General features: G+C 37.5%; 1 long non-coding RNA gene across 1 annotated transcript; it reads left to right on the top strand.

Moving 5' to 3' along the window:
- The first annotated feature begins 17,024 nt into the window (after positions 1-17,024).
- On the top strand, positions 17,025-65,203 carry LOC116183495 (uncharacterized). Its single transcript, XR_004148130.2, has 3 exons — positions 17,025-17,083; positions 42,480-42,608; positions 65,020-65,203. It is a non-coding gene; the product is annotated as an uncharacterized LOC116183495 (long non-coding RNA).
- The last annotated feature ends 6,886 nt before the right edge of the window (positions 65,204-72,089 follow it).

The raw sequence follows: 72,089 nt of genomic DNA, 5'->3' as shown, positions 1-72,089 counted from the left end.
CTTTCTTCACTGAGACTGTCAGCACATTTGGGCAGAAAATATACTGATATTTGTAACTTTGGAGAGGTGGGCATGAAACTGATGTCCACCATCAAGAAAAAATAGTTTATATAACTTCTATGTAAAATTCTGGAAACTGGAGAGTTTCTGCTGCTTCTAGAATTGAATGGTAGCTGAAAATGATTTTGTGAATCTAAATTATGGATACAGGGGTATAAAATGACAGCTGAAAAATTCAAGGTAATATTGTGAATGTAGTTTCCCAAACACTAACTTGATGGAGAGCCCCAAATATTTGGAATTCCATTATTTTTGTAAAGTTCAAGATACCAAGAACAAATGAATGCAGTCTGGCCAGAAAACTTTCTATAATGTTTTGTTAGAAGAACTAACTACATTAAACTAAATTTAGACATTTCAATTTTTGAACTGAATTCTGCCAGTAAAGTCTGGCACTGAACATAAGTGTAAAGGCCAGTATTTTGCAGATGATATATTTTATTTTTAAGAAAAATGTTGCTATAACCCTTGGGGCTTTTTCCCCTTTTTCTCTGAAGACTGTAGTTATCCAATGGAAGCTAGAACAGATGTATCAGACAAAAATATTAAGCATGAAATTCAAAAGATACCTCTAAGAAAAGAAGAAAACCACATTTAAAATGCCTGTGTTCATGTCTGATATAAAAATAAAAAGGAATAGTGAATGAAGTGATGATTCAGCTAAATTTAGTTAATATTTTTTACACCAGCATAAATTCTAAAAAGCATTCATTGACCTAAATGCATGTGAGCATATCAGTTATTCACTAGGGATTGCACTGCAGTCTTTTTTTGTGTCTCTGAATCCTGAAGCACTGCGTAAATTTAAAAGGAGACTTGCTGAAGGATTTTTGAATTAAGACTGTTAAAAACAAGTTGATTGATTTGTCAGGCTTGCAAGATAAAATAAGACTGCCTTTCCATAGTAACCAAAGTTTGCTGTTATTGCATAATTAGTGTGCAAGGAAAAGAGAGCTTCAAGAGGATGTACAGCAGTCATGAGAAGACTGTTTTGATATATGGCAGTCAATTGTGCTGCTATCTTCTGCTTGACTGTCTAAATTCATACGTTATTCCACCCGTTCATGTTGAAATTATGCAGCCACAGTCTTGCATTTTTATTGTATTTCATCAGACTTATTAAAAATTTTAGAAGGGGCATGAACAATTTTATTGTTTTAACTTTTTGAAGCAATTAATTTTTATTCTATCATTCTATCTTCCTTGATACAAAGGAGATACAATATTTTACAACATAGATGCAATTAATGCTCATTTTAATTATAGAAGAAGTTATTAATATAGGAGATTGTGTTTATAAATAAAAGTAACATGAATTAAACTCAAAATTGAAAATGCATGAGCTTTACAATTTCTGAAGATTTTGAAGAGATCGCAAATTTTAAATTCCATTATTTTTATAAAGTTCAAGATACCAAGAACAAATGAATGCAGTCTGACCAGAAAACTGTGATTATCAGAACACCTTTCTACATTGACAAACACTTTCATATGGACAACATTTTCAAAATGTCTTCAACATTTTATGACATATAGTTCTTGGAAAATTGTGCATGAAAAGTGGTAAAAATAGTGTTCCTCAGGTGAATAACAGCTTGTTTTTGTTCCCTCTAATAAAACATATATATTTTATATTTAAATGTATTTTTGTGATGATAGATGAGACTACCTGCTCTTATTAGGTTATGTTTAAAAAGCTAAATACAGTGTAAACAAAGACTCAGCAAGCATCCAAGGAACAAAAGAAGGTCAAGGCACCCAGGGAGTAACCTGGTAAGTGAATATGGAAAACACTACATCAGATATCTTAAGATTGTCAAAGAAGAACAATTATATCATTATCCCTCATCCCACCAGCCAAGACAACTCAAAGAAAGATTCTCTTCCTGCAATACCATGAAAAATTAAGGGGGATGATTTTCCAAAGGAGTACAGTACTTTGAGATGCAATCAGAAGAGAATTTTGAGGGACAACGGAGAGAATCTGAAGATGGTGTAAAACTATAGGTTGTCTACAAGTGGACTATAAGAACATATGAAGCATTTAGAGGAAAGAACAAAAGTAGGGGAAGAGATGGATTAAGCTGGGTCAGCAAGAAAAATAAAAAGGAAAAGTAGGCATAAGCCTGGTAAATCAGATGATTGATTACCACAGCCTGTTGTAACTTTGTATTAAACACATTCTAATTATTTTCTGTTTGGGTAACTCCCTGAGCCTCTGGTGAAAATTACTCTTGAACTTCAGATTAGAGCAGTGTTAGACAGGAAGAGATCCATACAGGAAATTACCTAAGGCTGCAGTCCATGTGTGAGAATGGGCCAGGAATATTGGATGGATTCCAAATGTGTGTTAGGATTCAAGATGTGTGTTTGTAAATCCAGAGTGAGGGTGTGTAAATACCTTGACTCCAATCCCAGCTGTCCTGGAAGAATGAACAGGTAAGGCCATCTCTGATCTTCATGTCAGTGTGAACACTGTGGGTATTTTTGTGGCTGCTGAAATCTCTTCTCTGTGCTGCTCTGTGGGCTTGGCCATGCATTCACACGTGAGGGTGTGCAAATGCACCAGCACAGAATACGTGCTCAGCCCCACTGGGCAGAGAGAATATGGACCTACAGCAGCTTCCTTTCTCACTGGGATGAGAAGGACCCTGGAATAATTCAAATATAATTACAAAGTACAACTAAATATCATATATTGCTAGTCTGCTTCCACAAAGTGCTGTGCAGATGCAGCTCCAAAAGCTCATTCTTAAGTACAACATTTAAATCCTCCTAGTAAGGAAATGAAAGCATTAACTGAAAGCCAGTTTGCCTCAAACTGAAGATATATTCCTTTCCATTTCTAAGAGTGTGATAAGGAACTTGGTGAATGGGTACATTTCATTGTCAAGAGTGTTGGCAATGAATAGGCATTGAAGCAGTGAGAAGTCGGTCATGTGGATCTCGGAATCACCCAGGGTGCCATTGTGTGTTGGTTTCTCAGATGAGTAGCACAATCTGTGGCACAGCAAAGGACCTGAGAGGCAGCTTGTGTAAGAGAATGAGCTCCCCTGCAGATATTTCTTGTGATGGCTCTCCATTTTATTTTTTTAACTAATCCTCTTTCATTATGAGGTTGGGGATTAAAATTATGAGGGTGTTTCCATCATTGCATCACTGAAACAAGATTGCAGAGGGATATTTTGTGCACAGATTGACCAGACAGAAAGAAACCTGCTATTTCATTGCACATCTGCTGCCTCCTAAAAAAAGAATATCTAAGCAGCTCACACCACTGAGTTGAAGGCCCTAAATTCTTATAAAAAGTCTGTCATTAAAGCACTGTCTTATATCGTCCCTGGTTAACTCAGGGGACCAGATGGGGTGATATATGTTTCAGATCATAGAATCACAGAATCACAAGATTGGAAGAGACCTTTAAAATCATCAAGTCCAACCCATGCCCGAACACCTCAACTAAACCATGGCACAGAGTGCCACATCCAATCTTTTTTTAAACACATCCAGGGATGGTGACTCCACCTCCCCAGGCAGACAAGCAAGATATTCCCAGCAGGTGCAGAATTGCCAGAATTAACAAGTGTGTGTCATTCCTGCAGTTACACTGTTAAAAGAACACTGACACTCTTGCTAGTGACATAGCAGAAAGTGCTCTTGGAATTAACTTACTGACAGAAATCTATCAATTAAAAATAGCAACAGCAATATGTCATAAAATGATGTGGTGCTGACAGTCTACTCTTTGAGCTTTAATTGAGAGAAGAACTCCATAAAATCCTGTAGTGTAGATACTTAGCATGTTAGAAGGAGCCAAAGAAAGCAATCCTATTCCTTTGATCTATTTATCTACTCGTGTTTTCTGTTGTCTGGGAGGAGTTGCTGAGTTTAGTGTGAGTTTCTTCTACTTCATCCCTCAAAAGTAAAGGCCATGTTATTTATTTTCTGTCCTTAGAATTCATCTTCTCTACCTGGATTTTAATATAACTCCTGCAAACCTAGTAATAAATTTTTGGTCATTCTGAGTTAGTAGATTTTAGATGAGTTGTTAAATATCCGCCGGTTTGGGGATTTTTCCTCAGACTTCAACTCCATCAGATTCTTTCTCTATTTTCCACTTCATGAAATTATGTTTTTGAGACTTTTCAAAATTATGTTATCAGGCCTGTAATAACCCACCCTGATTAGTCCTTTTATCTGTTTTCTTTCCTAATTTTTTCCTGATTTGCAGGTTTCTTCTCTGGTTTCAATACTAGTGCAGGTATTGCTGTAGCAAAATTATGGAGAATAATTCTAAGGACACAGTTATATATTCTCTAGAATCATGTTAGCTGGGGAAACATAACAGTTCACATGGTCCTAAGGATAATTCTTTAGGACAAGACAGAGCAAGGTGAGAGGAACATCATATGTGTGTTATCTATAATCAGGCATTTTGTCCATGAGCAGGAAATACCAGCAGCAGGTTTGTTGTCTGAATACAGCCACAGAATAGGGAGGACATAAAATCTGAGGGAGCAAGTAGAGGCACAGTTCCTTCAGGATCCTAAACCCTGTTCATGGAGCACAAAACAGCTGCAAGGCTGTGCTGGAAGTATGAAGCAGGCTCATCACTACACTACAAATCAAGACAGGATGTATTTTCTTTCATTCCCATGCATCCTTTGGCTATTTGGGTTACCAAGACAAACATCTGTGAGCCCAGTTGCAGATACTCGTGAAGTCCTATGAAATGTAATTACTGAACAAAAGCTTCTGTAAGACAGAAGTCAGTACTGAGAATACAGCACAGCATCAGAACAGAAAAATGAGGAATAGAAAGGAAAAATACCAAAGAATGCTCACTTACATTCAAGACAATTTGAAATAAAAAAATAAGATTAAAAGCTGCACAGTAATTCACCAAACACAGAATGAAAGATTTACATTTAAAAATAAAGTTGGTAATGCTCTCTGCAATAACTCCATGCCTCAGTATTTAATCTTGTAAATATGCTCGTCCTCCCAGATAACAACAACATAAATAATATCCTACAGTTGGTAGCAGCAAGGTGACTTTTTATTCTCTCAGGTCAGTGGGAGTTTCAATACTTTCATATAAATCTAAATCAGAATCTTGAGTGTTCTAGGATAAATTTGGTGCATCATTGGGACCATTTATTAGTTTTTATAAAAAAAAATATTTGAAAAACTAGTTAAAAAAAAGAAATCATGCTAAAGTTAACCAAAAAGTACTCTTTATGTTACTAAAAATATGAATCCTGGTAGAATTTTGCATTATCATGAATTGCAACTTGCCAGGTTTAGGTGAAAAGCCCTATCCAAGACGAAAACTTCTCTTATGTTTTTTATACACATCCAGGGTGTGTGGTAGAATATAAAGTCGAATATTAGCTACATATTAGATAAATAAAAGGTAGAATATTAGACTTAATGTAATTGAACACATATGCTCTTAATTCTTTACTATTACAAAAACTTTTCAAGTGTCTGACTGAAGACAGACAGCAAATATCACTCCATCAAATATCCTTTACCTTCCTAATGCCTCCCACATGCAAATGAGTGATATCAGGGTAATATTTATTTGCCATGAATACACAAAAGAAGAAACTAAAATTCAGAATTTGAGATACACTGTGGATACACTGGATGTTGAAAAATTACATCTCATTCTGTAAAAATATTCTTTGTATTTCACTACCCAAGTTTTACTGACATGGCAGTGAGCTTGACAAACAGTAGAACAGACTGAGCTCATCAGGCTATTTAGGTGCATGCATGTACATCTCAAGTTAGTTTTTGATCAAAAAGGTGGAGTGGGGAACAATCAAGTATCAATACCTGATAAAAGACTCCACCCACTGAACAAGAAATCAAGGAGTTTGGTGAATCATTGTGTTGATATGCAAGAGTCTTGCTAACCAAATCATGACTCACACAGTCCTTCACTACCATAAGAGACAGTCAAAGAAAAAGTAAAAAAAAGTCAGAGAAAAGTCAGATCTCTCTAGAGGGAAGAAAACATTGAAACAGATCAAGAAAAATGCAACATTTTTCCCCCCAAGCTTACTCTGAGGATATGTAAGACAGCTAAAACCTTTATGAACTTGCATTTACATTGCCAACTCCACAGCAGGATTTATAGCAGGTAACAATTCTGAAAGCCACAATGTGCATCCAAATTAAGCACAGGGAAGAATGTCATCCTCCTCTGACAGAAAGTTCAATTTTCTGGAACAAAGCACACTTTCATCCATATTTCCTTGGTCTAGTGAGAGTAAGAGAGAAAAATAGATGGCAAACAGTAGTTAGGCTTCTTAAAGAACAGCTGGCAGGAACTTAGGTGCTGATAGTGAGAGCAGAACTAGAAGCAACACGGACATGGTAACAAAACTAATCCTCGTTACGTGGTCTAACCGTGACAGCAAAGGGGAAAAAGGGTACTGTGAAAATTAATTTCATGATTAATGGGATTCAGTATCCATTCTGCTTTTGTTTTATTTGCATTGATTAATGCTGTCAGATCTTTTCTTCAGACACTGTGGCTAGATTCTCCCTGTGCACAGTTAAATCAGAGAAGGGCTCATGCTCACTTTAGCCCTGTGTCTTGCAGTGTGGTACAAAAAATAATGAAAATGCTGCTATATGTTACTCCATTGGTATTTTAATTGCAGTAATATACTTCTGCTGTCATAAAATTTTAGATACAATTTAAACTTGGTGGAGCTGTGAGACATAAACTAGATAAAGGGGGAGATTTATAAGCAAATTCACCCTGAACTGGAGGATTAATGAAAAATGAAGCATTCTGGTTGCAACATTAGTCTCTGGAATGGCATTAATAATGTTATAAAGGAAAAAAAATATATTTTATATTATAATCAAAATTTAATTAGCATTTCAATAAACTGAAAGTCAGTGATTAGAACACCAGCAAAACTAATAATTTTTAAAGTCCACAGCAGGTCTGCAGGGGACTTAGTTCATTTATTCTAAATGTGCATTTTAATAGTCCATTTTGCCTTTGGAAAAACAAAAACTTTGACAATTTCAAGATTAATCTTTGCAATTGAGGGTGCTGTAAATATGGAAGAAAATGAAACAGCATAAAATGTCCATCTCCCTCTTCTCCTTCTCCCTCCCCAGTCCCTCTGCCAGGAACTACATATGAAAACAGAATTCCATTTTATTTCTAAAGTAAAGTGCCTGTACATATTTGAGATCAAAGAGTAAAGGAGAAAATCCTGATTGATGAATCACTCAAATAAGAGGTCCAGCATTACTGAGTTACTTTTTAGTGTGTGTTGGACTGACCCTGGTTGGAACCAAAGCTGCACTGACACTGCCTTCCTCACCTGGGCAGGGGAGAGAAAATAAAAGGCTCATGGATAGATATTACAACAGGGAGAGATCACTCAGCGTGGGCAAAACTGACTTGACGTTACAATATTTAAAAACTGATTGCCATTTTAATTCAGTTTTAGTTACACTTTTCATTCTTCAAATCACCAGCTAACTGATAAATCAATCAAGGTTTTATCAACAACAAAAAATAAATCTGCTATTGAATATTGAAGTTCAAACAGATTTACCTTTAAATTTAGTAGACAGAAACAGATATTTCTGTTGATGACTCATCTAGTCTAACAGATGTATCAAATGAGAAAAAAACACTCATTGAATAATTCAGACACCACGGTATTGATGAACACACAGAGAAAGTCCTCTTTAAAATGTGGTTTCTGATGCTGAGGTAATCATCTTTCCTCTCTCCTCTCTCACCTGCCTGGACATAGCCACAGTAGGAGCCTTCATTAGATATTTGCCCTCCTCTAGGCCTCCCTGGAAATCCTCTTGCATAAATGTCCCTGTGAGTTCCTCTGTGCTCCCCTTCCATCCCTTGTTAATGCACAGGGTCCTTAGGCAGACATGAGAATTTCCAACAGGTGAACACCCAAAGGATCATACTGATGGGGAAAAGGGGGGAAAATTGTGGGGGTGTGTGTGGAATGTGGGGAAAAAGCTGCATATGACTGCCATGGACACTTGATTGAGAAAGAAAAAGGCTCACAAGGACTCATTCAGGTGATATCCCCAATCAGGAAACTGTTGGAGGATGTGATTTGAGTCACAGGCCTGATTACATACTGAAATTCATCAAATTAAGACCAGCATGTTTCAGATTGATTTCTTTTCCTAGATTGAGGTTCTTTATAGAAAATATGAAAGTGGTATGGATCAGGAAATCTTTTGCAGAACAAAATGCATTTAGGATACCTGTGGTCTCCAGCATGATCATAGTGAGAGGATCATGCTGAAAGACCCCTCAATCAATCAGCTGTGTGATGAATCCTCCTCTCCCCATGCTTTCATCTATATTTTTCTTGTCACTCCTATATCTCATAAAACATATTACTAAATTAAAAATAAAATTAATAGCATTTATTCTATCTGTGTTTTTTTTAATGCTTTTCCCTTTGCCTACAGTATACTAATATTAATCTGATTTATGTTTCTCCTATTTTTCCTATGCTTTCACCAAGCCAGAGAAGTTACAAGGTGGTAGGGATTGAATCCTAGTTTATTTACATGGAAGAAATAAAAAATGCACTTCTATAACTGTAATTTTTCTCTTGAAGCTCTATGAACCCCTGAAGAGTCACATCATTCAAGTTACTAGTTTTCAGTAAACAAGCAGCTGGATTTTGTTGTATTTATTCCTTCCTGGTCATTCAGTCTCATCTACTATAATGATGTAGAAGAAAAATAAAATCTATGGTAGCATATTTTTATCAGAAAAACCCATATAAAAGACCTCTGAGACAATGTTTAGTGTCAACTTTATAGTATTTTCCAGGATTTTGTTATGGAAACATCCACATTATCTATAGAAAATGATCCTGATTTACAACAGCAGAGCTACTGAACGTTTAATGTTTTCATAGAACTAATTTGCAATGAACAAATTCTTGCTGAGACAAGAGACTTCAACCTTTGAGGAGTGAGCTGAAGAGACTGACTACTAGGGGTAGGGGAAGACCTCAATTAGTCCCAGCAGCTTGACAAGTTACTAGTTATTGCCTTGACCCAGACCCTGTGGAAATCACCTCCCTCTCCTATGAATGGTTCCTCCACTGCTGCAGTCAAAATAAGCTGAGCTAGCAAAGACCTGTTTCTCTTTCCAGCCTCTCCAAACGGCAGCACTTGCTCAGGTCAGCAGAGGTGGCAGCAGAAGGCACGAAGGGCACTGAGCAGAGGGAGAGGGAGCAGCAATTAGCAAGGGAAGGCTACAGGCTGCAGCCTCTGGTGGTGACATATTTGCAACCCAAGGAGTTTCCTCTTTAGAGGAGTAGCCACCTCTAAGCCCCTACTCCCTGTGTGATTACAGGAATAATCAGTAGTCTTGCACTATGCAGTTTCCTGCAGTTGACTAAAACTGTGCAAATTAATAAGTTTCCGTCTATTCTCTACTCAAGAGATGTGTAAAGCTAGTTTCTCTTCTCATTAAATTAAAGCCTAAAATTATGTTCTCTGCTGCTAGATGTATAAAACTACTTTCTTCCCTCCAAAATAAATGTGGCAACTAAAAATACCTTTAATTATTTCACCCACTGACCTCTAATTGTTATCTCCATGGATTTATGATCAAGCAAACATTTAATTTAATTTAATTTAATTTAATTTAATTTAATTTAATTTAATGAAGAGGTGCATGCTTACTTCAGAGATCTGAATACATTATAGGTTACCAGATGATAAATTTGATAACACAGCTGCTGTGTTCTGCTCAAATGAAAGAATAAAACTGCCATGAGGGTTTTCACTGACTGATTTTTCCTGATATCAGATGGCTCTGTGGAAACAATTTTGTTTTCCCTAAAAAACACAAGGAGTTTATTTGATCTGGCTTATTACAAAATTTGAAAATCTTGCTTATTATTTCTGTGTTTAGTCAGGCTTCATTTCACTCTATTGGCAGATTCAAAATTTCCCTAATCCTTGTTTTCTAATGTTCCTTGATATTCCTACTGTGCTTTTCAGATTTTCTGTTTTTCACTTAGAAAATACCTGAAGAGATCAATTTTATCTTAAAACTGGGTATAGGTTCATGAAGAAGCAACACAGCCTGCTGGATGACAACTCAAGGTTTTAAGAGATTTTTTTCTAAAACTGCATCTTATTTTTATAAGGGATTGGCTTTCAGCTACTTTGTCCACATTTTACACCAGCCCCTGACACTTGTAAACCCAGGCCTGTCCACAGCTCTCCACAGGAGCTCACCACTCCAGGTGACGAGATGGGCATTTCAGCATTTCTCACTCCTTGGAACAGGCTGCTCCGACTCCCACGTGCGGTCCTGCCTGGGATGGGGATGTGATGTGATCACACTTGGGAGCTCAGCTGCTGGTAACAAAGAGCAGCACGCCAGGAGCAGATGGAGCACATGCCAACAAGGCAGCCCCATGCCACGCGTGGCACAGCAACCCTTCGGAGGCTGACAGCAGAAACGGAGGGAGGGATATAAGGGTTTGTTGGCTACTGCAACACTTCAGCAAAGCCACCTCATCCCTGCAGCTGCACCGTGCATGCCAGGGGTCACACTGCAAGTCACAGCCAGCAGTGCAGCTTGGGAGCTGGGGCCCAGCTCGGCCCAGCCAAGCCCAGCCCAACCCAACTCAGCCCAACTCAGCCCAACTCAGCCCAGCCCAGCCCAACCCAACTCAACCCAATTCAGTCCAGGCCAACCCAACCCAACACAGCCCAACCCATCTCAGCCAAACCAAATCCAACCCAACCCAACTCAGCCCAGCCCAGCCCAGCCCAAGCCAAGCCAAGCCAAGCCAAGCCAAGCCAAGCCAAGCCAAGCCAAGCCAAGCCAAGCCAAGCCAAACCAACCCAACCTGGCCCAATCCAACCCAGTCCAGCCCAGCCCAACCCAACCCTACTCAGCCCAGCCCAGCCCAACCCAGCCCCACCTAGCCCAGTCCAGCCCAGCAGGACAGGACAGGAATGCTAGTGGTAAGAAATTGCTATTTCAGTGACAACTCCTGCATGTGAGAAATGATACTCACTTCTACAAATTTTAAAAGTTTTGTTCAAACCTTATCAGAAATATGAGAGAAGACTGAATAGAGAAAATATTACAGTGCTGGGAGCAAAGGATTTTTCCCACCATGTGCTCATCTACACAATGGATGTTTTGCCTTTTGACCTTTTAGCCCCTCCCAAAGTTCTGTCCATTGACTCCTCCTTCTCTCTCCAGTGGTGGAGTTCACTTCCTTACACCTTGATTGGAGGTCAGGTGCTGCCAATGTAACAAGCCTTCCCTCCCAAATGTCTCAAACTCAGGACATCCCGTGATAACAATGCAAGGGGCGGTAAAACATATCTATAAAACTTCTCTTGACATATACATAATATCTGCCTTTTAATTGTGAGAGTAAACCATAACATTATCATGGTTTACTCTCACAATTTAAAAGTACCAGCTCTATCACATGCGTGAGCTGGCACTTTTCCAGTTTTGAGTTCAAACTTCTGACCATTCTTTAGTTTGGGGTAGAATTTTCCTGTCATGTTAATGCAGGTAATGACTATCTGGGTTGTTGGTCTCTTGCTTTACCTTCACTGCTTTATATATTGCTTTAACAATACTGCCTTACATATAAAAAAAAAGGAATTCAAACATAGCTGTACATCTGCTGAATTATGTATTTTGGAAGTAAATTATAACATTGAATGTATATTATTAGCATTTTCAGTAATGAGACAATATATTTTTTTCACTTGCTTTAGATTTTACTGATTAAATCTTGGTGTTTTTAACACGAACTTTTTGTTAGCACAGGTTATGTATATTTGCACCAAATACTTAGTCTGAATCATCATGCAAGAGCTGCACTTTCAAAAGTTGCTATCTGAAATATAGTTAAGAAAACGTATTGCTTTAATTAGAGAAAAAAAGAACTTAAAGCTCAGAGAGTGTAGATTGTATTGAAATCACAACAGAATTGCTTCTCACCATTATGAAATTCTTTTGGGGTAATTTAGGGTAAATTGTAATTTGTTCAGTGACTGTAGAACTACTTCTGAACTATTTTCTTTCTCTGTTTTTTCTTGACTAGAGCTCTAACTTTCTCTGATGTTTATAATACATTTCTCTTTTTAGCAACAGTTTCTGCATGTTGCATCTTGAAGACAGTTGCTCATATCCTAATTGCTCATATCCTAGACTGTGACACTAAATTTATAGCTTATAAACTAAATACACAGACTATATTTTTTTTTCTGAGTTTTGTGTAAATATCCCAAGTTTTGAGAACTCAGTCTAAACAGTCTGTGAACCTTTTGACATGAGCTGACCTGCTGACCATGCACTTGAGTAAAGCCTGTTGAATAATTCATCATAAGTAGTAGTCAGTGTGAGTTTTCACATTTTATTGCAATAGACATACCCCAATTAATTCTACTACTGGATATTTTAGTAATTAATCCAGAGCTTTCACTTTTAATTTTCATTCAGTTCTTTGGCCAGAGTAGGGGCAGGGATGTTCCTTCTATGACATGAGATTGCCACAAATTCCAATGTGTGCCATGACTGAAGGATCAGCTGCAACTGCATCTTTTTCTGGATAATTTGATTACACTCACTGAGGGCTTTATCGTTGTCAGTACATTTACTCTATATCAAAATAAGACAAGGGGCAAAAATACTTCTTTAGAAACTCTGAATATAGAAAAAGCTGGTAATAATATGTGTTGTCTTTTATTGCATCTTAAGCTTAAAATACCTCCTCCAGGAATTATGGCTAACTGTTCTCAGTTCCTCAGGTCATAATTTAGTATTAAACTCAATTTTTCTTACTTTTTCTTCAGATTTGCCTCGGTATTTGTAAAGAAACTCCAGTTCCGTAGGAAACAGTTGAGGCATTTTTTGCCCTGAAAGTCCTCAGAGGTTATATTTTTATAGTAATATTGTGTAAAGTGTTACTAATACCCATTAGATGAAGACTCTGATATCAAGGATTTTGGGACTTGAAAAAGAAAGGTGCTTAAGTATAAGTCAAAGAACTAAAAAAAAAAAAGAAAACACCACCACATAATCTTTATTCTGACCCCCTAGGTTTTTGGCTATGACAATTACTTTTTCAAGTGTCTCCTCCTAATATTAATATGTGATTCTGGAATTCCTTCCAAATGTTAAACTGTGACAATGCTAGTTCTGGCCAGACTTACTCAGAACACAGAAAATCAATCTTTTGACAAATTTTTAAAACTTTCTTCTTTTAATCTTCTTTCTACATTTCTTTCTCATATCCTACATGTTTAATTATTATTACTGTTACTGTCCTAGTCAGCACAGCAGTCCCCAAAATGAGGACAGAATAATTACATGTGTCCTGAGAAAAGTTTCTGGATTGCATAACTCTGATATTGCTGTTCATCTGAATCATTTCTCTGCCTGGTCCGGTTGTTCTCACATCACAAGTTGGAGGGAGAAGGGGATTACTGGAGAGATGGCACACACTGAATCTGTTACAGAATCATAGGGTTCCAAACTTGTAATGCTAGTTATGTCCTGAAGTACAGTTACATAACACTATAAAAATAATTGGCAGTCATGAAGAAATTTGAAAGGATATGTAGCAACACTGTGTGCAATATTGTTTTATGTTTATTTGTTTTGTAGCAGCATTAAAGATGAAAATATTTTCTGTCAAAACTATTCACATCTAAGCAGCATTAAAACGTTGTTTGCATTTATATGAAAATCTCAGGGGTTCAAAAATTGGGCCTGGTTTCTTCTGAGCTCCAGAACTTATCCAAATGTTCATCTAGAGACACCTCTGGGGAACTGGCTGAACAGTGTGACTCTGCAAGGGCTTGAGACAGACCTCTAGATGAAAAAAAAAAAAAAAAAAAAAAAAGTTGTAAATTGCTAGTAATTGGAGAAGAGCTAGCTTTGTGGAACTCTAATGGTTGCAAAAATAATTAAGCCTCTTAAGATAGCATCAGTGGCTGCAAATTTATAATAAGTATAAACATAATAAAGCTCCTTTAGATATTGTCATTTCTAACAGCATTAGCCACTGTCTCATGTGAATAGCATGGATATAAGGAACATTTGTGCAGACAAGATTGTTCACATAGCCTGTTACAAAGTCTGTTAGGATCCCAAAATATAGCTAGGGTAGGTAGGTATATTTATCAAAACTGAACAGGAACTTAAAGCTTATTAAATAAGAACTCATATGTGATGTAAGCCTGGAAATCACACACTCTAAATTCTGTTAACCAGTCCGATAGTAATAATTTTATTGATATTTGTATTCTATGCATCCTATAGCACTAAAAAATTAGAAGTGGATGACTGTTAATTGAATTTCTTAAGAACCTTAAGGGAAGAAACTATGGTCACAAAAGGGACAGTGGTCAAGATTATTGTTGTTTTATGAGTAGGAACTGATATATTCTTAGAGGAGAATAGCAAGTTAGGACCCCAGGCTCACAAAATTATTTTATTTTTGTTTTATATTCTCAAATGAAAGGTTACAATGAAGACAATCGCTGTTTATTAGACTCTTGAAACATAATTCAATAAAGTTCAGAGGGAGAAGAATGTTGTTGCTGTGCATCTGCAGTGTGAAAGTGTTCCTCTTAAACAGAAGTTTTGAGCTGGCAACTGTCCTGTTAGTTTATTTTTCCACAATGAAATAATACATCCTTCCTTATCTTTAAGAGGTATAAAATAGGAAAGATTAATAAAAAATCCTCTTTCTGAAAGTTTTCAGTTCTTAATGGGACATAGTGAATTATTTGTATTTTATGACTGGAAAAAGATGGACAGTTTATACCACTACAATTTAGACTAGAACTGATTTAAATGAGCTAGATGCTGGGATCTAAATGATCATTCATTTGGTGCACCATTTCTTTAATCAAAGTAGAGTTCTACCATATTTCAAACAGGAATGCGTTTCAATGGATTATGCTTATTTCAACATTTGACAAGAAAAGTAAAAAATTTCCATCTCATGTTTGGTTTTGAAACTTATTTGGGGAGAGGGGTGAACTAGATTAAATGCTAGATATTATTTTTACATAAATTATATTTTATAGAATAATTATATATATATATATATATATATATGATTCAGAATAATAAAGTCAAAATACATCATCCAAATCAAACATTTAGATCGATGGGATCAGAATTCCTTTTCTAAAGGAGATCTTATTCTTCCTTTACTGCGTGACCCAGCTCATCTGTTGGGTTTGCCAAGTGTAGGACACCATTCCCTACTCCATATGTACAGGAATATGTAGCCAGCATCTCTGTGGGAAAATACTTGATGGCTGGCAGAACAGCTAAAAATTGTGCTCTGACTATTTGAGAGCTTCAAAGACTGTCAAGATCATATGTAGTTTGCCTAGGAGATAAGATTCATATGTTGTTTTTCACATCAAAGAAAGTGCTATTTGTTCTCCTTAATTTCCAAATAAAGTATATATATATGATACATATTTTTATATTGCATATTTTTCATTACAGGTAAACCATTATCTGATCGTTAGTCTCAATTTTGACCTCTGTGAGGTAAAAAACCATATATATTCTTTAGAATGTATTTCTGTGTATGTTTTATGAAAGCATTTTATCCTTATGTGACTGATAAATTGAGTATACAGAAACAGCTTTGAAATAAATTTAGTAAGGAACTATCTGTTTATTACTGCATAGATTACTTGCTGACAGTAAGCAAGTTTTAAGATAAAAGAACTTCCAGTGAGGGTTAAAAATAATTGACTTTAGTTGGTTTTTCATTGTAAATCCTTAGGAAGCTTGAAAACATTGCTTTAGTCAATTTGCTGAAGAAGGCTTTCATTAGTAATATACTGAGCAGCACTTTAATCAATACATAAATCCACCAATTTCAAATAATTGGTGCTAATCATCATTTCTCAACATAAAAGGACTTGAACAAGGATTTTTGTCAACAGCAAAGTTGAATGATACATGAAGGCCCAAGGCCTTTCAGTCATCTTGCAAGCTCACCCTCACTCCTGGAACAGAGCTGTTCACTGCTGAACGTGTGCTAGATGCACCAAAGGCCACAGACTAAAAACAGTCACACCTGCAATTATAAATCTTGGCAACTTGCAAGAAATCTGTTGTCCAGTCTGCATTTTCATAACAGGAAGACAGGGCAGGTAGCACTGAGTGATCAGGCAAGTATGCTTAGTCCCTCCTTACCAAAGCTGGATAATGGCATCCAGTCTGCTTTCTTTTGGACTCTCCTCGGTCCCTCCTCACCCTTAAGCAGTGACCAAGAAGTGTTTGGAAAGCACAGGAGTTTGCACTGGCCAGTTTTGCCATGGACTCTGCTAACAGTTCAGCACTGTATTTTTGTTCTATTACAGATGTGGCCCCCTTTCACAAAGACTGAAGTGCCTGACAAATACTGTCCAAGATACTCCAGCCACTCAAAAAAAATGGGAACTGGGGAAAAACTGGAATCTATTCTCCTCTATCATGTAGTAATGGCATAAGGAGGTAGGCATAAGGACGAGAAAGTATTTGGGTTTTTTTTAAGAAGTGTTGGCTATCATGTTTGAAGATTAACTAATTATTTCAAAGATCATTTGCATGAAAAGTATATTGGTGAGTTCAATACATTTGTTAGTCCCAAAAGCCTCAAAGGCCCAAATCTGTCTATTAAAGACAATGTTTCCCTCAGGTCATTCTGAAATTTAAAAAAAAAAAAAAAAAAAAAAAAAAAAAAAAAAAAAAAAGAGGATTATCTTGCCATGCTCTCACTAAAAATATGGATAGTTGTACAGCAAAAAGATTTGTTCATATGTGACAGAGGAGAAAAAATTGTGTTATGGCACAGTGGGACATCAGTTTGCAATAGGACAGCTGTGAGCTAACCATCTGTTTTGGGATGCAGCCTCCACACATCGAGAGCCAGAACGGGAGGCTCCAAGCACACCCTGTACCTTGTTGCAGACCTTGCTGGTAAGATTTGGGCTATAATTGTCTAAATGGTTCTCCTCACCTGACCCAAACAATAGGCTTTTGGTTAGGATTGTTACCAGCCATGGAAGCATTCTGGGCTTGAATCCCTTCAAGGCTGAAAAGGGAATTCAGCTGGTCTCTTTTCTTCAGGATAAGTGCTTTAAATTATAGTTTATAATATAAAAGTTGTGAGCAGTATATTTATGCTGTTTTAAAGGTGGGTCCCTATAGTGAGTTTTTCAGCTGACTAAATCATATGTAAGTTTTCTAGGACAGGTAGAAGAGGTCTCCATTCATTTACCAAGTCTCTGCTGACTTGGTAAATGAATGCCTAGTTACTAGACATGACTAGTAGACAAAGTTGGGTTATTAAAATCAGGTTTTTGAAAGCAAATATGTTAGATTTTAAAATGCAAGTAATTTTTCACATGTTTCAGATTTAAATTTTTTAGGTCTGGCTTTATACCTCTCAGATGGCTTCTATGAGAAACAGATGTCTTAAGTCTAACAATAATGTATATGACATGGTCTCCCTTGCGAAGTAATTTTAAAAATGTCTATCACAGAATTCAAAGACTGGCAAATATTACACCAAAATTTTCTAGTGAACCAACAGTTTTTAGATGCTGTTTCATGGGACAGGAAGTATTCTTCATCCAGACATGATTTTAAGATCTTTTTTAATGTTAAGAACATAAGAATCACCTTCTTGGAACAGATTCCATGCTGTCTGCCAGGGAACAGTGTTAGAGTCTTAATGTCATAATGCTGTATCTGAGACATCAATGCATAATAATTTCCAGTACAAAATCATGCAGATTTTGGCTATACAGTAATCTGTCTAATATCATATTCCTCTTATGTACTATCTTATACATGCTTAATTTTTAATTTTCCACTTTGTAAAATATAAATCTAGTTTCTGAGCAGAATACCATCTTCCCCAGAATCAGCTTTTCTTCTGCAAAATGAAGTAATCACCTCTGCACTGCAAATATGTGTGAAATGCTGTGGTCAGGAAAAAATAGGTCAGAATAGATGGCCATTGAGGTGTTTTCTGGTGAAAAATCTATGCTACATAATACTGTAACCATGCACTGTGTGATTTTAAACTACCTGAAATCCACGTGGGCTTAGCTAAATTAATGCCCAGGTTTTACAGCCTATGACATCTTCCATTTTGCAAAGTTCAGCTGGCAAAATATAACAGGATGAATCTGGGGCTTTGTTAGGCATATCTGAATGGAGAGAACATAATGTTTTTGAAATAGAACGTGGAGCTTTAGCCACCTGTCTCCAATTATACTCAGTGTGACTGCAAGATTAAAATGCCATCTAGCTCACTGTGAAAATATGTCCCATAGCATCTCCTTTTAGCTCAGGAGCATTAATGCTAATAACACCCCAACAGAGAATCAATTTTATTTTGATACTCTCAGTGATTAAATATTTTATACAAAGCTGTAGCAACACTTTCAAAAACTCTCAAACACAAAATTGGAGTTGAAAACGTACTGACACTGACAAAAACTACATGTGAAAGAGTTTTTGTTAATTGAATGACTAGCACAAGTGGTAGCCGAAAGAAGTATATTCACCTGAAAAATTCATATGAAGCAGAACATGGAATGAAAAAAACAGTGAAAAATCAAAAATCAAGCATTGATTTCAAGTTGATCAGACTGGGATGATGTTGTTGTTGCTGTTGTTATTATTTTGAGTGTATGGCTACTTTGCCCTTTGAAAAATCTATGCAAAACTGGCCAGTACTTTGGTACTTTTACTGTATGTAAAATTCTGTAACTGGTATTGATGCCAGATTTGCTTTCTAGACTTCCTCTGTTCTTATTCTGAGTTACAAGGCTCCAAGGTCATAACACCATTAAGAAATCAAGTGAAAACTATAACAAAAGTCATTCACAGTCTTTCAAGTTGATAGTTATGTATTATTTCTGACAAACTCACAATGTGAAAGTAAAAAGATTAGCAAACCTGGGCCATCCTGACAGAAATATTAGCTATTGAGATGCTGCTGAAGGCATCATTATTATATTTAGAATGTTTAAACATGAATTTCCATTTTGAGGTTGAGATGTTTAATTTCAAATTACAAACAAGTACATTTACATTAATTACAGCTGTCTAAGATTTTCTGTGTTGTTTAACAAGTGCTCCTGTTTAAATTCCTTTCTAGAAAAAAAAAGGCAAAAAGAGAGTCTGAAAGAGAGTAGCCATTGAATCAGACTGAGAAATTTCTATCTCACATTTTTATGCAAGATTCTGATCCTAAATAGGACATTTATACTGTCTATACTACCTCATACAGTCATGTACTTTAGAGATGTTAATTCTGGAGAAGGTTAACAAACCAAGTACTAGACTTTTTCACAGCAGGGATCTTTGAATTACCTTTAATGCCTTTAATATCTAAATCAATGCCCTTTTTTTTCCCAGATAATAATACTTCATAATCAGTTCATGGAAGAAATCTAATAGTCTGCATTTGGTATACAAAGCACTAAAGATGCTAATTTTATAGAAATACTTATATTAGAAAAAAAAAGTTTCCCTTTCTGCTCCATAGTGGTGAATCATTTAATCTCCATATTAAATGTCCATAATGCTGTCATCTCTGCAGAATTTCAAACCTACCCTTGCTGCAAGTCACAGGGACTCAATGCCATGGCCACTTCCCTGGAGCTGATAATGTTTGTCTTGTGCTTCACCGCAGAGTTTACACAAAACATCTCAGGGCTTCCAGATGTTTGGGAAGTAGTTGGCTCACATATTTCTGGAAAAATGTGTCCTTTGCAATGATATATCACCAAAACCAAGCAAAGAAGCTGTACAAGTTCCTTCATTGAATGGCCTTCAAAAGAAAGAATGGGGTCTGTAGGCAGGCTGAGCAAAACCAGCAAGGGCAATGGCTGGCTGTGTAAAACTCAGACCTGGCAGCTCTGAACCCATCTCTAACAGCACTGACCTGTTAGAGGAGAACACACAGCAATTTGTTTTAGTTTGAGATTCTTTTACTAGGATACCTAAGTGTGATGAATAATATATGTATCTAGCTTGCAAAAAAATAGGGACAAAAGCAGAAATATTTAACATTTTGCTTTTCAGTTTCTTTCTGGACTTTTGCTTCAAATTTAAATCAGTTTTTGCTTTTACCTGGAAATATCTTGGAAAAAACATTTATTATTTTAGATGTTCCAGTTTTCAAAGGGGGAGTCAACCAACCAGTCTAAAACCTGTGTGTTGGGCTTTTACTGTTATCTTCAAACTTCAGCAGTCTCTGCTTGTGGAGTTTCAGCTGCAGACATGGGGGAAATGTGTGCAGTCCAGAGACTCCAAGAGAGTTACAAGACAGCTGGTTCTGGGAAAAGGAAACAGACTGCTAATAGCATGGTGGTACATCCAAGGAAAATTTGCAAAACTTATTTCCATCACCATGGCACCATGTGGATGTCAGAGTGTGGTTGGTTTGACCTTGTTGGAGCAACATTGTGCACTGCAGACATATTTCATTCTAAAAGACAAGTCTGACCATTTTTTACCTTAAATTAGAGGAAATTACAAGGACACAGATAAAATGTGGATATTTTTAGCTTCTCAGAATTATAGACTTTAGCAGCCCACCTTTTATGAATAAAAATAGTTCTGCTTTGCTATCCAGCAGTTATAACCAGTCATTCAGGTTTTTTCACTCAAGGAAAAGAGGTAAAAAAATAGTAACCTTCTCAACAACTCTGACACAGGTTGCTTTTAGAAATGCCATAATCTGAACAGATTTGTCTTATTTAGAGATACATATAAAACCAAATAGAAAATAATTTAATGTCTGGAAAATGCATCAACTGCCCAAAGGATATTTATAAAACAGACAGACAAAGACAATTTTGGGGCTTTTATTCTGGCCTTCAGGGCTTTTAGCCAGTTGCTTCTTCCTGCTTTACCTGCACCTTGCTGTGAAGTTATATGTGTCTCAAAGTCAGAAAGGACTGGAAGGTACACTTAAAAGAGCTGTGTTCTGGTTTTCAACCTGAAGCTAAAATATCAAATTTTTTCTTCCTCAGCAAGTGAAATGTTAGTAATGATATAGTTGTTTTCTCAAATCTAAAAGTAAGAAAGACAAATTACAAAGCCTACTGTTGTAAGTTTTGGTGACAATAAACCTCTACCCAATTAAAGAGGAGACCTCATGGCTGCAGGGCTCAGCATTTATAACTGCCAGGTAAATTCACATATGAAAGGAAACCATCAGATCAGAGCTGGCCACTGTGTAGAGAATCACTACAGACAATAGAACAAGAATTTCTCTTTTTTTATCTGTAATTCAACCTGACTTACATCTATAAATTCAGTTGTACTGTTAAGACTTAGTGTCCCATTGCTTCAGAATAAAATAAACGTTGTGTTTCATGAAACATCTCTGTATATTTAGAGCTCTTATTCCCTAGGCTCAGCCACTGATCCAAGATAGACTAGCAAAATGGATTATATCATCTCTATGCCAAGGGATCAGGAGCAATAAAATCCAGTTTTGTTGTCATTTACTTTATTTTTCTCTGAAACTGAGAGATACAAAACATAAAAAATTATATACAAAACAAGTGAAAATACCCTCTGTAAGCAAATATATATCATAATAAAATACACAAGACACAAGACAAGTTAAATGTAGAAGTAGATTACTTGAATCTCTGATAATTGGATAGCCACTCCATCCCCTGTTGGAAGCTGCTCATGGTCTGACTCTCACATTAGAAAAAAGAATCACCAACTCCTTTAACTTTATCTAGTCATTTTCCAATTTGTAATTTAACTCTTCTTCTGGGTTTAGTGGGTGATCTGCATTGATGCCTTGGCAAGTAAAGTCTTGCTATTTTGCTACTTTTTATATTCTTTTTTTCAAGACTCAGTCATGATTTATAAGATGCTTTTGAAAATACAATGTAATTGAGTAATTAAGGATTTTCAGCCCCTTAAAAAAAAGGCAGCTTTTGCTGCATTGCATTTTCAAGTTCCATAGTTTGCAAACATGAAGGGGACCCTTATATATGGAATTGAAAATTATCTCTTGAATGATCTGGGGGACATAGCATCTCAAGAAAGGGAGATTTATAATAATGGTTAATACTCCAATGGAAAAAGTGGTAATGGAATCCAATATTTGAAAAATGAATCTACAGGGATTCAGATTAATATTGAAACATAAAAGTTTAATCAAAGACAATTAATTGCACAAACTAGCCCTATACCATTTGTTGTAGTTTTAAATCAAAACTGAACATCTTTCAAAAGCCTACAATGTAGATACAATATTGCAATTATGTGCTTGAGACAGATATTCATCAGTTCTTCTGTCTTGAGAAATCTAAGAAAAAACCACTAGTTCTTACAGTGTTTTACCATTTAAGTAATTAAAACTGTCATTGATATTTTGATAGATGAGGATTTAAAAATTCCATTAATGAAGTAGCATTGTTACATGTTCCAGTGCTTAAAGTTACAAAATGTCAAAACCCAGTTTGCCAGCATAGAGATTTATCAATTGGGCAAATATAGCGATATTTTTGTGCCAGCAGTCAATGACACCCCTGAAGCTAACCAACATAGTGCATATTATATAGCCTTTCCAAAAGAAGGAAATAGGGATTTATTGAAAACACCTTGACTGACATATATAGATATGTGAATATATATATAATGGAATATAACTTTGTAAATTTAATTTTAGACATATCAATTTTTTCTTGGTTGAAGCTTCAAAAATATTCCTGGGAAATTTCAGCTTACATCATTAAGGTGGACTAAGAAGCAGGTTAAAATGAAAATGCTTTTTTTACAGATGAAAATCTTAATCAGTCTTATCCTCATATAAAATTAGCTGCAAGATTTTGCTATTTAACAAGTACAGAAATTTGTGTTGATTCATACTGAAACGTGGCTGTGTATTTTAGCCCACCATGTTTGCTCATTTTGAGAGGGATTGGTCTTACCCACCATCCTCTCTCAAACAGTCTAGTTCAAGCAAGTCATGTATCCCCAGGTTAGAAAAGATGTAAATGCCTTCAGTGATTGATTTGTCCTGTTGACGTCTAGACATCAGGATGACAAACAGACAGCTTCTAGAAGAGCTTTCCCCCTTGATGACCGTAAAAACAGAATCGAGTGATAAGCCTAAACCGAACTTTAAGCTTTTAAATTGCAAAAGTGATATGTGAAACTCCAACAGTTTATGATGTTTCTTAGCAAGCTATTCATAAGAACTATTTGGCAGGTCACAACCCAGTCCTACAGCATATTTTTATGTGAATAAATTCTAATTCATGCAAATGTTTATGTACATGAGTGCTTGCAATGGAGCTGTTCCTTCTGTAGTGGAACGACAGTGGTGGGTGGCAGAGCCAGGACTGCACCACCAACCAGTCCTCACCTGTCCTCTCAGACCCAACAGCAAGTGCTCTGACAGAGATCAGTGTTTTCTTACATAAACAGCTTTGATTTTATGTGCATACTTCTCTGTGAACTAAAGTGGTGAAAGAGCACTGAGCCTATTTTACAGCAAGTTTAACAATAATGACCAGCATCAGATTCACAGTGGATTGTTGGTTTGCTGATAGACTATTGAGCCAGATGCCCTTCTAAGGTCAAAGTAATTAATCTACAGTGTTTTCAATCTACCTGTGTTGCTTTGAGTTATCCTGCAATTTTGCTGATAAAATAAATATTACAGTTCTCTAAGTACATGGGGAAAATAATTAATGGAGTCCTTCATTATTTTACTAGCAGCTGCAATACAAATGTACATTTGTGGAAGTTGTCCTCCAAACTTTTTATAACACTAAATAGAAAGTAATTGTCATCTAAATTCCCCATTGACAGCCACTTTATAATGCCAATTCACCTATTAGTATCCTCAATTATGCATGAACAGAATAAGAGGTGGAACACTGCAAATGTTAATTTAGGAAATATTTAAAATGCTTTATGGACAGAAAATGCTGCTATGATTGAAGCCATTCACTGATTAGATGATAAAGGAAAAGGTGAGAGGCATGTCAACCTTGGTACCTCAAAAGTATTATTTCCCTTACTGAAGGTGAGTCCAAAATATCCATAAAATCCTGTCCTCATTGAAAGGTAAACCTGTCATGTCCTAAAGGGAAAAGGAATTAACTTTGTTTGTATCAAATATCTGTCAGCAAGTGAACTAAAAACTAGAATTCAAATCAATCAGCAAAGTACAGAAAAATAAAGGAGTAAGATGCAATTTTTTTTCAGTAAGTTTTGATTGGGAATTACCACATTGGAATTTAGCCAACTACAAATTTAAGACTTGATCTAGCGATTTATTATTTCTCTCTAATCAATGTATGGAAGTTGGCATTTACAAAGAACAAGCACCTACCTTAATAGGAGGGAAGAGAAACTTCTCTCCCTGTGTTGTCTTAGAATTCTGAATCTAACAAACTGAATACCAGACTTTGAGATGGCTGCTTCATTTCCTCAGCACCAGGAGTAATTTCTACTGATGAGACAGGATCTTGGAACCACATCTCATGTACAGTCTGAGCTCCTCACCACTACCATGATTTCCAGAGTTTAAGGTGCTTTGAGCAACGTGGCTAACTCCTGCTCAGGCTCACTGCTCTGCAGCTGCATCAGCCCAGCCGGATCAGATCAGCACAGAAAGGTGTTTGCCATGGATAACCTGCTGGAAATTTGGCAATGACAGGCAGTCTCAGGGCTTGCAACACCACACTAGACAACTGAGTAAGACAATTACATCTCCTTCCCTCCAAGCTGGTTTTTCTCCATGTTAAATGTCAGATAAGCTTGACATGTCTTAGGGAGGAATGGGAATAACTGGGGGTTTGCTTTGATTTCTTGGTCAGCATTCAATACCATATCTACTGATATTCTTAGAAGCGCTGAGAATGAAGTATGATTATTTTTTCTTTCCTCTTCTGGCATATTTTTAGTAACTATTAAATTAATCTTTTTTTCCCTTAAATCTTATGTTTTAAGTTTAACTGTCAGTGTATTTTTTCTGTCATAAAAGTCAAAAGTCTGAAAATCCACCCACCTCAGAGAATAATCCAGAAGGTGATAAAACCTCAAAGTATGTGCTATCCTACAATATTAGCTGAAAATAAAAACTATCATCCATTATCATTCCTGGACCCTGGTCAAAAATGACTGTGTCACTTTTTTTATATCGCCCCGGGAAACATCAAAGAATATTTTATTCCTTCTTCATTCATGTTAAGCTAATGAGGAGCATTTATACTTCAAATGCATCTGCACTTCCTGTATGTATATACAACATGCCTGTTCCTGAATGGGATTTTTCCTAAAGATAATTGTTGAAATTTATTTTCTAAAAAAATTATTTCCCCTGTATGAAGCGAGGGGAGAGGATGCATGAATGATCACACAGAGGGAGATATTGAGATGTGAAGTAGAAAGGATGCATTTGGCAACAAAAATAATCCAAAATTAAAAAATATTTACTTTATCCTGTGTTGTTGTGAGTGAAGGACTTACAGAAATAGATTCAGGGATGGAAAAATAAGGAAGTGAGTAATTTATATTTATTTAGGGGGGATGATGAAAGGAATGATGTGCATTACTTTGATGAACTGGCAGTCGCCTTAGCAGATCTGTTGAGTCATCTGTGTAGTACCATGTTGAGTCATGATGGATTGTTAGGTGGCACTGCAAGCACAGAAAGACTTACTGAGCAGAAGTAGGTTTTATAAGAAAAGCAGCTAAATCCCATTAGAATTCTGCCTGAGACAGAGTAAATTCAGCTTGTGTGCTCACTGTTTGGAAGAGCCTGGAGTGACTGACAGCCTTGGCATGTAATGCAGTGTTTGGGTGCCTCGGGGCTCCCCTGTTGGGGATAACACCACTGTAGGGAGCTCAGCTGCTCTGTGTCACACAGCCTCAAGTGTGGGCTGGCTGGAGCAGTGAAAGCTGCCCTCCTGGAAATCCCCTCCTGGAAATCCCCTCCTGGAAATCCCCTCCTCTCCACACAGAGCACAGCAGAGCCACAAGCAGCAGCCATGTTCACTTGTGAGTGAACAAAATACAGCAGCAGGATGATTTATGGTATCTGTTGTAAACCAGTTAAATGCACTACTATATTGTCTACTGAAAAACATAAGCCTGTTTTTTCTTCTGTTTATTATTAAATGTGGATTATGAGTAACTGAGATGATGGCATGAAGGCCAGTCACTAAATTTGGACTAATTTTCAGTGCTAACGGAAGCACAGAGGAAAACAAGTTATATGAAAATTGTAGGCACACCTGCAGATTTTTATACTAGGAAATCAATGATTCCTGTTGAATTAAAATGTTTTTATTATTCTCCTTTGAGCAAAGATTTTGCAGAAGATTAAGTAGATGTGTAGGCGTTGCCTCAACTTCTTTGAGGGCAAATTTGATTCTGAGAATATAGTCAAGATAATTTACCTGGTTTAGGGACAAGACCTCCTGTCAATACTAAATTCAAGACCTTTGTCTGGATAAAGTAACCTGATTCTTTAATGAAACAGGCCAACAGTATTGGGCTTTTCTGTTCTTTGGTTTCAAAATAATTTTGTACAAGCTCTCAGGATAAAATCTTTACAATCTTAACATGTTTCAGTGAGATCACAAGTTAAATGGAGTTTTGTCTGAGTTAGAGTTTAAGATTTAGAATATATGTTTCTTTCCTGTACTATGTTACTTTCCTTCTTTTTTAGTTTTGAATTTTCTGTTACTTGACTGCTGAACAAAATTACCCTAAAGGTTTTGCACATTGAGAAAAAAACATAATTAGCTTTTTCTGGCTTCTCTACTCACTGAGCTCAGTTGCTATGACAACTAAAATTTTACCACTTTCTTAACATCATTTCTTTTGATTTCTGCAGTTTAAATAAACAAAACAAATCTTTAAACTGTGTAAAAAAATCTATAATTTCAAATACTTAGAACAATATTGTTCACCTTCATCAATAGTCACCATGCATAAGAATTTTCTTTATATCTTCTAAGAGTCAAAGAGGTCTTCCAAAGGCTACTGACAGTTCAGTGAAACAAGCGTTTGTAGCCCACCACTGATCCTACACTGATCCTACAGCTCACTTATAAAGGGATAATACAGACATTACAGTTGAAATAAACAATTGCTGTAGTTCTGATGTCAGAAGACGGCATACAGCACATCCCAGTTTGGCAAACAGGGAGTTTTTATTTTTTATTTTGATTGCACAGGTAATAAGGCATTTTTGTGATGGGTGATATGATGCTCATTTTTTCAGATACAGCTTTTCCTGGCTGGGAAACTTTCAATTTGCTTCCAGCTGTTGTTCACACTACTGTAAAAGCAAGTTTCATTTCCTATTTGAAAAAAACTCCTTTTAGAAATTATAGACCATGTAGATCTTTCATTGAAAGAGAATAAAACAGTTATGTGCTGAAGGCTATAAAATAGAGGATTGTGTTCATCAGTGGAAATTTGTGTAAAATCTTGTAGATGTGTGAGGTCCAGATAAAGAAAAAGATTTAGAATGGGTATGTATCATTCTACTCCCCTCTATTAGTCACTTGGAGAGTAAACAAAGGTTGATGATTCCATACATGAGCAAGGTCTGGACAAAATTAGGTACTTCAAAGTACAGCTGCAGTGAAGTGCATGGAATCATAAATAATTTAAATTGGAAAAGACCTTTAGGGTCATCAAGTCCAAGCGTTACCCCAACTGTGCCAAGACCTCCGCTCCACTATGTCACTAAGTGCCATATCTACACCCCTTGTAAATACCTCCAGAGATGGTGAATCTATCACTTCCCTGGGCAGCCAGTTCCAGGGCTTGATGTCCCTTCCCATTAAGAATTTTTACCTAAGATCCAGTCTACCTCATGCTGGCACAACTTGTGGCCATTTGCTTTCATCTTGTCATCAGGCTGACTCCCACCTCACTACAATCTGCTTTCAGAGAGCTGCAGAGAGTGGAAGTCTCTCTACAGCTGAACACCCACAGCTCCCACAGCTGTTCCTTTCACACTTTTGCTCCAGGCACTTCACCAGCTTCACTGCCCTTCTCTGGACTTGCTCCATCCCCTCAATATATTTCTTGAACTAAACACAAGATTCAAGGTGGAGCTTTGCCAGTGCTAAGTACAGGGACACTGACAATCACTGGTCAGCCCTGGTCCTACTCAACACACTGTTCCTGACACATGGAATGGTTGACACAAGATATTTCTGCAAATCAGCTCCCTGTGAACTTTTACACATAAATTAAATGGGAAACTAAGGAAGCTGTCTGCCCACAGGGGTTGAAATTGCTCTGCCTAGAGAAATAGCCACAAGATATGTCTTTTTAAAAACAAATAAGGTTTATGTTTTGAAATGTAGTAGCCCAAAAATGGTCACAATTTGGCAGAACTGGAAATGTTGCTCCGTCACTTTCAGTTCTCTCTGGAAAAGATGGAGCAATTTCAGGAGGAACTTCAGGCAAAGCAGCTCTTTGTGAATTTTTAACTTTATTGCAGTAAATTGAATTCAAGTGTGTAGAGCTACACTAGTGCATGAAGCAAGGGCACACTAGAACACAAACACCATTGTGCACGTTGCTTAATTTGCACCCAGTTTCTGTCACAGTTTTGGCCCTTGAATGGTTTCCTCTATTGTGTTTTAATCACAGCTGCTCCTTCTCTTCACTCATCTCTCCTATTACCTTCTTTCTGCCTCCTATACATGGTTTCTCAAGCTGAAGGCTGTGATATTTAGTGAACAGCCTCACTGCTTTGCTGGCAGGGAGATCAGACTCACTGTAACCTTTCCAAAAGCATTGCTTCTTCATTTGTATGCACCACAGCCACCTTTCTCTGCAGACTAGATCAATCTCAGTATTGGGGAGATTATACTGCTGTCAGTAAGCCCTCAGCATTTGCTTCACATTGCTCTAGCATGAGGCTACATATGGAAGACTAGATGAGCTTGTCATTTCATTTCACCCATTCAATATACCAAAAAGGAATTTTGCTTGAGGAAAAAGTGATTCTGATAGAACCTTATGTGGTTTGTAGGAAAAAAAGTGCCTCTTCTTTGTGATCTAGTTAAAGACAAAGGTCCTTCTGGAGAACAGGTGACCAAGAACTCATTTAGTGTTTAGCCAAAAAAAACTTGCAAATGTTATGAAGTCCTCTAGGCAACATTTGGTAGAGCAATGGAAAAAATTGGGAAATACAGTCAAGATTTCTGTGTTCTGATCCTCTATGACTCCGTCTATGATGTGGCTTAACCTGTCACAAAATAATTCCTTCTCTTTTCTTCTAAAACTTTGGAGAAACTTGAAAGACTTTTATGGATTTTTGATGAAAACTTGCCAAATATTTTGATATCAGTGATGTTTTAAAAAAATACAAAGCTACATACTAAATTTGTCTCCCCAGCAAAGCTGCATAAACACGTACAGCTTTGAGATTTCTGGTGCCTATGGTTTGGAACAGGTGATAAAAATAATAAATTTCAAAGCTTCCAATTTGAAAAAGTACTTTTTCAAAATAAATCACACATTTGCTCAAGATCTGCATACTAAATAATAATGTAAGTCTGCTCTTAATAATGGCTTCATGGTAGTTGAACTTTTTGTTTTGGCTTCATTTGATTTTGTTTGTTTTGTTTTGTTTCTCTAATATAATATTTCACTCCTGAAGGGGAAAAAAAAAACACTAATAATCTTAGCTATGTATTTAGGAAAAAAAAAACCCTAAAAACATAGAGAAAGAGCAATGAGAAGATTTACCCAAGGTAATATATGGACTGGATAATGTTCAATGTGATTAAAAGAGAATTTTGGATGTGATTAGAAGGGAAAATAACACTTAATTTAGATATTTATTCTGTAAGACAAGATTCTTCTTTCACTGTCTCACAACATTGCTAATGCTTTAATTTTCCCACTTGGCTTTATCATTGTGTTCTTTTCATTTGAAAAATAGAAGTTAGAAAGAAAAAGTGACATGCCCGCAGCCTCGCAGAGGATTTTTGGCTGCATCTCCTGAAATCATGTGCAATCTTTGTTTATGTGAGTGGCTCAGTTGCTGCTTTTAATGTTTCCATTTGGATGTGTAGAAATTGCCAAAGTGGATTCCAGTTACCAATGCTACTCATAAATTTGCATTCTTGGTTACTTTGGATGACTGGATGTGAAATAAATCCAGAAAACTGGTGCAAGACAGGGTGGCTGGTGGACTGGGGAGCACAAACATGCAGGAAAAGTCGTGCTAAGTCAGAGGATGCCAACAGGGTGTTCAGGAAAGGTTGTGATGGACAGTCCTGACCTTGTGTAACTGACAGCACTGTTAGACAATTTCTTTTGTTATATTGAGATTAATATTATTAAATGTCTTTACATTTCTTACCAGAAGGGTTCCTAGGAAGAGGGAGTGCATATCTGCTGTCAGATTTATTATTTCATGGGGTGGGTTTGGTTTTTTTTCTCCTTCCTTTTACATTTTCTGTTTCACAGCTTCTGTTATTGCAGTCTCTCTCCAGCACTTCCTTCTCTAGAAGAGTTCTTCAGCCTTTTGGACATTCCTCCTATTTCTTGTTGATTTGTGTAAGGGCAGCATTTTAGTAATGCTTGATAATGAAATTCATTGATAAAGACTAAATGAGGCCACGAAAATATGTCTGCCATATGTCTGACCTCCAAAGCACCTGTCATGTGAAGGGGTTTGGGTTTTATTTCTTTGTTTAGCTGCATCAGTAAGGTTTTAACTTGTGATGAAATTGCTGAAAGAAATTGGAAAATTTAATATTTTCTTCTCCAGTGGTATTTCTGGCAAATATAAATTTCCTTGTTATAACAAGGAAATTACCATTTCTGTTACTTTGTCCAGATCTAAGCATGAAATAAGCAATGGTGCAGAGCAGCAAGACCACAGAGATTCAGGCACAGTCCTGGAAGGGTGGTTTAGCACAGGAGGACAGAATGTGGGCTGTTCTTTTGCTGCAGGCCAAAGTGGGCACAGCAGCAAAACCCAAGCCAAGCATACAAGTACAAAGCAAGAAGCACGTTTTAGGTGGAGACTGGGTTGAGTTGCCAGAGGGGTGAACTCACTTGGTCTTACCTGCAAAGCACATCTCTTCTTTGTCCTTGCCTTTCTATTGACTGCATGTGATGAGTTTATTGTTAATTTTATTTTAAAACATCTGCAGAATTATGTGATTTTTAATTTTGGGGACCTGCCTATTTGCTATAATTATTTTAATTAGCATTCATTTATACATGGAAATACCTTAATTTTTCCACATTTTTTTCCTAAGAATTTATGAAATATAAATCTATTAAATACTCCTGTGAACTAAGGAAAGAGGAAAAAAGATGCAAAACCAAAATTGTAGACATTAGGAAATACAGTTTTTCAGGAAATTTCTGAATAGTTTGGTTTCTGTGCCAACTTGTGCTTTTTTCCTGTTTTTATAGATTGGAATTTGATCTAAGAACAGCTAACTGGGCACTGGCTATTTATTTTTAAATTATAACACCTTTTCATTTAAAATAGAACTGCTCATTGAATAGCTACCACATGGCTTTTCTCCTTTTTACCTGCAAGATATTTACAAAATCCTTTAACCCAGTCATATTTCTTCCACATCTGCAGCACTCTGCAAAAGCCTGACTTCAGAATCAGGAATTGCAAATGATTTCTCAATTCCCATACCTGAGCTGGAATCAGAAGTTCTAAACCAGGATTTTCTCTTTAGATTGATGATTACATGAGGCAGGAGGTAGCTGGGGAAATCTGACCAGTCATTGAATTAAATTGCTTCCATGTGGACTGAACTCTGTCAGCTGAAAGATGGTTTTTATTGTAGTTTTTTTGTGTTGACTTTACAACCCATGATAATAAAGTTGCTTACAGCAGATAGAAAAAGATGTCACAACAAAAGCAAAAAACCAAAAAAAAAAAAAATTAAAGAAATAATACCAAGTCAAGAACCTCTGAGTTAAATGTGTTGCATAGGTCTGATTTTCAAAAGAATGGAGGAGCATTGGTTGTTTTCCCCAGTGCACAGCTGCAACAGTGATGTGGAATTAGAGAACAGTCTGTTGAACTCATACTCACGTGGTGACTCATTTGTATGTTCCCATCCAAATGAACAGGACACATCTGAAGTTACCTGTTACCAGTATTTAATATTACTTGAGGTTTGACCTGAGCTTTGGTTTTCCTTCTTACTACAAGCAACCAGCTCTTACACGGATTTCATTCACAGCATGATCCTTTAAGGTAGTGATGCCAAATGCCTTCTCCTGTTCCCCTTTTAAACCATGGCTACTGAGCGTGTGAGCATGTGTATAAGCTACTACACAAATACAACTAGGACATTTTCAGTTTAAGTGTATATAATACATTTGGCTTATATAAGTTATTTCAATAAACCAGAAGAATTGATGGAGTTGCATCTGTCAATAAAGCCATTAGCTTCAGGGAAATTACTCACTGAAGCAGGATGTGTTTTGGATTCCACAGAGGGAGATATGAGCCGCTTGTTTTTCACTGAAACAGCCCTCCTGATACCACTCTCTAAGTTGCTCATATTAAGCTTGTGTTTTGAAGCACTTCAAAGCTGCAGGGCTGCTTTGAGAAAAGCACATGCTGGGGTTCAATAAGTTACACTACTGTTAATAATGTGGTTTAAGTTTTGAAATATAAACCGGAGATATGAAATCATACAAAATATTTTTTTTATAATTACAGACTGTGCTCCCACAAATATGCAGTGATGTTCTTGCCTTTATTCCAGACTTAGGTCTTTTTATTTCTTTAACATAATTAGGTGCTAGTCAATATAAGGAAAATTCATAGATTTGAGTCGTCTGGTTTTGGAGAGGAGCAAAAAATCTCTTGTTTTACTTGGAAACGAAAGAATACTTATATCCAGAGGCCCATCCTATTCCCTTCTCAGCTTTGATTAATTTATTCATATATTAACTTGCAGGTTATCCCTGAGTGGGTCTTTAATGTCACCAGCTGTTGCAAATGCTAATCTCTGTTGTACTCTACCCTGTGTCAATGGATCTGACTGCCATACATGACATTGTGGCTTGAATTCTTTTCCATAAAAGCCTGGGCATAGGATGTGGCTCACCTTGGGCTCCATGTGGAACAGGATTCCTGCTGAGCAGCACTAGCCATGCTCTGCAGGAGCCAGGCTGAGGGCACTGCTGTCACATTTTGAGTTTCACCAGGTAGCATTTTGGAGATGGCTGTAAAGCTGCACAATCTCAATTTCTTCCTGTGATACAATATGGGACAACAATGCTCCTTCCTTGCCACAGGGGGAAAAGGAAACTGGAACATTAATTAGCACCTGGGAGTAGGTTTGCATTGTGGTAGATTCATAAGCAACAAAATACCATGTCACTACATAAGATTGTTACAATACAGTGACAAATTCTCTATATCTATAAATACTAAAACAATATTTGCTGTAACACAGCTCCTCCTGGGCAGAAGTAGAGCAACTGTATGTTTGGGGATAGATTCACTATAATTTCCAGAAACTTCCAGTATTGTAAAAGGAAAAAGGAGTTCTGTAAAGATGAAATAAAAACATTAATAAAACCACCCCAACTTATTACTGTTGCTGCTATGGAAACGGAACAAAGAACAATAACTACTTGCCAATTTCTTCTGAGTTTTACAGTGAATAAGCCTAAAATACTGACATTTGAAGGACAAGAATTGCTGTCAATAACTAAATATTTTGCTATTCTACTTGGAGCTTTTTAGTTTTTAAACCTTTGTGAATTATTTTTTTTTCTGAAATACAAGACCTTATAAGTACATGATGCATGTTGTTATGGCAAGGCAAATAATTTTTACATAGAGAAATCAATTAAAGAGTCAATCGGGTCCTGAAATTAAGAATGTATTCACTACATTTTATTTATATTTATAAAGGACAATGCTTTTATAAAAAGAAGAAACATATTAAATTTGCAGATGTCCTTAGCCCTGCAGAGCATCTGGGAGCTTCTGAGGAATGAAACGTCCTTGTTTAGATGTTTATTGCCACTCAGTTATAATATGCTCAGTGCAGCTGTATCCATATAAGAGGCTTCTGCTGAGACTCCCTTCTTCTGGCTCACAGGTGGTTTTCCTCTGCATGAGAGAAGCAGCCAAAGCATTTTTGCCCAATAATAATGAATGTAAGGTTTACAATATATTTTTAATAGTCTGCAGTTTGGGCTTCATTTGTAAATGAAGATGCAGCTATTTTAGGGCACAGAATAAGACTTTCTGTATGCTTTCACCATGTTTTCCCACTTAAAAAACAATAACTGAATCCTAAACTTACTGGAATGAAATGGCAGGATTCATCGGTTGGCTTGGCAAAAATTTTTACTTGTTAAAGTTTAGAATAGCATGGGCAAAATTAACCACAGGAAAGTTTTTATCTGTGGGCAAAAAGGTATCTAGACTCTTCTGGCAAGTAAAAGGTGAGAAAATTCACTTCTGTTCTCCTTTGCCTAGATTTATAGTGGGTGTTCTTGTTGAAAAATATCTCTTCAGTGAGAGATGAACATTCTTTTGTTCAAGTTCCTCAAAATATTCTCCATCTTCATCTTCCTCAGTCTGTCTTTAAGGCATGTGGTATTCTTGCAAGTAATTCTCTCTGTCAGATGTTAATTTGAGTATCCTCCAATGTGCAACAAAAAGATATAATTGAAATATCTTTCAACTATAATTTTTCCTACAGCATCTCAGTGATAGGAATATTCTTGGTGTGGGTTGGATAGAAAAAGAAAAATGATGGGGCATAATAGGTGAATGGGTGCTGAAGGTCTTTCAAAGCTGAAGGACCAGATGGGATCCATCCCAGGGTGATGAAGGATCTGGCAGATGAGCTTGCAGAGCTGCTCTCCATCATTTACCAGCAGTCCTGACTCACTGATGAGGTTCCAGAGGACTGGAAACTGGACAAATATGACACTCATTCACAAAATGGGTAGGAAGGAGGATCCTGGAAATTACAGGCCAGTTAGCCTGATCTCTGTACCAGGTAAGGTCATGGAACAGTTTATATTGAGTGTAATCATGCAGCACTTACAGGATGGCCAGGGCATCAAAAACCCAGCCATCATGGGTTTAGGAGGGGAGGTCATGTTTGACCAACCTGGTCTCCTTCTATGACCAGGTGACCCACCTGGTGGATGCAAGAAAGGCTGTGGATGTTGTCTGTTTAGACTTCAGCAAGGCCTTGGACACTGTCTCCCACAGCACACTGCTGAAGAAGCTGCAGCCCATGGCTGGGACAGGAGCCACCCACTCTTTGCTGGGTTAGGAACTGGCTGGAAGGCTGGGCCAGAGAGTGCTGGTGAGCAGTGCTGCATCCAGCTGGGGCCAGTCACCAGTGGTGTCCCTCAGGGGTCTGTGCTGGGGCCAATTCTGTTCAATATTTTTACTGATGACATGGATGAGGGGATTGAGTCCTTCATTAGTAAATTTGCAGATGACACTAAACTGGGACCATGTGTCGATATGTTGGAGGGTAGGAGGGCTTTGCAGAGAGACCTGGAATGGTTGGATGAATGGGCAGAGTCTAATGGGTTGGAGTTTAATAAGTCCAAGTGCCAAGTCCTGGATTTTGGCCACAATAACCCCCTGCAGCATTATGGGCTGGGGATGGTGTGGCTGGACAGTGCCCAGGCAGAAAGGGACCTGGGGGCACTGGGTGACAGCAGCTGAACACGAGCCAGCAGTGAGCCCTGGTGGCCAAGAAGGCCAGGGCCATCCTGGCCTGTGTCAGGAATGGTGTGTCCAGCAGGAGCAGGGAGTTCATCCTTCCCCTGTACTCGGCACTGCAGAGGCCACACCTCGAGTGTCCAGTTCTGACCCCTCAGTTTGGGAAGGACCTTGAGATGCTGGAGAGCATCCAGAGGAGGCAACGAGACTGGAGAGGGGCTGGGAACACAAACCCTGTGAGGAACGGCTGAGGGAGCTGGGGGTGTTCAGCCTGGAGAAAAGGAGACTCAGGGGTGACCTTGTCACTCTCTACACCTTCCTGAAAGGTGGCTGTGGTCGGGGGGGGGGGGTGGGGGGGTTGGTCTCTTTCACCAGGCAGCGACTGAATGAACCAGAGGACACAGTTTTAAACTGAGACAAGGGTTAAATATTAGGTTGGATATTAGGAAAAAATTTTTTACAGAAAAAGTGATAAAGTTCTGGAATGGTCTGCCTGGGTAGGTGGTGGAGTCACCATACCTGAATGTGCTTAAAAAAAGATTGGATGTGTAACTCAGTGCCATGGTTTAGTTGAGGTGTAAGGGCATGGGTTGGACTTAATGATCTTGAAAGTTTCTTCCAACTTAGTGATTTTGTGTTTAATTCTATGTGTGACCCCTTAATTGTGAACTCTAAAAAAATTTTACACAATTGTTCAATACCATTTCTTAAGGATCTTTTCAAGCAGAATCAATGTTTAAAGAAATAGTCATGGAAATTACAGATGATAGGGAAGGCCACTTACCATCAGCAACATTAGCTAGAAAGAGTCAGTGATTTTCCTATAATATAATTTCTAAATGTGCAAGTGCACTTCAGTCATAATAGGTGTGATAACTGGAGGAGGAGATGCTATTGTTCAGAATACTAGCAGCTATAAATACCAAAACCTTCAAACACCTAAATTCCCAAGCCTTTCCAACTCAATTAGGTTCTTTCCTACAGAAGAGTTTCATAAATTCATTTCAGCCATTCACAGGAGCCACTGGAATTTCAAAACTTTCCTGAATATAATATAATATAAACAAAATACATCATCATCAGTTGTTACTCTGTGCTTTTGTTGCATACTTCTTTTTAAGACAGACATTTTTAAAGCATTTTCCTGTCAAGAGTGCATAATTCTGGAAATCCCTTGCTGTTACAGCATATAGCATCAGAAGTTTCTGCCTTGAATTAGAAGGAGTTTCCAGCTGTATTTTTCTTCATCATTTTCCCAGTATAGCAGTGAATGCAAATGACATTTCTGCCTTGGGCTTTTCAGTGTGGAATCCACTTATGACACAAACCTGCCTCTCATTTGTCACTTTCTGTCCATAGACAGTAGTCAGTGCTTCAAATGTGGAAATTTAAATTATCTATAAAATCATAGAATTATAGCATTGCAGAACCACTAGAGTAGATGAGAAAAACAATGAATTTAAAGTACAGAATAATTATCTTATTGTTTAATATAACTGCAAAGTATCTATCTATCACACATAAAGTTACATTTTAAGCAAATTTGCTTGTATAGCTTGTCTTTGTCTTGTATTTCTTAGTAAATTCTTAGTAATTTCTTAGTAAATTTCTTAGTAAATTCAATAATTTTGACAGAATGAAAATAATAGTGGATTTAGTACACTGAATAAAGATTCTTGTCTATGCTCCAATAAATAGAGCTACTTTCAAAATTTCTGATCATTTATTTGCAAATTAAATAGAGAGAGAGTTAGGAAATATTTGCAACTCAGATTAGCTGAGTTTTGTCATACACTGAGTGGAGAGGAATAGGTTAAGTTGGCAATCCTAAATATAGGTCCATTAAACTTGTCTACAATTTTGTTTACTATAAAACTGGTCCATCACATGGCAGCAGCTCACTTTAACACTTAACAATGCAACAGGTGGATTTTTGCCTGTATGAAGCGGAAGGGAAAAATGCTTATTATTTATAGAGAAGTCAAGATTACACACTGCATTTTGAGATGTTTTCAGAATAAAGACAACAGGAATGTTCATCTGCAGGAAGTGATTTCCCTTACACCAGACTTCCTTTAAAAACATATTACAGCTTGAAGTCACAGCTTACACTGGTAAAGTCGTGTTATTGAAGGAATTGTTAGTACCAGACTATCATATTTCTATTCTTCTACAGAGAATAGGCAATACAGATAATTCTAGGGTTTTTTTTTGACAAAAAACAAAATTGTCTTGTTGCTTCTGCGCTGGTAAAGTGAGCAGGGAATAATCCTGAGCTCTGTCACTCTGTCATGTGATTATTCCAGCTCTTCAACCAGTAGGATCCATGGCATGGGTCATGTTCCAGCTCATTGCTTCCTCAGACAATCCCTGGATGTGCTGCAAGGTCAGCACCTGCCAGGATCATGAGCAATAGAAAGTTTGGGTTGGAACTGTCTGTTTTGTGGAAATAAGGAAGACCAGCTGTAAGGCCATAGACTGCATCATGATCACAAATGTGCCTGATCTATTTGATTTGCACAGATGTTGCAAATGAGAAGAGAGGGAAAACCTACTCCTGGAAATATTTTTGTAGAAAAAATAATATTCACTAGGTGAAAATTATACTTCTGTGAGTACTTCATTAACAGCAATCAGGTTTTGTATAAGATTAAACTGAATATCCCTAGAACAGCTTCTCCTTTCGTGCCACATTCCCTCACTGCAGCCTGAAAGAAATGAGGAATATTTGAGCTACTTGCTAGTGGGATCAGAAAAAGACACTTGGCCTTCTGTTTGTGTTTGAAGCCAAAAAAGAAGAATGGTAGTATGGGTATGTGTGCTGCTAGAAGATTGATTTGTCATGTGAAATAGGTAAGAAAAAAAAGGAATCAAGAACAAAAGGCCATTGTTGTGTTTAAGTAATTATCTATTTATCTCTTGTGTGTTGTTTTGCTTGCTTGGTTTGTTTTCACTGGTTCTTCCTAGGTACTAATCTTTCAGTTCTACTTCTTTTTTCTTTTTTTCCTCCTGCCTGTTGATTTTGCCTTTATCTTTTGGAGGGAAGTTGTGAAATTGTTGGTTTCATATTGGCAAGCATGAAAGCTTGGTATTTTATCATCAGTATTCACTGCACTATTCAGATAAGAATTCACTCTGAATATAACCCTGTGTGAGGAGATTTACTGCAAATTACTGCTCTCTGTGCAAGGTTAAAAATGCCAATAAGATACTGGAGGCTCAGAGATAGTGCTCAGTCAACACATAAGGGTCAGCTAAATAAGTAAAAGGCAGATTGCTTTCTATCACACTGATAATTTCTATTTCATTTGGCATTTTGTCCCTGCTTAATTATATATTTTATCTAAGTCAAGTAGAATCTGAGAAACTTTTAATTAGGATTTTTGCATTTAAATAAAAAATCATTAAAATAATTTCCATGCAAAAGAGTGGAAAATTTTGAGTTTGTATTGAACAGATCATGCTAATGCAAGCAGCCACATGAAAAGATGTCTCTAAATTGTCTTTTCTTTTTCTCAAAGTGCAAGCAGTCACAGTGTCAGCACATTTCACTTACAGATTCTTCACGCAGATCTGAGAGTTTTTCAATAGTATTCATCTCCAAAAAGGATCAAAGTGATTAATAACCATCTATTTCCTGTCTCTAAGTTCTTAGAGCTTGCAGTTGTGTTAATTTGCTTCCACTGACTCCCCTTTTCCTAAGTACATCAGACTCTGCATATGTCAACATGAACACAAATATCTGTGTGGACAATAAATATATTTGGATATCATAGCACTTAAATCACACATATTTGCAGTTTTGTTAATGGGATGACTTCCCTGGGCTGTGGTGGAGATGGTGCAGCGGGGAAGAGAAGCCAGTTGGGTTAACATGGGTACCCAACATGGGTCCACAACCTCTTTGTCCTGCTGGGAGCTTTGGTAGTGAGCACAGGCTCCTGCTGGGAGACTTTCATGGGCTTCTCCCTGCTCCATGAGCCCCCCAGATGGAGAGATGATCCCCAATCCTGGAGCATGGCTGGGAGACTTTCCTCCCTAGAGCTATTTTTCAGACACTTCTGGTACTCCTAGTACCCCAGCACACCTGAGCATCCTTATCTTAAGTACTGGATAAAGAAAACGTTTGTTGTTTTCTTATTTGCTTCACTATTGATGGTGTTCATGATATGCTTGTTCTGGACACTATGAGTAGGACTTCTTATAAGTTGTTTTGCCAGTTTGGCTACTTCCCTGGTTATAGCAAAACGATCCTGCTGCCTGAGACAGGGGGATGATCGTGTTTTCAACCTCAAATCTTAGACCTCAGATTTATGAAGAATCTGACTGGGATTCAACACTTAAATAGATTTTTATCCTGTTCTGGAAGGAGATCCAGAAATTCAGTCTGGACTATATCAACGTGTATTATTTTAGTCTGCACTTGACCTTCAAATTCTAATGCCTTAAGTAGAGAAATTTGTAACCAAGGAAATGTGAATTATTTCCCTTATTATTCAGTAAATTTGACTCAAACTACAGAAAGCACCCATTCATTAGCACTCTAAAACTAGAATGTTGTCCTACTTCCTTTCACGTAATTTCTGTCTGTCTTTGATAAATGACTTATAGCTTCAATGTCAGATATCATGGATATACAGACCATAGTAGAAGAAATAAAAAGAAAAAAGCAATTATGGTCCTTGACAAATATGAAGAAAGATTTATGATTTCTCTTTCCTCTGTAGATGAAATGTTTCTTGCAGAACTATAGTACATTTCCCAGCAGTTCCCTCTGAAAAGAGTTATGATGGGAGGGGGTGGTTGTTCTGTCAAAGATCCCGGATTGTCATGATTATCTTTGGTTTTAATCAACAGTTTTGATACCTTTCAGACAGACCTAATTCTGAGAAAGTGCCGATAAGAATAGTGATAATGTTATGATTAATGCACATAATCAGGACTAGAAAGACCAAAGTTAATACTGTAGGTTGGCTACAGAATTGTCTACCCTGTTTAAAACAATGCTCAAGATTTCCTAAGCTTAGTTAGACCCTAGCCAGGTGAAGTATTGGAGAAAATATGAACATGGATTTTTAGTGAAAGAGAGACAGTGATTAGAAATAATCAGTTAATTCCAAATGAATTCTTTGGTCTCTACTGCAGAAGTAAAAATTAGATCCTGCATGACTTTTAAAGATAATACTTAATTTTCCATTCTTTGAGATTATATTTTCTGGATTTCTTCTTTCTCCATCTGCAGCCATCTGAAGTATACCAAATAAACAACCATGCACAAACCAGAAGAGTTTCTTATGTTGCTATAGATTCAGATTTGTTGCAGGCAGGAGTCATCCAACCAAAAACTTGCAAGGAAAACGTTCTGTGACATTTTTTAACAATTTAAGTTGAAAAACTAGGTGTGAAATTGTGAAGGTGAAAACAGCAATGAAATTGTTCAGAGTCTTTTACTATAAATATGTGATTGATTATTATCTGTCATAGTACCAAAACAATTGGTGGCTGGGGAAAGAGAAGGAAACTTGACTTGGTGTAGATAGAAATTAAGATTAGTTCAAAGCCTTCTGGTGTAACTATATCACATTGGCAAAATTATATGGTTTATGGACTGTTAATTAAATCTCCCTTCTCTGTGTCATTACAAATATCTTTATCCAGACAACCAACCCATAATTATCTGATGACTGTACATGGCTTACTGATGCAAAAGTAGACTCAAACAACTCAAAACTTGGCAAATATGACAATAAAAAACATCCACAACCAGAATACTTGTCAACTATTCACAAATAAAATTTAACTTACAATCAATTAATAGTCCTTGCATTTTCTGTAATCATGTAATGAAAATACTTTTATAAATATAGAGTGCAACCTCAGCCAGTCTGCTAATGACACTGGCACCAGGCTATGTGATATGATCAACCACCTGAGCAAACCTCATGAAGTTGAATCAACAAGGCCAAGCACAAGGTCCTGCACCTGGCCCAGGGCAATCCCAAGCACAAGTACAGCCTGGGTGGAGAATGGATTGAGAGCAGCCCTGGGAAAAAGGACTTGGGAGTGTTTGTGGATGAAGACCTGGACATGTGCACTCGCATCCTAGAAAGCCAACCACTTCCTGGGCTATATCAAAAGATTATATGGTTCAGATTAGATAATGGAGGAAAAATCACAAAGAGAGTGTCGCTATAGGACACGTGAAAGCACGATGCGAGCCACCTGCAAGGTAAAGAAGAAAGTTTATTTCTCCAACTCCAATTTTATACTTTCCCAAACGTGACATTGGATTGGAGAGTGAATGGGCCACCTCTCCAAAGACATTGGACAAACCACCAGTACATCAAGTTTCTCCACCCCCATAAAGAAATGCAAAACAATATGTTTATGGAAATTGTGTGGGAAAGTTCTCCAACAGAATGTAAACTCAGAAGGCTTTAGAAAATCTTAAGAATCAGGGTGACAAGAGAGGGGTTAGACACTGGAATAAGCTGCCCAGGAAGATGGGGGAGTCATCATCTCTGGAAGTGTTCAAGAGGTGTCTGGATGTGACATTTGGGGATATGGTTTTGGGGTGATTATGTTGTTGCTGGGTTGACAGTGGGACTACATTATCTTGAATATCTCTTCCAGCCTTGAGGAGTCTGCAATGAGCACTGTGACCAGTGGGTCAAGGCGCTCATGAGCCCTCCCCTGGAGTACTGTGTCCTGCTCTGGAGCTCTCAGCATAACAAGGATATGGATCTGTTGGAGCAAGTCCAGGTGAGGTCACAAAGATGCTCAGAAGGCTTGAGCACATCTCCTATGAAGACTGAGAGTTGGGGCTGTTCAGACTGGAGAATAAAAGACTTCTGGAAGAACTTTTGTCACCTTTCAGAACCTAAAGGGGATTCTAATGTGCTGGAGAGGGACTTTTAAAAGGACATATGGCAATAGGATAAGGGTAAATGGCTTCAAACTGAAAGAAAGCAGATTTATATCAGATAAAAGGAAGAAATTCTTCATTATGGGGTTGATCAGACACTGGCACACGTTGCCCAGAGAAGTTTTGAATTCGCCATTCCTGACAGTGTTCAAGGCCAGTTGGATGGGGCTTTGAGCAACCTGTCCTAGTGGAAGGTGCCCCTGCCCATGGGACACCTAGAAGGTCTTCATGGTCCCTTTAAAGCAAATCTATTATATGGTTTTGTGATTCTACATTCAAAGACTTTTATTAAGGTAGAACCACCTATGGATTCCTTGATTCTGTCTGGCTGATAAAGTTATCAAAGATAGGGATTTTTATTTGATAATAACTTTAAAACTAAAAAAAATCCCATTATTGTTACTATACTATGATTGATTTAATAATAATTATATGGTAATTAGATTTGCCCAGGAAATAAAAGCTATATCTGTGACATTAAAGTCTATATATTATAATGTAAGCAAAGTCTTTCATAAATGAGTTGTGCAAGGATGCATTTCTCATCACTTGATCCATAAAAGGAAAATACTTTCATTAAATAGCTTTGAGCTCCAGCAGCTCCAGATAAAAATTCGGTACTCTTAGAACAATGTTGGCTTTTTCTCTATATAGTCTCCTTATCTGGTCCATAACTTCTAGTATACATAACATTATTAGACTCCATTACAAGAAGCATTAAAATAGATCAGTAGAATATTTTAACAGTTAACAGGCAGAAGAATATTATAAAAATTTAGATTTTTGTGTCACTATAAATGCTCACTAAATCTTGATTTTCTTATTTGCTTGAGTAAATAAATTGTAATTGTTATGAGAGTTCAGACAGCTAAGATGATTTCTTTTTGCTATAGTAACCTATATTTGCATAGCACCTCTCCTCTAAAAGGGTGACTACATGTGACAGGTAAGTATTGCTTATATTTCTCTCTTCCCTTTACCCTTCAGTCACACCATCTTAGCCTCTCTTTCTTTTTGTCTACTATGTTACACCCCCTTCAGCATTACAGGAGGCCTACTGCTGATGGCATTGCTATTGTACTATTTATAAACAGAGAATGATAGTGAAATGGGAAAGGATAATTACTAAATATCAGAAAAGGCGACACGTGAAAGCATTCTATTGTTCTGCTATTACTGACATTCAATTTCTGTGAAAAAAATGAAGAAAACTGAAATTATTTTTCTTCACAATATTCACTTGTTCCAATGCTATCACAACTGCTTTTGTAATAAAAGATTATTAAACACCTTAAAGTAATCAGATAATTAATTCTGGAAAAAGCACATGGGATAGAAGGGAGAGTTTTTGTCTATAGTACAAAACTTTTATCACATCTACACAACATTGCCATCCATCAGACCAATTTCACTTGATTCTCTATGTATTTAATTTGAATTTTTTTTCCTGACTTCTATCTCTTGCTGTGGTGTTTTGAATGCCCACCAAAGCCACTTTATCACTGCCATCCTCACCTGGGCAGGGGAGAGAAAATGCAACAAAAGGCTTACGGATGAAATAAGATCAGGGAGAGATCACTCCTCAGTGACTGTCATGGGCAGAACAGACTGAGCCTAGGGAATTAGTTAAACTTATTACCAATCAAAAGCAGAGCAGGATAATGAGAAGTAAAACAACTTTTAAGACACTTTTCCCTTACCCCTCCCTCCCTCTAGCTTAATTTTATTCACAGTTCTTTATTCCTCCCTCCCAGCAGCTCAGGGAGGTGTGGAAAGGGGGTTATGGTCAGTTCATCACGTGCTGTTTCTCCTGTTGCTTCCTCCTCAGGGAGAGGAGTCCTTCCTCTGCTCCAGCATGGCGTCCCTCCCACAGGAGACAGGCTTCCAAGAACTTCTGCAGCATGAGATCTTCCCATGGGCCGCAGCTCCTTGTGAGTGGGTCCCTGCAGTGGATCCCTCCCAAGGGATGCAGTCCCTCAGGACAGGCTGCTCCAGCATGGGTCCCCCATGGGGTCACAAGTGCTGCCAGCAAACCTCCTCCAGTGTGGGCTCCCCTCTCCATAGGCCACAGGTCCTGCCAGGAGCCTGTTCCAGAGTGGGCTTCCCACAGGGTCACAGCCTCCTTCGGGCACCCACACCTCTGCTCTGGGGTCCTCCACGGGCTGCAGGTGGATCTCTGCTCCCCCATGGTCCTTCATGGGCTCTGGGGGCACAGCTGCCTCACCGTGGGCTGCACCAGGAGCTGCAGGACAATCTCTGGCTGAAGCACCTCCTGCCCATTCTCCTGCACCAACCTTGGGATCTTCAGGCTTGTTGCTCTCATGTGTTCTCACCACACTCTTCTGTGTCCACAATTGCTTCTTCCCACTATATTTATTTTTCCTTCTTAAACATGTTATCACAGAGCTGTTGCCACCACTGCTGATCGGCCTGGCCTTGGCCAGCAGTGGGTCCATCTTGGAGCCAGATGACCTTGGCTCTGTTGGATGTGAGTAAGCTTCTGGCAGCTTCTCAGCCCTCCCTTCTGGACCCTTTGCTATGAGAACACTGCCAAGCAAATCCAAAACATTTGCTCTCTATCCAAAACAGAGGGACAACAGACAATTCAGCTGTCTGAGCATGAGCATTCCTGTCCACTTGAGTTAGCCTAGAGATGCCTCCAGCTGCTGCTGCAGAACAGTGAGAGATGTGCCAAGACACATGCTGCAATTGTCAGCACCATGCAGGTGTTTGGGCAGAGTGGGACATCCCAAACCACGTGTTTAGGGGTCTGAATTGAGACCACACATATGCACATTTTCAGAATATAACTCATCCTCTTTCTTTGAACCATGTAGCTCACAATGATGAAGTGCATTAGGAGAAGGTACCTACCCTTTCTCTCCATTTAGCGGAGTTCTGGGATTTCACTTCTGTGGCTATGCTTGCCACTAAATATGTGTTCATCATGACAAAAATGGAAAAAAATTATTCAAACAGTAATATTTCATAATATCAAATTTAAAAATTGAATCCAAATTAGAAGCACCACCAACATCCAGTCTCCCCAAAAGTGTCAGTAGATGTTAAGGTTATCCTCCCATTGTGAAACTTAATCTTCTACTAGGAAAAGGCCATTGGAGATTAATTATTAGCAATGTCCTATGGGAAATTCTTTAAAAAGAAGACTGGAATACTTTTTGTGTTGCTGTTGCTATTGTCAGATATGTCAACACAGAAGATAATGAACTTTTGGGAAGAAACATCTATTGGATATTTTTGCAAGTATGTTAATAAACCACACAAAATTGTATCTACCATAAAAAAAGGAAGCTGGCACTGAAGTCCCAGCAAATAAGTAGTTCAAAAGTTAGAAAGTTAGACAGAGTTTAATTTCTTCCTCCAGTTTAGGCCTTTTTCTTTTTTTAATTTGCAATAACATTTGGCCACTAGTGTACATTTCCTGAGTGATCTGTTCAGGTTTATACAAACATACCTTAATAGTCTTTGGAGCATGGATTAGAAAAGAGGCATTTGACTTCTCACGGGCCTGTCCTAACCCCCACCCTGCAGAGTTGGTCTGGTGCCCCATTGCAGACTGTGGCTGCTTCCACAGAAGCTCCAGAGCCAGGCAAGGATCCAGTACAGTAGCTGAAGGTAAATCCTATAATTATTATTTTAGGTAGTATGAAAAAAGGCAAAAGATTTTTGAAAAATCATCATTATGCTGAATCCAAAGCAATTACTCAAACAGCTAATAATCCATTGCTTATTAGTACAACATGTTTTTTTCAAGCATCTGGATGTGGGTGTTAAATCCCAAACAGCTGTTAGTGATTCCCTGCTGTATTCCAGTATTTTTATTATTGTAATCCATGTATCTCTTGAATATTAGAAGCATTTTAACACATAGAGTTACCAAGCAACTGCTCAAGATAGCTTTATTATATGCACATTTCTTGCATGCTTCATGAGGCTGCTCTGTGAACAGAATTATCAAAGCACAGGAACAGAAGACAAGCTGGAGAAAGAGACCAGCTAAAGGAGACAGCAATTTTAGAAGAGTAATGCTATGAAACTCACTCTATTTAATAAACATCAAAGACTCAAAGAGCATAGAGGCTGTTAACCTTCTACAGCTCCAGGCTTCACATTCTGACATGTGAGTCTGGCTGCAAGCTTCATGCCACAAAAAGGATTCAAAAGACTTAAGTCTTTCTATCTTGGCCCTAGAATTATACTTGTGTAGAGGATACTCTCAAACATTCAACCTTAAGTAAAAACCCAATGACCCCAACATACATGAGCAGCTCAATATGACAGTTTGTATATGGTAGTAGTGCTTCTACAATTCAGTGTCAGTATTCCTCATTTTATTTAGTCTGGTTTTTGCACCCTTTGGTTGTACCTCATCATATTTTTAGGCATTTCTCCAATATCAAGAGGGCTCAGACCTTGCATCTTTTATAAAACTCAGATATTTCCTGTAATCACATGATTTCTTAAAGCTGCAGTGCTAGGAAGCAAGCAACTACATATTTATTTCATATATTGATCAGCATACTTTGATTATGGTAAGATTCTAAGAAACTGTCATACCATGGTATTTTTAGTGAACTGCCATTTATATACGCATCAATGTTTAAACTGTAACAAATATAAAATTTAATTAGATATTTGAGGAGACTATGGTAATAATATTCCTTTCCAGAAAATTAGGTGTTTCTGAGAATGATGATACCAAACAAGACTAGTGCATAAAAAAGTGAATATATGTGGCATGAAATGTTGTTCATTGAAAGAATTTGGGGTTTAAGGGTAAGTATTTTATTAGAAAATATGATTTTTTTTCAGTCTGAAAAATACAAGCTGTTTTTCTTTCCTTCTATACTTCTAACTCCAAGTGTATTATGGCATTGTAGAATGAATATTCTGTATTTTTTTGCTAGCAGTAACACCCACAAGAGGATCTGCAGGAGTTAGCACATCTCCTGCAGGGTTTGTGTTCAGGCAAAATTAAGAAATCTTTCTAGATAGCAGTTGACATGGAATAGAGCTATTTGTCTTTGTCCTGTAACCTTGAGAACTCCAGCTTCCAGGAACACCTTACTGCTATGCTAACAGGTCTGTTACTGACAGGCAGTTGTCTAAAGCTTTGCTGATTGCCTTGGAAGCAAAATAAATGCATTTACTGGATACTATGCTTGGACTCAGATTGAAGTTCAAGCAGAGCAAGGACCAGTGTCTGATCTACAAGTTGGATAAACTGCTTCTGTATAAATAAGAGTTTTCATGTAGAAATGCAGTATGCTTTCACATTGCTAATCAAATGGGATGAAAAGATGCTGAAAAGCTATAGCATCTGTATTTCCCATTAAATGTATGCTCACCTTAGAGTTAAAGAAAGTGAAAAGCTCTACAGGATAGCTTGAAAAAAAAAATGCACATTATTAGCAGGGCAAATGTAATAGTTTTTCTAAAGTATACTTCTGGTTCAAATTGATTTCAGATTACTTGGAATATGAATCCACATCAAAAGCTGTGACAATCCTTTCTTGAGCAATTCTCATACCATCGCTGATGTAGTTTTTTCCATAAATTGCCACCAGGGAAAGAGAGCGCTGAAGAAAGGATGGGATGACTTTCTGTCCCACACCTAAAACCATGGTGGGAACCATACCAACAGCTGAGCATGAGACTACAGCATGTTTCATGTGACATAAAGAGCATGATAAATCAGGTAGACTCACACTGGATCCTTTTAATTTTTAAGAGGCTTATCACAACATGTGAACCCTAGTTTTATGTTGAAGATTTGCTTATGGGATGCCTTATTTGGTCCATTAGTAACTGGCCACACAATTTCAGACATTAACATCTGCTTCTCTTCCACTAAGCAGCTCTGAAGTTAAACCTGCAGTTGTGTGTCATAAAGCATTTACCCCTCAACACTATCTGAAACTCAGCTTTGTTAGCAAACAGATCCACCCATTTTTTGAAGATGGATTAGCAAAAGTCAACACTAGAATGGCACAAAGCATTATAATGGTCATGCTGTTTCAGGCATCTTCTCTGGAAAATGCATTAATCAGCCTTTCCCCACTCACCTGAGGAATTATGCAGGATAATAAAGTTCATTTAAACTTCATTTCTTCAGACTGCTCCATTTCAGCTGCAGAAGGAGTTGTCAATAGAATATGCTTCTACTAAACTTCTTTCTATGTGTAATATCTGGAAAATGAAACCAGCTTTTTATTTCCTTTTGCATAATACATTAACACCCTGTCACCTATAAATACTCAGACTCAACCTCTTGTCAGATTCCATTTGTATTTCTATTTAATATTTTCTTCCCCTCCTTTCAGCACACTCTTTGATGCTTTTTGCCTTTTTACTGGCTTCTTGGGACCTTGTCTGCACATTAAATTAATTTAGCAACTCCTTTTGAATATTCCTGGTTTTAAATCTTACTTTTAGGTTGATTTAATTTCTGAAGTAATTTAAATAGGTGATAAAATACCCTAATGAAGATTTCTAAATACATTGGTATTCTGGAAAAAATACTGCAGATCACAATCATTCTCTACCTTAATCCAAAATAACATTTTATTTCTGGAAGTCTATTCCTACTGAGACTCTCCCTAGTGAAGTGAGACCATGATTGATGTTGAAAATATAATTAAATTAATAATATAATATAATGTAATTTTTAATTGTAACATAGTTGTACCATAGCAGTCTTTTTTAATTCTACTTTAATCATATTTGATATAGTTCCTGAAAGCTGTGAATGATTCTGGGAATAGAAGACTTCTTATCTGATTGACTTCTATTTTCTGCATGACCATTGCAATACAGAAGTGTCCAAAGACCTTCACAGTGAATACTTTTAATTAGATTAATATGGTCTGTTTAACTGAATTTGTTTCATCTATTTGTTGTACCTCTCATCACTTTGAGCCACTAACATGGGGGTCCCCACATCATTCCATTGGCTATGGACAGAATCTGGAGGATTAGAATAAGGAAAATTTGTCTCTCAATTTCTGACTTATTTTATCATGCAGGCTGCCTCATCTGGACATCTTCTCAGCTCTGGTGGATTGACCTCATTATTGGCATATTGAATCCACAACAGCCTCCTTTTCATTCTTGTCCTCCTCTTCTTCCTCCTGCTCCATGGTGTCATTACACGTCTGCACTGGAGAACGAGAAATGTCCCAGGAGGGACACACAGCACTGAGACCCTTTTCCTACACTCAGCACTGTTATCTTCCCTGCCTGTTTCTGGAAATTTCCAACAATATATCTCCAAAGCAAATCCTAGGGCAATCCTGGGGCACAGATATTGCTAGGAGGCAATATCATTAATTCTACCCATTTCCCAGATGCAAGCATCCCCAACTCTCACTCATGTGAGGCAGCAGGCAGGTTGTGCCATACCTGCAGAAAAACTGCAAAAATGGGGTTTTTTTGGGCCATAAGGTCATCAGATGTGAACATGTGGCTTAGTGCTGTGCTGTATAGTCACATGCAGTCTGTCACAGAGGAGATAGATCAGGACTGGGGGTTGTTTTAAATAATGAGTTTAATTTACTCGTTATTCTTTACTCCTTTGTCATCACCCTCCCAAAACAAAGAAATATTTATTATTAGCCATTTCTACCAGTGAAACTCTTTTTAGAATTGGCTTTAAACACACAGAAAATTACCTCAGTGCAATTATGCATATTGTTCATGACAGTCCTGGAAATCTTATAATTTCTTTTTGTTTGAAAAATACATATGTCCTTGTATACATATATTGCAACTGAGAAAAGCTACTGCTTAGCAAAAAAAGCATATTGTCAATGGAAAATTTGTCGCAATCCCAATTTTCTGCAGGCTCTTACAATGGCACATTTTTCTAGCAGCTTTTTTTACCAGTGCACTTGCTGAGAGTAGACAGATTCTGGGGATTTACACAGGTTAAATTACCTTATGACATTGTATGATTGCTTTGGAACATAGCAATATATCTACTGCATCCAGTGCTTGGGTCCTAGGCACTAGAAACATTATTTAAAGCAAGGAGCTGTCATGAAGATTCTGCACTCTTTGCCCCAATTCAGTTCAAGAGGAGGATACAGCTGCTTCATGCTTCCAAAGATTTTAGCAAAAGAAATAACATTTTTTGTTCCACACTTTTTATTCTGCTTCTCCTATTTACACAGTTAGGATACAGACTGAAATAAAGATTTCTTGCATTTAAAATGTAGTGAGATCTGAGCTCCCACTGAAGGGAGAGGGTTCAGGAGCTGTAGTTTTATTATCAATAACTTTGGACATCTGCCCCTGATCTTCCCCTAGGCCTGGGATTATAACAGTTATTTCCTGCATTGATGGAGGAGGAAAATAAAAAGAGGAACAAATGTCAACACAGTGATGTGTTTAAAAGGTCAGAATTAAACACAAAGTTAGATCTGCCATGGGACAGGACAGTAGTGCATTAAAAAGGGAATGACCATCCCTGAGGAAGTGTCCTGGCAGTTCTGCACCAGGGCAACAGCCAGGAGTTTTCACTGGGTTTGCCAGCAGGGGCACAGCTCCCTCCACAGTGGCAGCAGGGACAGTGACAAGCCAGTCTCCATCCTCTGAGTGGACTCCAGAACTCTGCCCAGCTGCCAGTGACTCTGCACTGTCCCTTAGGCATGGAGATGTCACAGCTCCAGCCTCTTGAAAATCTGCTAGAATTTCCAAACCATTGTCAGATCCCATTGACAGCAGACCTCAAGGCTCTTCTTTCTTGTATGAAAACAAAACAAATATCTGATATATCCTTGATTTTACTTTATAATATCTCATGTGACTGGAAACATGTCACTTGTAAATATAGAAAATACTTGACTTAATTTTTATTTTAATCAATATCTCAAAGAATATTCCCAAGGATTTTTGTTAATACTGAATTTAAGCAATTAATAGATGTGACTATTCTGCCAAATATTAATTAAGGTAGTATAGTGAACAATCTGTACTAGGACTAGACCTTTAAAGGATGTGCAGAAATTCTTCTTAAAAAACTGGTGCTTTTGTGGAGCAGTTAACAAGCCTTTCCACTCATGTTATGATGAAGCAGTTAGGAATTTATAGGAATTTCAAAGCAGTCTGGACCTCAGAGGATGCCATTAAGGGGCCTGCAGAAGACCTGTCAACAACTAGTCAATGCTCCCTCTCACCCATCCACCACCTAAAACTAATTATGAACAAATGTCAGTGAAATTATAATATTGGCTGCAGGATGATAAATCACAAAAGAAATTACAAAAAAAAAAAAAAAAAAAAAAAACATATAAAAGCCAAACCAAAACAAACACAAAAAGCTCCAAAACAAACACATTTTAAAAAAAAATCCCCATAAAACCCACCAAAGTAATTGTTTGTCACAGGGAAATATAAAAAGCAAGCTTTCCCTGCTTCTTGTTCTTGTTGTTATTGTTTTTGTTCTTCTTCATTTCTTAATATATTTCATTTCATTTGTTCTGAGCACCATCTGCTGGTTGTTGCCAGCAGAGACCCTTCCCTGGAGTGAGAACAGGTTATTCACACACACAAGCTGAGTGAGGCTGCCACATACGGACACCAACTTTTATATAAATCTCCTCCTAATCCTAATAAAACAGGCAGCTGGCATATTTATTTCTATACATACGAGAGTAGGTCACTGAGGCAAGTGGAGATGCTGCTTAAGGGCAAAGGCAAAACTAGTGCAGAGGGAAGGAGCAAAATAGAACATGTCTTGAATCGTATTTGAGAGGGATTCAATTCATGTGCCCTAGAATGCAAGACATTTACTCCATAAAGAGCACATAGCAAACAGAAACCACTTCAGGACAATTTCCACTTGTTATTTCTCCTTTGGTAGCACAGGATATATAGACCAAATCAAATATACTATCTACAGTGTTTACAATAAATAAATTCCTTCTACTTTGGATTTTATTGTGACTATATGAAGAATATGGGGGTCTAGATAATAGTATGTGTCTGCAAAGGGTACATCAAGAACCATCATTGTGAATGTTAATACACCCTCATAATTTCCTTAGAGACTTTCTTTTCTGAAATGAAAAAGATTATGAAAATGTTGCTTTTTTTTTCCTTCCTTAGTCTTATTGTGGTTGCTCTAGCATTCCAAAAGATAATCAGGGCTTTATAAGCAAAGAAATAGATTGCTGGGGGTCAGTGAGGGAAAAAAAGTGAGAAATCATTTTATGCCTTCCTCAAAAGATGAAATCAATAGTATTAACTTATTCCAGATGGCACAGCACTATTGCCACTGTGATCCAATTGAAGTAAAAACAAAAATATTTAAGATTTATGGAAAGATTGAGGAAGCTGATGTTCTCATTGCCTGAAAATGTTCTTGCAATGTCTGATAACATTAAAACACATTTACTGAGGGAAAGTCAGGGAATTGTTCCATAATATAGGTTGAAATGTATCTTTGGAAGTCATGTGTCCAACTCACCACTCAAAGTAGAGCCAGTTGCAAAGCTGAATCCAGCTTTGAAACCATAAGGTAGTCAGGGCTTTGTCAAGCCAAACTTTGTATTTGAGGATCAAGATCCCACAGTCCCTCTGGGCAACTCATTCCAGAGATTTATCACCCTCGTTATAGTAATTGGCTTTGTCTTACTTAATTGGTTTTTTAGCAGTCTGCATCTTGTGCCCTTTTCCCCCAGCACTGGAGGCTGTGCATGTCTAAGAGGCATCTGGCTCCATCATCACTGTAAAGTGTTGGAGAAAAAGCAATTTTCTTGCCCTTCTATGGGCTGGACAAACCCATGTTTCTACAACTGTCTCCATGTCTCATGTGCCAGTGCCCCAGTCATCTCGATGGCCCTCTGCCATACTCAGCTCAATTAAGCAGTGTCTTCTTTGTGCTGAGAAGCACAAAATTGGGTGTAGTTCTTTCAAGGCAGTCTTGGTGCTGCTACACTGAATAGCCATAGCAATCACATCCCTCTTCCTGTGCCTGTGCTCTTACTAGTGCAGTCCTTGATGTTCTTAAGCTTCACTGCAATACATACAAACCAGCTGCATATAAACAAAACACTGCTGGGTATTGTGTTGCTCTGATATAATTGTAATGTTGTTGTGTCAGACTATAACTGAATTTCCAGAGAAAATGTGTCATTAACTGCAGTTGTTATTTAATTAATAAACATAAAACGTAAGCCTTGTTATCTATTTTAAAGATGGTATCTTAACAAAGTTTTGTAAGCTGGAGAATCCCTCCTAAGAGCTATACAACAAAATGCCATTTGGGAAGACACAGCAAATGCAACTGCAGTAGAAGCACACACACCTTTGCACTGCTGCAGTCAGTTTCATCCAGCACTAATGAACTTTGCAGAACTCCTACAGAGCAGATAATTATTACATTATGCAGAGGGGAGGAACTGAAGCATAAATAAGCAACTGAACTAATTTTGAAGTCCACAGTTATGGCCTAAATGACCTCTTACTGAGTGGGAGTTTTAGGAATGATTTAATTAGAGGAGAACTGGGTCAAGGCTAAATGCTTTTGAAATTCTCAAGCTACCTTTTCTAACTCAAGGTCAAGCAGAGAACAGAAGTCAAAAGAAGACGCCACTCCTAATCCTTTAATTTATTCATGCATATCATACTCATAAACAGTGAATCTGATTCCTCCTACCCAGGTTATAACATTACCACTGGGAGCAACACAGAGTAAAAAAGGGGGCAAATTGGTTAGTTCCACAGTTCTGGGGAATAAATGTAGTCAGCTAGAGAGTGGATGGATGTAATAGTATATAGGGTTATTTTTAACCATTTTTTAATTCAGATATTTAGTGTTTATGTACAATACATTGGTATCCAGAACACTTTTCACATGTTGCAAATAAATTATATCCCATGAACACATTTTTATCAGGGCAACCTGTCAAGCTACCTTCATGACCACATATTTTCACAGCATAAGACAGTTTGCTTATCTTCAAATCCTCCAAATATCTTTTAGAAGCTCGAAGGACTTTTTCTTTCTATTTAATTATATTAATTTTTTTATAAAGTGAAAGAAAAGATCTCAAAAATGTTCCTGTGTAAACAGGGAGATTTTCTTTTATTGTTTTCTTAGAAAACACTTCAAGAATAATCCTAAAGACTTTAAAATTAGAGGTGTTTATTGTATCACAACAAAAATTAACACCCTTAAATGTCAATTTTATAAAGTAATATAACAGAAAAATCAGGAAATAACCTTACACGTGATGAGTGCCACAAGATGGCACTGCTTCATATCATCAGCTCGATTTTAAGTGTCCTAAAACTACTAACAGATTAACCGAGATAATAAATAAAACCAGCAAAAGATACATGTATAGGCTTATAAATATAAAATTATATTTATCAATGAAAAAAAAAAAAGTTTGCTAAATAGCAGATTCCATAGAAAGAGGCTAGAACTCATTCAGCAATGATATATTTGCCTCAATATTATCCAGAGGTGGAGAGGGCCTGGAAGTACAGAACTCATTAAGATTGTCTAGTATTATAGCTTTCATTGTGAAGTTTAAGATTGAGGAAATATTTGTCCCCACAGCATTCCACGACCTTTTTCTTTCCTTTGAAAGATAAAATTAATCTACACTGGTTTCTCTGGTCAGAAAAAGTATTTTGCGAAAGAAAGGAATTCTGTAGCATGGGCACTTAGACATTTGTCCAGTGTGTGTATTAACATTATTGGCAGGCCTAAGGAGAATTGTACCCAAGCTTCCCAAAACAAGAGCATGACACAGAGCATTGCATTTCCATCCCAGAGAACAGGAGTTTGTTTCAAGCTGGGAGAAAGGTGGATCAAAAGAACTTCTTGGACACACCCAATACATTCAGTTTGGTATTGCTGGTTGAAACTTAAGACAGCTGTTTATTGAGACCTAAAAAGTTGTGCCTCTGCTATTAGTGGGTTGCTCCATAAAGCTCTATTAGCTTTATTACTCACATTCCTTCATGAATGTCAAGATCAATTTTACCTGGAAGGGCTTGTCCTACACCTTCTTTGTATTTCTCAGGGAACACTGTGTTCCCAAAGGCCTATGGATGAAGGCAATCATTCCCACTGACTTCACTGGGAAAATGTGGGCCATTAAATCTTTGCCAGGTTAGCAGTCTAGCAGTACAGCCTGTCTTTATATCAAAGCAGGGGAGGACAACTTTCTCTCTTATGGGAAAGTGTCAATTTACAATATTTTTCAGGCATGTCATAGAAAACATGCCTAGGACATTTGACTGAGTTTTGAGTTGTAATTCATCACAAGTAGAGCTCTGGCTTCAAATAAAGCCAAAGATAAAAGGAAAATCCATGTTGAATTTAAAGCAATGTCAGAAATTCTTTCCTTTTTGGACTATTTAAATATTTTACCCATATTTTTTTCTACCTCTGTATTTGGAACATGCAGGAAAAGAAAATATTTAGCTATGAAATGTGCATGTTTGTGTACAACAATATTACCTCAAGTATGAAACATCAAATTCGATAAGCATTGCTAGAAGCTTTCTAAAAAGTATTAATTTGTTACTCTAAAATATTTCTCAGCTCTTTCTTAATAGTAGAATCATTTAGGTTGGAAAAGATCTTAGGGCTGAGTTCAACCATCAACCCAGAACTGCCAAGTCCAGCACTAAACCATGTGCCTAAGCACCACATCTACATGCCTGCAGGGATGGTGACTCACTTCCCCGGTCCCAAGGTTTGCCAGCTCTTCCAGTGAAGAGATTTTTCCTCATATCCAATCTAAACCTACCCGGGTGCAACCTGAGGCCATTTCCTGTAGTCCTGTTGCTTGTTACTTGGGAAAAGAGATTGACACTCACAGCACCACCCACCGTGGTGATGTCCACTGGCAGTCTGTCTTGAAAAGCTATGACTTCATTGATCAAAGTCTGTTCACCTCTCCTACTGGGGAAAAGATTTTCAGGCATTATTTTGGCAGCCTTCATGAAGAAAGAAAGCAAAAAAAAAAAAAAAAAGGGGGGGGAGTAGCATAAGGGATTTTGGAATGCTTTAATCTATTAAAGATAGGAAGCGAATAATAAATGTGAAGCTTGGCAAAGGGTTTCTTAGCTCAGATCTTTATGTATTTGCTGGGAAGGGAGGAGAGACAGGAGGGGGGAAAAACAGACATAGTGTTTGGAAGATTGGCTCAGAACCCTGAAATATGTGTTTGTAGAGAGTTCCTATTCTGCAGATAGTCCAGTCATGTCTCTAAGCAACAAGATCTATAAAATGCACTTTCAGTAACAGAGATTAAATTGCCTCAAATGTGCATAAATTTTAAGCCAGATCTGAATCTTTATTTAATGATTGATTTCTTGTCACAGAAAGTAGGGGAATAAATATTGTCATGGCTTTAAGACCTTCATAAAACATCTAGAAATATTTATATTCAGAATTCTGAGTAATGCTCAAATAGTGGGCAACGCCCTTTACCTGAAAAATTCACCTCTTGATATTTTGCAGAGGATAGTGCTGGCAGAATGTAGAAATCTGGATTATGGAATATTCATTTGTGTTATACTTTTATGCAAAATACATCTTTTTTTCCAGTGCTTGTGATCTAAATGACAGGAAAAATTTACATAAATAGTAATAACTGCATACTCTAAATCCAGAAATAAATTGAGTTGAATTATGAAAAAAAAACATTTCATAGGTCTGTTAGAAGTACACTTCTAGATTGCCACATGCAAATATGAAGTATGTTACGCCTATTCCATGTATATTTATATATGTACATAATTATATTTTTTTAAATGAAAAATATCACAGATTTAAATCTTTCTGGTAACTCGCAACATTCATTAAAAACTGTGCAAGAAACAATATTTTAAAATGGAAAACCAATGTTTTGAAGATTAGGAATAAACCAGTATTTATTGGACATGAAAATTTTACTTTTTTTGGTTTTTTATACCTGCATTAAGATAACTGGTAACATTTCAATATGACCAAATAAGTCTACTATAATTGATTGAATTTTACAGCACAGAAACAGCATTCTGTAGCACAGAATAGAGAGAAGATAGTAACAGCATATGAAAAAGTAGTAGAAGAGAAGACAGTACAGCATTTTAATATGTCAAATGACATTAAAAGGTATGAATTTTGCCATCATTATAAAGTTGGTGCTATTGGAGATATGGGAGTTTTATTTATTCATTAAATATGCCAAGGTAGGTGTATAGCAACAACATTCTGACTGGGAACACTGGGGGTCAATGTGTAGTCAATACAATTTGCTATATAACTCTATATAGAACAAGACAAATTAGCTCAGGTAGACAGGAACCTGGGGAGAGTTCAGTGTCTGTACCTCACTTGATAAAGTTTCTTTCATTGATAACATCCTCTGGACTGGATAATCTTGTCAAACAATAATAAACACCAAGCATACATACAGACTCCTACAAAAGCATAGGTGCCTCCATCTTGAGCTGAACTCTGTCCCAGATGTATTTCTAGAAGACCATTAGAGAGCTGACGTGATTGTCCACACCCTTGAATTCTACGATTGTTAGAAAGGTGTCCCTACCTGCCACTGCAGAATGGCCTGACATGTCTTCAAGGCTTCTAAATATGCATGGCATCCAAAAAAACAGTGTCTATTTATGTGTGAGCAAGTGAACAGAGAATATTTTGAGTTTCAGTATCCCTTTACAGCACAAAAATGGCCCAGCAAGCACCCAACATCTATAATTTTCCTGGCACCAAGTAGCTTTAGTGCCCTTCCTTTTCCCCCTTTCTTTTGTGGAATGTCTTACATAGTCTGGTCTCTGCTTTCAGATAGTTCAAATGGCATCCTATTTTACACATTTTTATATTATCTGATCTTGTAGAATAATTTTCTAAGTCAAGGAGGCTATGACACATTTTTAGATTGCAATTAAATGCGTCCTAAAGTACATGGTCAAAATAGGTCAGATGAATCACATGCCCATTTTTCCTGATTGTTTATACAGTATGGCTAACTCAGGTGTACACATCTAAAGTCGGGTCAGATGAATCATGCAGTGTGGTATCCCTCAAGGACAGAATTGGAGGGAGGAGCTGCATTCCTTCCAAAATGACTTGTTACCACAGTGTTGTCAGAAGCCAGAAAGATTAATTCCACTTGCATGTTTGTATGAAGTATGATCATCATTTTGCATGTTGTTATTTGTAAGTCTCAATAAGTGAAAAGTTTTACCATGAGAAAATAGGCATATAATCATCAATATTCAACAGAGCATTTTAAAATTATTTGGTTTAAAAGATGCAGCTAATCATGCTTTCACAGCATTAGTCTCAAACATATGGCACAAAATTTGTTGGCTTTATGTCTTTCTGCCATTCTGAACACAGGAGAACAGCAAGCATTTTGTGCAGCACAAGGGGGACCAAATAGACAATGACTTACTATGCATAAAACCTAGCAGTGCAAGGTCCATGCCTCACATAAATTAATCATTTAAAAAGGCTTCAATTTACACAGCTGGTTTATACCAGAATAATTATGATTATCATGTGATTATTTTGTTCTGGTACTAGGAGTCCTAGACCTAAATTTACTCTGTCCTCTAAACAAAGACTGAGAGTTGAATAAGGCCTTGCTGGGATGAATATTTTAGCAAGTGCTTTGTTCAGCATAGAATAATTCTCTTCACTTTTGATCCAATTCATCAAATCTTCCTTTATGCAAATACAATTCCTAGTGAAACTGGATTGTACACAGATCAATAAAATTATGGAAGTTAAAAATAACTGGCAGCATCCAGAAGTTCATCAAACAGGAGCAGAAGAAAGAGTACAAAGCAGGGATGAAGGGGATGAGGGAGCCTCACTGTCAAACTGGCTTTAGTGTCAAGAAAATGCCACGTGTACTGCTAGGCAATAAATTACTTCATATGGCCACGACATATGCATATGCAAGTTGCTACAGCTCAAGGGACTGAACAACCACAGAATTACAGGAAAATTGAAAATACCTTCCTGATGGAGTTGAGGACCAAGAAATCCTTAAAGAAGGAAAAGACATGGAGGACTAAACCTGCATATCCTTCAAAGGTAGTTCAGAAGAACGTCATGAGTTCAGATTTTTGTCAGCTCTTGTGCAGCATGGAGGTATACACATATCCTTAGCCAGAGGACTGTGAAGTGTCTATTAGTTAGTCAGACAAAAGATGAGAGGAACCTTTAGAGTCTAAATATTACATAAATGTTACTAGTATTTACATGAAAACTGTGTTTTCTAAGCCTTTATGGCAGTATTATTTACCTTTGCTTGTGTGCCTTCTTAATAAAAAGGCTGCTCACTTTAGCAACTCCCAGTTGGATGACCTGGTTCTACATCCCCAAAGCCTAGAATTTGCAAGAGTTGGACACCACAGTAATAGATTAAAGTTAAATTATATTTAACACCTTTCTATTTCTTTCACATGAATGGAAAACCAAGAGATCCAGAAAAAAAAGCTTCATAGACAAGAAAAAGATAGCAAAAATAATCTGTGGTTTGCAGTATTCAGGGAGATGTGAGTCTTTATTAAAAGGAAATCTTATATGCCTTAAGAATTATTTTTGGCTCTAATTTTAAAGCACATTAATGACTGCAAATGACTGTTACAATTGTAACATGGCATTTTTTGTGGCACCTCCATGCATTCGATATTATTTATAACTATTGTGTCACTGGGAAAGTTGAGAATATTGCATTTATTTTACTGTCTTAAATTTTGCATCCTAGGTTTTTTCACAAAAAAAGAAAAAAAAAAGGGAACAAAGGGAAAATAGCTTTGAACATGTATTCAAATGAAAGATAGTATCTATAAAAAAGATCATCTTGAAATAAGCCAGTAGACCTCCCAGGAATGTTCTATTACAAATATTGTCACAGTTGGAATGAATACCTCCTGCAGCCTAAGCCTGCTACCATAACTGGTCTTACTCTATTACAAGGCATCCCAAAGGGGAAAAAAAAAAGGAATAAAAAGTAGCGACATTTTAACAACGTGCAATGACTCTTAAGGGCTGTCCTCATTGACTATGACACAAACATCTAATGTTCCTAGTGTCACTTTCTACAATCAGCACTTTAGTACGTGCAGTAATTTTTTTTTTTTTTTTTTTTTAAGGACATCCTATTTCACTAGATCTTTTGTAAGGGCTTTTTAGAACTGGTTGCACAGAAGCTGCCAAGACCCACATTTGCCAGTTCTTTGAACAGTTAAGCCTTCTCTCAAGTGACCTCTCTGGTCGCAGTTAGGCCACCAGCCCTACACTCTGTTCCTTTTCTTTTAGCATGCTTATAAACAAGAGTAACTGCAAGTGTGTGTCTACAAAGAAGAAAAGCCATACAAGGTTTGATCAAGAACCAATCTGTGCCTTTACAACTGCCTACAAACATTCAACTTGTGACAGACCTCACACTACATTCGAATATCTGGAGTGCCCCTATGGATCTCTGAGGCAAAAAGTGATGAAATGCCCCTGCAGGCATTTGCAGGTTTGACAGAAACACTGGCCTGTTATGAAGATTTAGAACAGACGTGTACAAAAAAGAGTCACTGGATTTTTAAGCAACTGTTAGGAAAAATAATTACTACTTTCTGACATAACCAGTGGGAAGACAGAATTTAGGAGCTTTGCTTTTCTCAGAAAACTTTTTGCTTGAGCCTAAGAGACACTAAATTCCATTAAACTTCATGTTTCTAACAGAAATATACTGTTAAATGTGTTTAATTATAACAGGACTGATTTTGCTGGCCTTGGCCATGTGGCACCATGGCAGGGGCCATGACTGACCCTGTTCCCCCATCCTGGGCTCTGGCACTGGAGAGTGGTGCTGCAGAGTGAAGCCACCCTCGGTGCTCCCCAAACCAACCCCTACCCCACACCCTGCTGCTCCACAAGACTCTGTTTGAAACACAGAGACCCCCAGCCCTTCCTAAGGTGTCTTCTGCAGAAAATGACTAGAAGAAGCTGAATATGCTGTGTCCTTTGCAGGGGAGCTCCTTTGCAGCTTTGATCCCAAGGAGATGCTGGCTGGCAGACAGAGCTCTGCTCCCACCCTCCGTGGGCACCAGGAAGGTGTTGACAGTTTGTGCTCATCACCAGGCTGGAGCAGAGAGCCTCTTCCTGGTTCCTAGTATGGGCTTGATTTGTAGAGGCTTGCTCTAAAATTATAGTAATTTTAAGGAAAGGTTTAGACCAAGGCTGTAGGAAGCACAACTGATGAAATATTGTATCTGTGAAATAAAGTGGGGATTTTGAGAACTAGTTTCCAGATTAAGATGTCTAATTTCAGCCTCAGACACAAATACAACTTGCAGTTATCACTACAAGCATCACCTATATGTTTTGAGGTGACAACTGCTACAGAAAAATAAAATTCTACAATCACAATATGATTTTGTGAAATACATTGTGAAATTTCTTCTTTTTCTTTAATTCATAGCACATATCACTGCTATAGCTATGTCAATTATCCCAGTCCTTTATTGCTGTTCTTAGCAACTTGTCCAGGCCATGATTAGCCATTATGGCTTGCTGAGATGCACATAGCACAGCACAGTACTAATGTTCCAGCTGTGAATGGGAAATCAGGGATGGATTTTTCCTTACTGCATGCAGGTAGTAATTAAAGCAACCAGAGATTTTCTTCATTGGATTCTCCCATGGCTCCCTGAAGTTCCACTCCCAAACTTTATTAAAATACAATCTGTGCAATGCTTTTCTGTGAGAGGTATAAAGTCCCCTTGAGAACAATTGCTTGTGAAGTGATGGGCTTTTGTTGTGCTTTAAAGTAGTTTTAATATTTCTGTATATACAAGAACACACGTCACTGTACACATGCAAGCACTTTGTTTGCAGTTTGGGTTTTATCAGCCTGTGCTAACATAAACATACCCTTGACAGTTATGTGACTATGTAGATACAGTATCATAACATTTTAAGACATCAAAGATGAATTCTCACTATTAGAGGGGGTTTGGGGTTCTGTTATGTGCACCAAGAAATGTTTACCAGAAGGAAAGGGAAACAGAATGCTCAGGTTTATTTAAGAAAATGTAATTAATATTGCTGCTCATTTTCAGCTCTTACTTTACAACTCATGCTTCATGTTTTCTACATAAAATCTCCTCTTGGCATATTTGTGACTTTTCTCAACACTGCAGACTAAAAGTTCAGTTCAGTACCAGCTAGGCTTGCCTTCTATCAATTTTTTCTATGACAAGAACATGTGCACATGTGTTTCCTGCTCGAAGTGAGATTCATATTTACAGGATATGGAAAGTTAGCATGACAAAAGTAATGACTGTGTAGGAAACTCACTTTCATTAGCCGGCATCCTATTTATTCCACTGCCACCTCCCATGATATGTCACATGCCATTTCAGACACCAGAGTTCTTTTAGTGAAAACTTCCTGCACAGAAAATGGAAACTTTGACAAAAAGCCCCAAAAACACCAAAAAACAACCCCCCCACCAAAAAAAAAAAAAAAAAAAAAAAAACACACCACCGAAAAAACCACAAGCTGAGTTTACCCTGGGAAAAAAATTTATCAACGAGATCTTTCCTCAGATCTACCCACCCAGCTTGCTGAGCCCACTGATCACATATGAACTTGATCACAGAGGATTATGAAGAATTATTGGGTGTCATTAAAAAAGCCCACTTATTCTTTTAAACCCACTGCATTCTACTCACTGAGAGGACTTGCTGTCTCCAAAATACTTTTTACTAAACCTTTTAATTATGACTTAAGATGGATTTTTCTGGCAGTGGCTGAGGAAGGATTCCTGGACAAAGGAGTAACATCCAGCGACATTGGACAATGATTCTCAGCAGCTATCTATAGGATTACTGTGGGATAAAGAAGGACAGCAGTAAGTCTGCATTAATAAAACCTCATAAAATGGACCCAGAGGCACAATCACTGTGTTGGAGACACCACATTCAAGCCAGAGGCTGGGTTCATAACAACGGGGGAACTGGAGAGCTCACAGTTACTCTGCCCACAGATGGGCACCCCAAGAACTGGAAATTTAAGGGAAATAATTTTCCATGCACTTAACTCTTCTACATGTCCTCTGCACTAAAAAACTGGGCTCAATGTGATTGCAACTCAAAGCACTGAAATTAATATAAAACCAGGAGAAATTCCCATGAATTGGTGCAAATTGGTGCTTTTACTTTTTAAAAAAATATTTTTAGGGTTTCTAGAAAACAATAAGAAAATAACTACTAATTTAGTGCTGCAAGATGTGGCAAGCTTTGCATCTTTGTTTTAAAAATGAAAGTTTGGGATACTGATTTCACCCCAGAATCACCTGCAACCATTTTTTACAAAGGCTATAATACTAAAATTTAAAAGGATGTAATTTACCCACGTGATAAATTATATCTTGTGAAGCAAGATTTGACCATAAGTCAGCTCATATGAATGACTGAATTTAGACTCATGGAATAATATTCTTCTCTGCTCTGTGATGCATGAATTTAATTTTGCACAGTGGTACGGATCACTGAAAATGACCATTTCCAGGGTTATGGAAGAACTTGCCCCAATTAAAAACCATTGAGTGCACCTGAATTTAGGAACAAAAAGGCTGAGAATCAGCATAAAGATGTGAAGTTCTAGCTTCAGGGGGGGAAAAAAGTGTGAATGGTTCACTAGTTACTAAAATAGATCGAGTGTTACAACAGCAAGAGCTTGTAGACGTTACTTGTGTAATAAAAATATGGATGGCAGCAAATTATATTGCTGTGAAGAGCAGATGAGGAAAGACGCCTACTGAAACCTGATGCTGCCTTTGAACTTTAAAATTTTGACTTAATAAGCTTAGCAGTGGCGCTGCTTAGCAAAGAGCTGTCACGAAGGGCAGATTTGTTTCACAGCAGAATTGCTTTATTAAAAATCCTCAGCATTTCCATAAAGTCCTGATTCAGAAACAGAAGGAGGAGTTACACTGAACTTGACTGCTGACCTGACAGTGAGAATGAAGCTATTGTGCCCGGGACTGAATATGCATATCTGTGCTTCTCCCTGAGCTTCACAAGGCAGTTCCCCTCCAAGGGAGAGGAACTCTTTAGAGATCTGAAAGCTGCTACTGCCAGATGCTGAAACCCTGGAACAGACCCTAAACTCTGTAGGTTTCATGGCCATTAATAGGTTAAAATACAACTTTTAACCTTCTCTTTTTTTTTTCCCTCTGTTTGCTGTAGGGTAATCAATGGACTGCAAGCCATGTGCAGCAGCGTGGCCCATGGCGTCATCTTTGTGCTATTCAGCAAACTGCAAGCGAGATGTGTTCAATTAATAGTGAAGATTGTCAGGGAAGCAGAGCTGGAAACGCTTATTTGGTACTGCATGAATTGAACCTGCTTGTTTGAATAAAATACTAATTACCTCACTGACTCTTTTGCATTAAGCCTTCTGTTTATGCTGTGCTTTACTTGGTGGGAAGGAGTTGGTACAATTCAGCACAAAATGTGATACAAACTAATGCTTAGGAAGGAAAAAAACTCTAATGGCACATTAAGTGTTGTCAATTGCATGGCTTTCTCTATTATTGCTGAACTTTCAGGATAAAGAAAATACCATCTGTAATCATGGCTGCACAAATAGAACACACACAGAAAGGAAATTCATTCCCTCATCTTGAACCTCAGAAAAAAGCAAGGCTCTTTTCTGCTCTGCATGTGTTACTAGGAAGACTAGCATGCAACTAAATCACTTTTTCCCCCAGATTTTAACAGAATTTCAAACTCTGTGATGCAGATAGATCTGCTTGTGATTTGATCTGGTGATCATGACAAGAAAAGCTATTTTACTTGACTTCTTCTATGCCATCCGTGAGACATAGAGGCTGTCTTCTCTAGGAAATTTTTAAGTCCTTTTTCAATTTTCATCGTAACGGAAGCTGTGGTGCAGTTAAGCATTTACTTGTTAAGGCTGCATTGAAACAGAGCTCTTGGTTCTAACAGATCCTTCTAAAAGGGATACCAGCAGAAGTAACAACTTATTTTAAGCAAAGACATGCAGAAAATACACTGGAAGACTTAAAGAATATGCTTCGTTCCATTTTTATGTTTCATTTGTTTTATGCAAAATCAATTGTTCCATAATTCAGGGCCCAGTTCCTCCTCTAACAACTGTATGAACAGAACTTTTGTCATAGGAGAAATAGTTTTCTATTGTCACCTATTAATGAGCTAGAAAAGACTTACATAGCCTGTTGTCTGAAAAATACTTTATTTTGCAATGAAGTGACGAACTGAAATCACTCTACAAGTAGAACTACAGGATGTCTATTTAGGACCATTGCAAGAAGCAGTGCCAATGCAATGAGACCCTCTGTGTTCTTGTCAGCAGTGGTGAGAAGCTCCTCTCCCTAGAATGAAAGCTCAAAGCAACATCATCATGGAAGATGGCTTTGTGGGCTTTGGCTCTCCAAAGATAAAACAGGGAGGGGGATGAGATTAGGAAAGGTGATGTTATTGGGTAAACAGAAGAAAGTGAGATGGCAAAAGATATTTATTTCTTAATCATAGCATTTGATGGGAAAAATGAGGCAAAGATTTACTATCTGTTGCTTATCTCTACTAGGTGGGAACTAATAGTAGCTCTCTAAGGCCTTTGAGAAGTTATCAATAAGACCCATCCCTTCTGCAGCCCTGGAAGGCCAAGATATATGGAGCCCTGAGCAACATGGCTTTGAGGAATTAGATGATTTTTAAGGTCCCTTCCAACCCAAACCACTCTGTGATTGATTCTAAGAGAGGGACAGCCTCTCCTGGGTGGTGCATGGCAAGTGGAGGAGTTTCAACACATGTATGCTGAAAACAGAAGTTCAGACTGGTTGTAAGGCAGTGTCCTGAACACGAGGACAGTCACAAGCAGAACAGCTTTCACACAGAGGCTGTGCACTTTACTTCCTTGAGGGTTTTCAAGATCCAACTGGATAAACATCAGAGCAACACGGTCTGAGTAAACCCTACTTGGAACAGGATGCTGGGCTAGAAGCTGAGGTCCCTTCCAACAGGAATTATTTTATGATCCTGTGAGCCTATGATTTTCCACTTTTTTGTGGACACAGGTCTTTTTCAACACATAAATGAACCTTCCATTTATCCTTGTCATTGACTCAGAATTAATTAGTGTTCATTATAAACATCTGTTTGACTGCTGACTATTGACTTTCCGTAATTACTGTATTTACCTTCCAGTTTGGTGATATTTTATTTCATTTACACATAGATTCAATGCTTGTAAGAAGATATGTAAGGTTATTTAGAGAACACAGAAGAGCATGTTCAGCTTTTCTAGTTCAGATGCCAGAAAAGGCCAAAATACTTTACTAAGAATAAGGATATTTACTTTTTTTTTTAATAGTTTTAACATCGTCTAGCCAAAGGATAGTATATGAGCTATAATAATTCTAATAAGACAGAAAAATAATTCTAATAAGACAGAAAAAAGAAAAAAGAATAATGCCCTTTTGGGAAGTGAGGAAAGCATTATCTCAATGTTCCTAACACATCTATTGCTGTGCTGTTTGTATTACATGCTAGAAAAATTATAGTCTAGGCTTGGAATGTCTAAATTGTAGAGGGATTAAATTGTTTTCATGTTGGCACCATCTCAAATGGAATCTAACAGTACTGATATACATATATTTTCTTTGAATTTTTGCACTCCTTTTTAAAGAGGTGGCATTCTTGATTCTTCAGATTTTAGGTGAAAAAAAATAATTATAAGAATGTGAAGATTTTTTTGGTAAAATGACGCGTAAGACAGTTTTAAACTTATCTTCCTTGTTCTCAGATAAATAAAAAAAAAAAAAAAAAAAAAAAGAGAGAGAGAGGCCAGTCTCCTACTGGTTTGCATGTAGTATATATGTTCTACATTTTGTGAAATATGAACAAAGAGAGAAAAGGGCCCTGTAGAAAAGAACTCACTAGATTTATACCAAGTGATTTTTATACATCCTGATACAGGAAATAACAGACAAATCCAAGTGACTTTGACAAAAGCTATAGCATGTGCTTTAAGTTATTTGCTATAGGAGAAGAGCCAAATAATTGTAGGCGAGCTCAGTTTTTTAAGTTCCTTGAGTTTGCTGGGCACTAAGCAGATGCCTGCTCCAGGAACAATCAGCCCATCTCTCTCCACACTGTACTGGCGGCTGTCACATCTACTCATATCTTCTTCTAGAGCTGACAGGGTGAGCACATCTTACTATGGTTCAGTCAAAATGGAGTGACCCAGGAGAGAACTACTTTAATCTAACCTGCCCCATTGTGACTATGATAGCAAATTACCCCCACAAATCTTTGGGAACAACAAACAGAGGCAAGCTGTGAGTGGTGATGTGGTGGTACCAATACAATGGAACTGAGAAGACGACATCCTTAATGCCCCTGCAAAGGAGGGCCTGGATCCTGCAAATCCTTTATAAATAGCTTATGCAAGACAGGGTATTAGATCATATATATCATATGTATTCTTTAAACAATGGTGCTGCAGACATATAGCATTTGCTAAAAACAGTATTTAGAGCTGCAAAATTAAGATTTTAGGAATTAGGAAATATCAGAATCAAGACTTTCATGTACATTTCCCATATTCCAGCTGGGCATCTACCCTTCTTTCTGGCTGAAAAGCAGAGGCTTGGGGAATTGGTTTATAAACAATGGGCATTCATGCATATGGATTTTGCAAAAGTTGGATCCACTGATATAATATGGGAAATTCAAAGCCTGGATTTTCCTATTACAAAAGACAGGAATCTAATTTAGCAACCCAACTGTCATTTCAAAACACTTGTGTAATTTCCTATAGCAACTGCTCATCACTTCATACATCTTCAAATTGGAGTCCTGGCCTTTTAAATTACCTACAAAGATTTCAGCTCATTTGAAGTTTGGTGACTGCCATGTAGCAATGGAGCAAAATTAGAAAGTTGAAATCTCCAGTTCCATCAGCTCTGTACTCCTCTCCTTTGAAAGAGCCTGATGTACTCAAGGAAATCTCTACTGCTTATTTCCTGAAGCATATTCTGAATATTGTGTTGGTCAGTAACTATATGAATGTAAATTGAAAGAAGGGTCCTAGGACACCTGAAGAGTTCAGTGTCTCAGGAGTTGCTTCAGAAACAGTTCTCTTGCTGTATGTACATTTAACTCCAACACAAGCACAGGAAAACTGACTGAGGACCATTTCAGTTGTCTAGCTTGAATTTATTCTGGGCATAACTTAGTCCTACTGGTCAGCTGAGGAAAATAATTTTAGGAGCAGAACAACAATAGCTATCATATTCACTGTAGAGTTGTGGTTCAGCTTACCAGCCATGCTGCTAGAAAAAGCTTCATTTATTGTTGTTGCTTTGAAAGAAACCACACATGCCTGGCTGTTCAGACTATTCAGACTCTGTGATTTTGATCCAGGCTGAGAGCTCTTGAGGACCACTAATTTAAAAAAGTAGGAAAGAATAATCAACTTTTATAAATAGTTCTGCATTTATAAGGTATTATACATGGTACGTTTCTAAAAACAAGATTTGTCCCTGATGAACTCCATAGATCTTACCAAAAATTTTTAAAAATTGTTTTGTAATACTGTAATATACCAAAGATACGGAGTTTTCTGTAAGCTACCTTCTATAGCAAATGTAAAAAAAAATTACTGACACATAATCACCAAAATCAGAAGACAGCACTCTGAAAAATGTCCTTTCAATGACATTCACACATGATATAACATACATATATATATATATACAGTGCTTCAACTTCATATTATTGTAGATGCTGTGTAGCTTCTCAAGATTTCGAGTCAGCATTCCTAGGTGTGGGAATGAGGGGAGCCTTTTCTCCTCAGCTTGTCTCCATAAGTTATATGAGAGTTTGGTGAAAAATACAGGATTTTCAGCACAGAAAATAACAGAGAAGAAGCAGAGGTGTGGTTTGGGATAATCATGATGGCATGTGACTCAGGTGGGGTTGCTGCTTGCTTTCATGTTTGAGTAAAAAAATATGTGAATCATGGCAGGCACACATTTAAGCTGGATAAATACACTGAAGAAAATGTCTAACAGATTATATTTTTCAAAAATCAAACTCACATAAATTCCTAATCATCTATCTATAGCTCAGAACGATGGAAGTTATCCATCTTGTATTCTCGTGATTCCTGCAGTATTGGTTACCTCATTTGCATAAAATGAATAGAATAAATTGTTACGAATCCAAAAATATACGGTTGCCAGGATACATCTTGCTCGATGCAAATGAAAATGGGTTTATGCCGGCCAATTTAGAGCAGTTTGGAACTTAGGCATTTTCTTATTAACATTAATAGTGATAAATGAAATATTACATACCCAGTGAGCTATTGAAATTATCAATATTTGTTTGGCAAAAGGAATTTTACTTCAAGCAAGTCTGAACTACTGGTTGTACAATGTAATTCTACTAAAATACCCTGAGGTTTTACTGTAGAAGCAGCATTCAAAGTGAATATTCCATGCTTGCTTCTCTATAAACTTTTGAATTTAAATGGTAAGTTTCTTTAATTGTTTGTATGATTTCCAATGCTACAGCCTCTATCAACAAGCATCTATCGGTGTATAGAAATACTATTATTATGCTTTGCCCACGCATAATATGTGGGTAAAGTATTTATAGTTGACAACCATATAAAAAAAAAGTCTTAGGATCTAACCACATTTCGATACAATGACACTGACAAATTCTTATTTAATGTATAGTATTCTGACTTCCTAAAAATGACCAAAATATAATTGCTTTCTATTTTTAGCATTATATTTTACAAATCTTGATTTTTTTAAGCTGTACACATAAATATCAATATTTTTAAAAGCCTGCACCAAAAGTTAAACTATATCACTTTTTGGAGTAAATTTGTTTAATTTGCATTGAATGCCTAATGAAGATACTTAATGCATAAAATAATTACTTTTTTATTATTTGTCATTCAAGTTGTATACATGTCTTTAAAAGGGGATTATGTATCCTATATATTGACTTCCAAATAGGTAGATAAACAGGGATCAGCCTTCCAGCTGTATTCAGGTGAGACTCCAGTGTTTTTTGGTGAGTGGTGTAGCTGCCATGGCTACACCATGGTTTGTGGTCTAACCTGCCATGTCTGGTCCCTTGTCAGCAAAGGGCTGGCTGTCCATGCTTCTGCCAATGTCATGTGCCAGTGGATACAAGAGAGAAACTGGGGGTTACTACAGTCGAGGCTCAGTGTGCTCTGAAGAAAAAAGCCTCTTCATGCTGAAGATACCTGACACAATTGAGATGAGGAAGTTTATCCCCTTACTAACAGTTGGTTCTTTGATAGGAGAGCACTGTTCTTTCATAGGAAACAATTTCAGACACAATTTGGAGTTGTAAAATTATAGATTAAGTCCTCTCCTCTCCTCTCCTCTCCTCTCCTCTCCTCTCCTCTCCTCTCCTCTCCTCTCCTCTCCTCTCCTCTCCTCTCCTCTCCTCTCCTCTCCTCTCCTCTCCTCTCCTCTCCTCTCCTCTCCTCTCCTCTCCTCTCCTCTCCTCTCCTCTCCTCTCCTCTCCTCTCCTCTCCTCTCCTCTCCTCTCCTCTCCTCTCCTCTCCTCTCCTCTCCTCTCCTCTCCTCTCCTCTCCTCTCCTCTCCTCTCCTCTCCTTTCCTCTCCTCTCCTCTCTTTTTTGATTTGTTGTGCCTTGGAAGCTACTGGCTTCACTCCTAGTTTTCAGTCACATAAGTGAAAAAGAAGATTATGTCCCTAAATTATAAAATAGCTCTGAGGTTCCTCTTCACAAGTTGCCATTGCAAACAATATCAGTGGTACTGTGAATTATACAAGTGATGACAGGACCATACTGAATATTCATATAATTTACTTCATAGAATATATAATTATCCTTTTTTTTCTGTGTTAACCACAAAAACAAATGGCTTCCAGACTGAGGAAATGATTAAGGGGCTGATTAAATGGGCACTGAAATTAAAGACCCTCTCCTTTGAGTTTGGTGATTGCTGAACAGAGCTCTAAAATTTTCTTTTCCTCAATATGCTCTTTGTAATAACCTGTTTCCTTTCAGACTGCACAGAGATAAAATAGCATGAAGATTTCCCTTTATTCTACAAATAAACTCCCACATGTAATACTGGAGAAAAGTGCTAGATAAATACATTAGTTCTACTTAGCAAGTTAAACATCAAAAGCTGAAAACTCATGTGCCCATATGTTTGGTGACTGCTGGTTGCGTCCAGATGATTTTGAATGC

Source organism: Lonchura striata, chromosome 3 (genome assembly GCF_046129695.1).
Source record: "Lonchura striata isolate bLonStr1 chromosome 3, bLonStr1.mat, whole genome shotgun sequence".
Classification (NCBI taxonomy): domain Eukaryota; kingdom Metazoa; phylum Chordata; class Aves; order Passeriformes; family Estrildidae; genus Lonchura; species Lonchura striata.
Note: the sequence above shows the minus strand (reverse complement) of the source record. Positions and strands in the feature narration are given on the sequence as shown.